This window comes from Anabrus simplex, chromosome X (genome assembly GCF_040414725.1).
Source record: "Anabrus simplex isolate iqAnaSimp1 chromosome X, ASM4041472v1, whole genome shotgun sequence".
In the NCBI taxonomy this organism is placed as follows: domain Eukaryota; kingdom Metazoa; phylum Arthropoda; class Insecta; order Orthoptera; family Tettigoniidae; genus Anabrus; species Anabrus simplex.
This window is the reverse complement of record NC_090279.1, coordinates 84561878-84633966: the sequence shown is the minus strand read 5'-3', so window position 1 is coordinate 84633966 and position 72089 is coordinate 84561878.

Here is a 72089-nt window from a genome sequence, read left to right as displayed (position 1 = left end):
ACCGACACAGATAGGTCTTATGGCTACGATGGAACAGGAAAGGTCTAGGAATGGGAAGGAAGCGGCCGTAGCCTTAATTAAGGTACAGCCCCAGCATTTGCCTGGTGTGAAAATGGGAAACCACGTAAAACCACCTTCAGGGCAGCCGACAGTGGGATACGAACCCACTATCTCCCGGATGCGAGCTCACATCTGCGCGCCTCTAACCGCACGGGGAATTCGCTCGGTGGTATGTGGTTTTCAGGGGGCTCTCCACTGAGTTTTCCATACTGAACAAATACGCAAACAACCCCAACACATATACACATTCCTCATAAAAAACTATAAACCTATATAATTAAACACACAATAACACCTGCAATGGCAAAATATTCACCAATTCAAACACTTGGTGTGAGCGCGCAAAAACGTAACTTGTTAATGTTTCCAACGTCATTGAAATAAAAGCAGCAACGTCGTAATGCAAAATTACATGTTATATTGACATTTATAAACTAGAGATGTTTAATTAAAGAAAATCACAATATCATGTCCTTATTTTGACAACATAAAAATACAATTTTTAAGGTTCATCGATTTACAAATGTGGCTATGGAATAGGAAAGTTGGTGGTATTCTATCCTCTTTGGTATTAAAAGACCTGGCGTGAACAGCTCTACAGCATTTTGTGTTCACGTTTGCTTAGAGCGATCCCCTCTTAAATACTACCGCTGAGTCAAGAGGGTGCCAGCTGCCACGTTCTCATATCGGTCGTAATGCAAGTGCTGCCTCACTGTGGTCGAACGAAGAATTGCTGTGAAGTGATGTCTTGGCTGTTGTTTCCACAGCCTGTTGGAACACATTCTCTTTGTATCGAAAAATTTGCGCACGCATGCGCAAAAGGCAGAGTTCCTGGTTTCTGGCTAAAAGCTTAGCTCTCGCTGAGCTGTGACCACACAGCACCCGGCGTGCAGCGCACCAGTAGTTACCTGGTTGTGAGGGGAGTTGAATAATTTCTTATTCTTTTGCTGACGCCTTTTCCAATGCACTGTATTTGATTGTAGATAATATTTTTCCAATAGGCAATGTGCTGCAGCACATAAGGTACGGCCGCCACACAGGACATGACCATCAATGATGGACACTTCAAACCACCTCTCTACACTACTTTGGAATACATCACCATTTCCCTGTCACTATCCACAAGCAATTTCTTTTCAGCCTGCAACATTTTAATGCAGACATCACACTTTTTAAATGATATTTTAATCACTTGCAAACTGGTGTAGCTGGCAATGCAGACTAAAATCCATTGTGTTTCAAGGGGAACTCTGATATGAACTACTTCTTCTAATGCAAGCTCTAACCCATCTAAATTATCAATAACTGTATCATGGCTATTGATATAAACATTATGAGCAAAGTCTTTCAAAGTAAATTCACGAAGTTTTGCAGACCTCATCTTTAATACACCTAACAGTTTGATCTTTCTTTCAGACTCAAGAATTCATTCGACAGAGGCATTAGAAGTGCAACCACTCAATCTCCTGTAGAGACCAAATCTTCTCTCTGAACTGTCTGTCTACAATTTTGTAGTAAACACATAAGGCCAGTGGTAATTATTGAAAACACATTGTGGTAAGTATGTTTATCAAAGTAGTGTATGTTTCACTTGTCAATCTTCTTTCTCTTTATGACATGTGCCTAAGTCCATATATGTTTTAAATATGTAAGGAATCAAAGGTTCATGTTACCAGGACCAGTAATTGGACTAGCATCTTCATTCCTGGTATATGTATCTTTCGTGGGATGCTATGCCTTACAGACTGACCACCAGTTTTGAATTAATTTTAGGAACTGGACTGAGCCATCAGAAACATCTAAACCTTGAGCTTTAAGCAAATACAAATCAGCAACATTCTTATGATCAAAGACTTTACTGCTAATGATACATTCTGTCCCTATTGTTGTTGGATACAGAGCCATCCTAGATAAATTGAAGCCATTTTTAGTAACAATTTCTTCTCCGAACGAAACAGCTCTTTATGATCTGAAAATTTGGCCTAAGTAGTTATAATTTACAGACTGGCTCTGTACCAACACCAACACTGACCACATCACTTAAAACATCAACTGTCTTATCAAAGTATGGTATAATAAGAGAATGTCACTGCCCATATCATTAGTTCTGGAGAGTATCTTATTTGATTAATTACAGAGAGCCCTAACTGTTCCGGGACAAATTTTACTTCACTAATTCTCTCTGCATTAAACTCACAGGTCTAACTCAAGTGCATTTTTCAAAAGGTTCATAGAAAGAATCATCAGAATAACTTGTGAAATGACTTAGCAAAGTGTAAAACTTCGTCCATCTGTCATATTTCCGGTCTTCACAAGCACTAAAATGCTCTGTAGGCAAACACACATTTTTGTGAAACATTTGAACTGCAAATTAACTTGAAACTTTAAATCTCAATGTTGCAACCTTAATACATGACTCATCATCCACCTTCACAAACAATGCATAATCTTCCTTCACTATTCCATTGAATGGTTCAACGAATTTCTTCTGAACTTCACAGATGAAGGAGGTAAAATCTGTAAAATTGTCACATTCACACCACTTAATGAAATAACGTCCAAATACTAAAAACACCACAACATATAAAAATATCTAGATAACCGATAAAAGGACACTGCATCACTATTTAATACATGCAAATATTCGGTGGAAAACAAACCAAAACCAAACCCCATGGCACTACAGCCCATGAAGGGCCTTGGCCTACCAAGCGACTGCTGCTCAGCCCAAAGGCCTGCAGATTGCGAGATGTTGTGTGGTCAGCACGACGAATCCTCTCGGCCGTTATTCTGGGGCTTTCAAGACCGATTCGGTGGAAAATAAAAATCGCGAATTCCAGTAGCAAGATAACCTCAACCAACCACACACGTGAGCGGTATAAACCGAACTGAATGTAAACACGCCCCACATGCCGTCTACACGTGGTCCAATGTGACAACCACTTTGTCACGTACCTATATATGCATTCCGGTCTGATAATATTGTAGTTGGTCCGGGTTCATACGTGAAGAGAAATTGACAATCCTTTCCAACATACGATAAGTCAAAGACGCCAAAATTTGGTTGTTTGAGATGATAGACGACTTGAAGAGGCTGGGTGGTGCGCATACAGACGTAGAAGTACCGCACGATTGAATTTACTGAAAAGTGTTTCTTATTTCTACAACAAGCAGCAACATAATAAATATAAGAGATCCGTCCGACTCCTTGGCTGAATGGTCAGCGTTCAGGCCTTCAATTCGGAGGGTCCCGGCTTCCAATACCGCCAGGGTCACGATTGTAACTGCTTCTGGCTCGAGGACTGTGTGTCCCAACACTCTCTTCTTCATATTTATGCAACACTACCAACACCAAATAGTGATTATTTATTTATCATAAGTCTGTACAGAGTTCTCCTCCATTTTCACAGACACTATACATGGGTGTAAGTAGTATAATAAGCGGGTTCGGCGGCCGCCGCCACCGCACGCCTCCTCCGCCGCCGCCGCCGCCCGCGGGAAATTTGAATTTTGGCGGGAAATTTGAATTTTGGCGGGAGATTTGAATTTGTAAACAAAGCCACGTGCTTTTTGACAGCTGTCATCGACAACAACGCATCGCTAACCTCACTGCTGCCATCTTGACGGGCCTAAACCTCACTAGTACCAACTTAACCTAACTAGCATGAGGTAAACAAAGCCACGTGTTTTTTGACAGCCACGTGCTTTTTGAGAGACAACAACGCATCGCTAACCTCAGTACTGCCATCTTGACGGACCTAAACTTCAGTAGTGCCAACTTAACCTAACTAGCATGAGGTAAACAAAGCCACGTGCTTTTTGACAGCCACGTGCTTTTCAACAGATTTGTAAACAAAGCCACGTGCTTTTTGACAGCTGTCATCGACAACAACGCATCGCTAACCTCAGTACTGCCATCTTGACGGACCTAAACCTTAGTGGTACCAACTTAACCTAACTAGCGCGAGGTAAACAAAGCCACGTGCTTTTTGACAGCTGTCATCCGCCATCTTTGAGTACAGTGCTGCCCTCTTTAGCTACTTACCTTTGACAGCTGTCATCCGCCATCTTTAAGCAGTGCTGCCCTCTATGTGGTGGCGGCAAATTCTAAATGCTTTACAAACCTATGCCCCTTTTTGACAGCTGTCATCCGCCATCTTTGAGCACTGTGCTGCCCTCTTTCATCACCTGTCATCGGCAGTGCTGTCATCTTGACGGGTCTAAACCTTAGTGCTACCAACTTAACCTGGCGCGTGGTAAAGAAAGTCACGTGCTTTTTTGACAGCCACGTGCTTTTTTGACAGCTGTCATCCGCCATCTTTAAACCACAGTGCACTGTGCTGCCCTCTTTATCGTAGTAGATGTAAAATTCGTCACCTGTCATCGGCAGTGCTGCTATCTTGACGGGCCTAAACCTTAGTGCTACCAACTAAACCTAACTAGCTCGAGATAAACAAATCTACGTGCTTTTTGACAGCCACATGCTTTTTTGATAGCTGTCATCCGCCATCTTTAATCTATAGAGCACAGTGCTGCCCTCTTTAGCTACTTACCTTTGAAATGTGGTGGCGGATAATTTGAAAAATGCTTTTCGACAAGCAGCCATCTTTAATCATGAGAGCACCGTGCTGCCCTCTATGTGGTGGCGGTAATTTGAAAAATTCTACATGCTCTTGTTTGGAAACAAACTCACGTGCTTTTTTGACAGCTGTCATCCGCCATCTTTAATCTATAGAGCACCGTGCTGCCCTCTTTAGCTACTTACCATTGAAATGTGGTGGCGGCAAATTCCACGTGCTCTTGTTTGGAAACAAAGGCGTGTGCTTTCTTGACAGCTGTCATCCGCCATCTTTAATCTATAGAGCACAGTGCTGCCCTCTTTATCGTAGTAGATGTAAATTCGTCACAGCTGTCATCCGCAGTGCTGCCATCTTAACGAGCCTAAACCTTAGTGCTACCAACTTAACCTCACTAGCGTGAGATAAACAAATCTACGTGCTTTTTTGACAGCTGTCATCCACTATCCTTAATCTATAGAGCACAGTGGTGCCCTCTTTAGCTACTTACCTTTGAAATGTGGTGGCGGATAATTTGAAAAATGCTTTTTGATAGCAGCCATCTTTGAGCACCGTGCTGCCCTCTTTGTGGTGGCAGGCAATTCCACGTGACAGCAGCCATCTTTAATCATGAGAGCACCGTGCTGCCCTCTATGTGGTGGCGGCAATTTGCAAAATTCTACATGCTCTTGTTCGGAAACAAACTCACGTGCTTTTTTCTGACAGCTGTCATCCGCCATCTTGCATCACAAACCTCCGTGCTGCGCTCTTTAGCTAGACACCTTTGAAATGTGGTGGCGGCAATTTGAAAAAATCTATGTGCTCTTGTTTAGTAAACAAAGCCACGTGCTTTTTATGACAGCTGTCATCCACCATCTTTAATCAATAGAGCACTGTGCTGCTATCATGCGGGCAATTTCATCACCTGTCATCCACCATCTTTAATCTACAGAGCACCGTGCTGTCCTCTATGTAGTAGCGGGCAATTTGAAAAGTTCTGTTAGCCGTCATCCGCCATCTTTAATCAAGAGAACACCGTGCTGCCATCTATGTGGTGGCGGCAAATTCCATGTGCTCTTGTTTAGTAAACAAACTCACGCGCTTTTTTGTCAGCTGTCATCCGCCATCTTACATCGCAAACCTCAGTGCTACACTCTTTAGTTGAAATATGGTGGCGGATAATTTAAAAAGAAAAATTCTACAGCAGCCATCTCTCGGCGCTAATTGCACAAGATGGTGGCTATACATGACTCCTTAAAGGTGCTTATGCAAGATGGCCGCTATACATAGACTCCCTAGGGATGCTTGCGCAAGATGGCGGTTGCTCTTATGAGGCGGCTTAAGGGTCCTTGCACAAGATGACTAGAGACGCCCTAAGGATGCTTGCGCAAAATGGCGGACGCAAGATGGCGGCTATACACGACTCCTTATGAGACGCCTTAAGGGTGCTTGCGCAAGATGGCTGCTGCTCTTAGCTTAGAGGCTAACGTGTCATGCTAGTTCGATTCATTAAATTTGGGGCTTAAATGCAAAATGTTAAATATCTCGAAAACGGTGCATCGTAGAGCAAAACGGACAAAATTTTTCCGCCCAATACCTCGGTTCGCAGTACGAGGAACATGATAGCATAAGTCTAATGATGAGATCGACGGTTCGGTTCCTACTTAGGCCCTATGGCATTCACTCTGTTTTAGCTTGTATTGAAGCAAGTCTTCGTAACATGATCAGGTCTAGCTATGGTAGAGAGTATAACGTGACGTGCAGGTTCGATTCATTAAATTTAGGGCTTAAATGCAAAATGTTAAATATCTCGAAAACGGATAAAATGTTTCTACCTGATACCTAGGTTTGCAGTATCAGGAGCATAGGAAAAACATAGTCTAATGATGAGATCGACGGTTCGATCCCTACTTAGGCCCTTTGCATTGGCAGCTATCTAATTCTACAAGATGGCGGCTATACATAGCTTCTTATGAGACAGCTTAAGAGCGCTTGCACAAGATGGCTGCTGCTCTTATGAGACGCCCTAGGGTTGCTTGCGCAAGGTAGCAGTGACAAGACGGTGACTATACACAGCTGCTTATGATACGGCCTAGAGGTGCTCACACAAGATGGTGGCTGCTCTGATGAAGAAAGTTAGCTTTGCATCGTGCAGGTATCTTTACAGCACTAAACCTCATACCTTTGAAATGTGGTGGCAGGTAATTTGAAAAATTCGACGTGCTTTTTCATAAGCTGTTAAGGCCTCCTCTTATGTCAAGGCATAGCTCTATCGAACGAGTTTAAACCTGCATCGGGATAGCTAGAGTAAGCGCGTGCTGCAGTGATGACGTCATTATGCATGTTTAGACTTGCAAATCACAGAAGAAACGTAACAAGGCTGGAATCGAAAACTGCACTCTATGCTGTTAACTTTATCATGTGATCGAAGCATTGATTGAAGTATTTAGAACACGCAATAAGTAGAACCAAACACTGTACTCGATACAAAATGTGTTTAGAACATGTCAGGGGATATCTTTCTTCTAAGAAGATTAGTTTACCGCACATTCCTTGGCTAAAGGGCTAATGGGCTAAAGGGCTAATGGGCTAAAGTGCTAATGGGCTAAAGGGCTAAAGGGCTAATGGGCTAAAGGGCTAAAGGGCTAAAGGTGCAACAACCTTATCGATCGCTATCAGCAAGAACGCTTGTACTTTGTTAAGTGTAGAAAATTAATCTTTATTGGTAAATGGTTTAATGTTCAGAACAAGGAATGGAACCTAGGGGTTACGTCTTACCTAATAAAATCCCCGAGGTGCGATGAGTTACGTTTTTCGAACTAGTGTTTGGAACACTGAACTTTTCAAGATGGCAAGAGTGAGGTTAGCAATGTTCTGTTGTTGGATTTTAAATTCCGCGCTACAACATGCATAAAGTGGCAGCCCTTGAGGTTTACCGCCGTAAAGATGGCAAGAGTGAGGTTAGCAATTTTCCGTTGTTGGATTTTAAATTCCGCGCTATAACATGCATAAGGTGGCAGCCTTGAGGTTTAGCGCCGTCAAGATGGCAGCAGTGAGGTTAGCGACGCTCTATTGTCCTTCAAAGTGAGGTTAGGGTTCGTCAAGAAGACAGCTGTCAAAAAAGCACGTGGCTATGTTTACCAAACAAGAGCACGTGGCTGTGACGTCACGGTCACGCAGTATGCTGCCTCAGCATGCAAAGTTCAATGTCTACACCTACGTAGTTAACACTCTGCTATGTTCACAAGATTTTTTACACATAACTATTCTTTATTCTTTAAGTTCATGCACATAGGCTATGCTAAGATAGCAGTACAAACACATGCGAACTTTGTACATTCTAATGGAATAAGTTTAGTACTGTGTGCATCATGGATACATGATGTGTGCATGCATTTAATCTTGACTATACGTAATTCTGCTGCTTTGTTTACAAGATTTTTATACATTGCTATTCTTTATGCTTTAAGTTCATGCACGCACAAGCGATACTCGTACGCTCTAGCAGGAGAAGTTTAGTACGATATTCGATACATACATTATCGATAGGTGATGTGTACACGCTTTAGAACATAGCTCATCTTTGTGCATTAAGTTCGTGCACATGGGTTTGGGATACACAAAAGCGATTGCTACATGCTCTAGCGGAAGAAGTCTAGTACGATAGTCGATGCATGTAAAATCGATAGGTTATGCTATGATAGCAGCACACTACACTATTTTAGCACAATCTAGTGGAAAAAGTTTAGTATGATAGTCGTTTCGTGCAAAATCATTAGGTAATGTGTAAACGCTTTGAAACAAGGCTATTCTTTGTACTTTAAGTTCATGCGTACAGGTTATGCTAAGATAGCAGCACAATCTAGCGCAAGAAGTTTAGTACGAGAGTCGATGCATGTAAAATCGATAAGTAATGAGTACACGCTTTAAAACATGGTTATTCTTCGTACTTTAAGTTCACGCGTATAGGTTAGGCTAAGATAGCAGCACAGTCTAGCGTAAGAAGTTTAGTACGAGAGTCGATGCATGCAAAATCGATAGGTGATGTGTACACACTTTGAAACATGGCTATTCTTTGTACTTTCAGTTCATGCATCTTAGTTATGCTAAGATAGCAGCACAATCTAGCGGAAGAAGTTAAGTACGATATTTGTTGCATGCAAATCGATAGGTGATGTGTACACACTTTGAAACATAGCTATTCTTTTTACTTTAAGGTCATGCGTATAGGTTATGCTAGGATAGCAGCACAATCTAGCGGGAGTAGATTAGTACGAGAGTCAATGCATGCAAAATCCATAGGTAATGTGTACATGCTTTGAAACATGGCTATTCTTTATACTTTTAAGTTCATGTGTATAAGTTATGCTAAGATACCAGCACAATCTAGCGGAAGAAGTTTAGTACGAGAGTCAATGCATGCAAAATCGATAGGTAATGTGTACGCGCTTTGAAACATGGCTATTCTTTGTACTTTAATTTCATGGGTATAGGTTATGCTAAGATAGCAGCACAATCTAGCGGGAGAAATTTAATACGATATTTGATGCATGCAAAATCAATAAGTAATGTGTACACACTTTGAAACATGGCTATTCTTCGTACTTTAAGTTCATGTGTATAAGATATGCTAAGATAGCAGCACAACCTAGCGGAAGAAGTTTAGTACGATATTTGTTGCATGCAAAATCGATAGGTAATGTGTACACACTTTGAGACATAGCTATTCTTTGTACTTTAAGTTCATGCGTCTTAGTCATGCTAAGATAGCAGCACAATCTAGCGGAAGAAGTTTTGTACGAGAGTCGATACATGCAAATTCGATAGTTGATGTGTACACGCTTTGAAGCATGGCTATTCTTTGTACTTTAAGTTCATGGGTATAAGTTATGCTAAGATACCAGCACAATCTAGCGGAAGAAGTTCAGTACGAGATTCGATGAATGTAAAATCAATAAGTAATGTGCACACGCTTTGAAACATGGCTATTCTTTGTACTTTAAGTTCATGTGTATGAGTTATGCTAAGATAGCAGTACAACCTAGCGGAAGAAGTTTAGTATGATATTTGTTACATGCAAAGTCGATAGGTAATGTGTACACGCTTTGAAACATGGCTATTCTTTGTACCTTAAAGTCATGCGTATAGGTTATGCTAAGATAGCAGCACAATCTAGCGGAAGAAGTTTAGTACGAGAGTCAATGCTTGCAAAATCGATAGGTAATGTGTACACGCTTTGAGACATAGCTATTCTTTATACTTTAAGTTCATGCGTCTTAGTTATGCTAAGATAGCAGCACAATCTACCTGCAGAAGTTTAGTACGAGAGTCGATACATGCAAATTCGATAGGTAATGTGTACACGCTTTGAAACATGGCTATTCTTTGTACTTTAAAGTCATGCTAAGATAGCAGCACAATCTAGCGGAAGAAGTTTAGTACGAGAGTCGATGCATGCAAATTCGATAGGTGATGTGTACACGCTTTGAAACATGGCTATTCATTGTACTTTAATTTTATGGGTATAGGTTATAATAAGATAGCAGCACGATCTAGCGGATGAAGTTTAGTACGATGGTCGATGCATGTAAAATCGATAGGTGATGTGTACACGCTTTGAAACATGGCAATTCATACTGCTGCTCTGTTCCCAAGACTTTAAAGAATAGCTAATCCTAATACTGCTCTTAACGACGTCGAGCTAAGGATTGATTACGTGACCGTGACGTCACGGCCACGTGCTCTTGTTTGGTAAACATAGCCACGTGCTTTTTTGACAGCTGTCTTCTTGACGAACCCTAACCTCACTTTGAAGGACAATAGAGCGTCGCTAACCTCACTGCTGCCATCTTGACGGCGGTAAACCTCAAGGCTGCCACCTTATGCATGTTATAGCGCGGAATTTAAAATCCAACAACGGAACATTGCTAACCTCACTCTTGCCATCTTTACGGCGGTAAACCTCAAGGGCTGCCACCTTATGCATGTTGTAGCGCGGAATTTAAAATCCAACAACAGAACATTGCTAACCTCACTCTTGCCATCTTGAAAAGTTCAGTGTTCCAAACACTAGTTCGAAAAACGTAACTCATCGCACCTCGGGGATTTTATTAGGTAAGACGTAACCCCTAGGTTCCATTCCTTGTTCTGAACATAAAACCATTTACCAATAATGATTAATTTTCTACACTTAACAAAGTACAAGCGTTCTTGCTGATAGCGATCGATGAGGTTGTTGCACCTTTAGCCCTTTAGCCCTTTAGCCCATTAGCCCTTTAGCCCATTAGCCCTTTAGCCCATTAGCCCTTTAGCCAAGGAATGTGCGGTAAACTAATCTTCTTAGAACAAAGATATCCCCTGACATGTTCTAAACACATGTTGTATCGAGTACAGTGTTTGGTTCTACTTATTGCGTGTTCTCAATACTTCAATCAATGTTTCGATCACATGATAAAGTTAACAGCATAGAGTGCAGTTTTCGATTCCAGCCTTGTTACGTTTCTTCTGTGATTTGCAAGTCTAAACATGCATAATGACCTCATCACTGCAGCACGCGCTTACTCTAGCTATCCCGATGCAGGTTTAAACTCGTTCGATAGAGCTATGCCTTGACATAAGAGGAGGCCTTAACAGCTTATGAAAAAGCACGTCGAATTTTTCAAATTACCTGCCACCACATTTCAAAGGTATGAGGTTTAGTGCTGTAAAGATACCTGCACGATGCAAAGCTAACTTTCTTCATCAGAGCAGCCACCATCTTGTGTGAGCACCTCTAGGCCGTATCATAAGCAGCTGTGTATAGTCACCGTCTTGTCAATGCTACCTTGCGCAAGCACCCCTAGGGCTTCTCATAAGAGCAGCAGCCATCTTGTGCAAGCGCTCTTAAGCTGTCTCATAAGAAGCTATGTATAGCCGCCATCTTGTAGAATTAGATAGCTGCCAATGCCAAAGAACCTAAGTAGGGATCGAACCGTCGATCTCATCATTAGACTATGTTTTTCTTATGCTCCTGATACTGCAAACCTAGGTATCAGGTAGAAAAATTTTATCCGTTTTCGAGATATTTAACATTTTGCATTTAAGCCCTAAATTTAATGAATCGAACCTGCACGTCACGTTATACTCTCTACCATAGCTAGACCTGATCATGTTACGAAGACTTGCTTCAATACAAGCTAAAACAGAGTGAATGCCATAGGGCCTAAGTAGGAACCGAACCGTCGATCTCATCATTAGACTTATGCTATCATGTTCCTCGTACTGCGAACCGAGGTATTGGGCGGAAAAATTTTGTCCGTTTTGCTCTACGATGCACCGTTTTCGAGATATTTAACATTTTGCATTTAAGCCCCAAATTTAATGAATCGAACTAGCATGACACGTTAGCCTCTAAGCTAAGAGCAGCAGCCATCTTGCGCAAGCACCCTTAAGGCGTCTCATAAGGAGTCGTGTATAGCCGCCATCTTGCGTCCGCCATTTTGCGCAAGCATCCTTAGGGCGTCTCTAGTCATCTTGTGCAAGGACCCTTAAGCCGCCTCATAAGAGCAACCGCCATCTTGCGCAAGCATCCCTAGGGCATCTCATAAGGAGCCATGTATAACCGCCATCTTGCGCAAGCATCCCAAGGGAGTCTATGTATAGCGGCCATCTTGCATAAGCACCTTTAAGGAGTCATGTATAGCCACCATCTTGTGCAATTAGCGCCGAGAGATGGCTGCTGTAGAATTTTTCTTTTTAAATTATCCGCCACCATATTTCAACTAAAGAGTGTAGCACTGAGGTTTGCGATGTAAGATGGCGGATGACAGCTGACAAAAAAGCGCGTGAGTTTGTTTACTAAACAAGAGCACATGGAATTTGCCGCCACCACATAGATGGCAGCACGGTGCTCTCTTGATTAAAGATGGCGGATGACGGCTAACAGAAATTTTCAAATTGCCCGCTACTACATAGAGGACAGCACAGTGCTCTGTAGATTAAAGATGGTGGATGACAGGTGATGAAATTGCCCGCATGATAGCAGCACAGTGCTCTATTGATTAAAGATGGTGGATGACAGCTGTCATAAAAAGCACGTGGCTTTGTTTACTAAACAAGAGCACATAGATTTTTTTCAAATTGCCGCCACCACATTTCAAAGGTATCTAGCTAAAGAGCGCAGCACTGAGGTTTGTGATGCAAGATGGCGGATGACAGCTGTCAGAAAAAAGCACGTGAGTTTGTTTCCGAACAAGAGCATGTAGAATTTTTCAAATTGCCGCCACCACATACATGGCAGCACGGTGCTCTCATGATTAAAGATGGCTGCTGTCACGTGGAATTGCCTGCCACCACAAAGAGGGCAGCACGGTGCTCAAAGATGGCTGCTATCAAAAAGCATTTTTCAAATTATCCGCCACCACATTTCAAAGGTAAGTAGCTAAAGGGGGCACCACTGTGCTCTATAGATTAAAGATAGTGGATGACAGCTGTCAAAAAAGCACGTAGATTTGTTTATCTCACGCTAGTGAGGTTAAGTTGGTAGCACTAAGGTTTAGGCTCGTTAAGATGGCAGCACTGCGGATGACAGCTGTGACGAATTTACATCTACTACGATAAAGAGGGCAGCACTGTGCTCTATAGATTAAAGATGGCGGATGACAGCTGTCAAGAAAGCACATGGCTTTGTTTCCAAACAAGAGCACGTGGAATTTGCCGCCACCACATTTCAAAGGTAAGTAGCTAAAGAGGGCAGCACGGTGCTCTATAGATTAAAGATGGCGGATGACAGCTGTCAAAAAAGCACGTGAGTTTGTTTCCAAACAAGAGCATGTAGAATTTTTCAAATTACCGCCACCACATAGAGGGCAGCACGGTGCTCTCATGATTAAAGATGGCTGCTTGTCGAAAAGCATTTTTCAAATTATCCGCCACCACATTTCAAAGGTAAGTAGCTAAAGAGGGCAGCACTGTGCTCTATAGATTAAAGATGGCGGATGACAGCTATCAAAAAAGCATGTGGCTGTCAAAAAGCACGTAGATTTGTTTATCTCGAGCTAGTTAGGTTTAGTTGGTAGCACTAAGGTTTAGGCCCGTCAAGATAGCAGCACTGCCGATGACAGGTGACGAATTTTACATCTACTACGATAAAGAGGGCAGCCCAGTGCACTGTGGTTTAAAGATGGCGGATGACAGCTGTCAAAAAAGCACGTGGCTGTCAAAAAAGCACGTGACTTTCTCTACCACGCGCCAGGTTAAGTTGGTAGCACTAAGGTTTAGACCCGTCAAGATGACAGCACTGCCGATGACAGGTGATGAAAGAGGGCAGCACAGTGCTCAAAGATGGCGGATGACAGCTGTCAAAAAGGGGCATAGGTTTGTAAAGCATTTAGAATTTGCCGCCACCACATAGAGGGCAGCACTGCTTAAAGATGGCGGATGACAGCTGTCAAAGGTAAGTAGCTAAAGAGGGCAGCACTGTACTCAAAGATGGCGGATGACAGCTGTCAAAAAGCACGTGGCTTTGTTTACCTCGCGCTAGTTAGGTTAAGTTGGTACCACTAAGGTTTAGGTCCGTCAAGATGGCAGTACTGAGGTTAGCGATGCGTTGTTGTCGATGACAGCTGTCAAAAAGCACGTGGCTTTGTTTACAAATCTGTTGAAAAGCACGTGGCTGTCAAAAAGCACGTGGCTTTGTTTACCTCATGCTAGTTAGGTTAAGTTGGCACTACTGAGGTTTAGGTCCGTCAAGATGGCAGTACTGAGGTTAGCGATGCTTTGTTGTCTCTCAAAAAGCACGTGGCTGTCAAAAAACACGTGGCTTTGTTTACCTCATGCTAGTTAGGTTAAGTTGGTACTAGTGAGGTTTAGGCCCGTCAAGATGGCAGCAGTGAGGTTAGCGATGCGTTGTTGTCGATGACAGCTGTCAAAAAGCACGTGGCTTTGTTTACAAATTCAAATCTCCCGCCAAAATTCAAATTTCCCGCCAAAATTCAAATTTCCCGCGGGCGGCGGCGGCGGAGGAGGCGGCGGAGGGGGAGGCGGCCGCCGAACCCGCTTATTATACTACTGGTGTACATAAATGCATGAATGAGATTTTTTTAATGATTCCATGACCGTGTAATATTGTCATGCATGCATGAATAAATGAATGAACACTTCCCTCCCAGTCACGGATAGCCACCAACTGAGCAGAGAGCATTCAGTTGGCAGGATAAATGCATGGATGGGATTATGCATGACTACTGCCCGGTCGTGTTATCCACCCCTGGTGAGAAAAAGGAGCCACCTTCCCAAGGATAACACGTCCGGCCCTTTCCCTTGAGGCCCAAACGGAAGACCCCACCTGATCTAATAGCTGTCAAACACTAATTTCTCACCATTCCCTAATTTCTGCGAGGCACACGTAAACGGAAATCCCGCACCCCATGTGCCCCCCTCCCTATTCTTCTTTCTCTGTTGCATTTAGATCACTCTACATATTCGATTGGGATAGGCCCGTCCTATCCCGTCCTACTTCGGTTATAGCCTTACATAAGTGTATGAATTAATGAATGAATTAATTGGCTATGATTCCCTATCTAAAATAGTGCCCTTTGCACAGGCGGATCGCCATTCCACATGCAAGGGCCCTGCCTACGATTATCTACATGAGTGTATGAATAAATGAATTAATTAATTAATTACCAATTCCCTAACTGTATTGAGAAAACACGTATGGATGGATTTATGAATGGTTATATGGATATTCATGCATGCATGTTAGGAAAAAATACTCATCCCTCCCAGTACGGATAACCAGTAACTGGGGAGAGAGCCCTCATTAAGAATTAAATAAATGATTGAATGAATAATATATGTGGAATGAGTAGTGAATGATTGAGTGAATGTTATCAACCTACAGCCACGGATCACCAGCAGCTGAGGATGAAACATTATATCCATTGGGACCTGTCTCATTACAAACAGTTTGACAGTTAATTACGTTATGGCTTACTAACATATCGACTTTACAGTGCTATATATACTAATATTCCTTTTACTACATAGCCCTATTGGCAATTTCTTAACTAATCGGTTCGCAACACAATCATCCATCCGTAATATAACCTACCCTCATTGTAGGCTCTTTCAACACTCTTCTACATGAATTTCTAATTACAATTAACAGTTTACTGAGATTACCAGGTTTATACCATTCTTTGCTTATCATCTTAATAATCCTATAGCCATTCTCATCCTCATTTATCATATATTGTTCCTTGTTATTCAAAAATTTCCTTCTCACCGCTATGGTTTCTTTACATGATTTCAACATGTGAAATTCTTCTCTGTTTTCACCACAGAGAAGGCACCTTGTTGCATCTTTCACTTTAATCCATCCCCTATTCTTGTAAATTCCCATTAACCACCATATCAAACCCCTGATTTCTCTTCTATTTACAGTCACAATATTTACGTTCATATCCTGCCTTATCCTAATAAACTCTGAGAGGGTCGCCTTGCTTCTACACTCGGATACCAACCACCGTCTTTGAATATCTCTGAGTCGTCTAATGATTAGTTTATTCGTTGATCTTTCCAACCTCTCCCAATAACTTCCATATCCCAACCTATATAATATACTTCTGATTTTTGTTAACCAATACTCTCCCTGGATATTATCTCTCTGATGTTGATATGCGATCTGTAGAAGCTCGCCACCCTCTCTTCCTTTCAATCTCAACAGATATTTCAGAACTCTCTTAAGAACATCTACTTGGATATTTTCTTCACATATTAATCTTACTCCACAATTTGCTGTACAATTTGGTAACCCCATTACAATTTTACAGAACTTACTTATAACCTGATTCAGCATCTCACACTCTTTCTCTACACCCCATAGCTCAGCTCCATACAGCATTCGATTTTTAACTACGGCTTGCAGGACATTTCTCTGAATCTTATAGTCTATATTTGGGAATTTATTTTCAAGAATTCTAATTACTGATAATGCTGCAAGACCTTTCCATTTGGCTTGTTTTATTTGATGGATCCACTTCCCGTTGTTTGCTATATATATTCCCAGGTACTCTAATCTATTTGTGACCTCCACTTGACAACCATCAATCGTCCATTGTTCATTCTTCGCTCGTTTACAGCCTTTCTTACAGATCAGAACTTTCGTCTTGGAAATGTTGATTTTTAATGACCACATTTTAGCAAACTCTGTCACAGCATTAATGCTTTTTTGCATGCCTCCGGCCGTTAACGTCATCAGCAGGACATCGTCCGCGAAAATTAGGCCTGGTATTTCTTGATTTACTAAAACTGGACTCATCCAGTTATCACCTCCATGTCCGTTTAATATATCGTTTATAAATAACAGAAATAAAATAGGAGATAGCTTACATCCTTGTTTCAAACCCAATAAAGAATCTATTTGACCACATGCTACCCCATCACCTACCCTTATACTGCATTGCACCCTTCGGTAAACTGCCTCCAATGCTTGTACCATCTTACTAGATACCCCTAATAGGCGTAATTTTGCGAACAATGCACTCCTGCTGACTGTGTCAAAGGCCTTTTCAAAATCTATAGCCGATATATATAATTTTCCTGCTTTCGGTTTTATATACTTATCTATTATTGTTTTTACAATCATGATGTTATCTATTGTTCTTCTGCGTTTTCTAAAACCACTTTGATATTTCGAGAGGATGGAGAATTCTTCCGCCCATTTCATCAGTCTATTTGCCAGAATTCCTGTATATAACTTACTTAGGGAGTCCAATAGTGTTATACCTCTGTAGTTGTTTGGATTACTTCTCTCCCCACGCTTCTTGTAAATTGGACATATTATACCTGTCTGCCATGCCTTAGGAAACTCCAAAGAATCAAATATCCTATTGAACAATTTTACTAATATTTCCAGCATTTGTTGACTTTTTACTGCTTCTTTCCAAAATTCATTAGTTATACCACTGAAGCCCCCCGCTTTCCTACATTTGACCTTTCTAATCATTTCTAAAACCTCACATTCTGTTATTTCTTCATCTATGCAGGGGATACAAATCTCTAAGCCCCTCGAGATATCCATACATGTTCTATTATTTATCCAAGTATCCTGTCCTCCTAGCAATTTATTAAAATAATCAATCCAGACTCCATTCTCAATTTTAACATTGGCATATCCTCTCTCACCTCTACTTATTTTATTAATTCTATTCCATACCTTATCACTTTGATTATTCTTACAGTCTATGTTTATTAATTTTGCCTCCTCCTGTTGCCATATCCTCTTTTGCTCTACTAACAGCACTTTATATTCTTTTCTTAGTTTACAATAGTGTGCCCGAACCTTAGGGTCCCCCTTTCTATATGCCTTTAGGGCTCTAATCACCTCCATTTTCTTTGTTTTACATACATCATTGTACAATCCTTTCCTTTTATCTTTATTATTATTATTATTCTGTTTCCTTTTCACATGAGCTATAGTTTTAAAGGGTGTCTCTACCAGTTCTACCGCTAAGTCCACCTTACTACTCAGTAACGCAACCTCTATTCCACTCTTAATTATCTGGAATTCTTCTCCCTTTAAATATGACTCTACTCTTTTTGGGGTATTCTTGCACCACTTGTATTTATTAATTATCCTAATATTATCTTTTTCTGTTACAGTGTTACGTTCCTCCTGTTCTTTCTCATACACTTCTAGGGTAACAGATACCGGGGAATGATGTGATTCGGCCCATTCTAATATCTCTATTTCCTTTACCATCTCTAAAATATCTCCCGTACACACAACCAAATCAATTACACTACCTCCCTGCGCTGTAATATATGTTAGCTTTCCCGTTTCATCTCCCCGCCACCATCCATTTAGAATATATAAATTCTCTGCGGTACATAGTTCTAGTAGTTTATCCCCATATACATTACGTTCCTTATCCCGACTGTTTCTGCTACCTCTCATTGGCTCTATTCCTTCTTTACTATATGCGGGAATTGACTCTCCAATTCGTGCGTTCCAATCCCCCAACATAATGATTCCTGCTTCTTCATATTTACCTCTCATTAGGTTGATCTCCTCTATTAAATCCTCAAAAAAGTTCACATTGGTATATGGTGACCCCATCGGATGGTTATATATAAAGGCTAAGCATATGCCTCTCTGTTTACTCCCTTCCAGTTTAAGTTTGATCCAAATTACATCTTGCATATCGTTAGGCAATTCTTCTATCTGACTACTAAACTCTTCCTTTATCAGAAGTGTTATTCCTCCCGGAATTCTCCCTCGAGTCCCTCGTTTTCTTTTTATTACACTTCTCGTAACATAGCCCTTCCATGTTAAAATCTCTCCTTCCGGCATCCATGTTTCTAAAAAAGCAAATATCTCAAAATTTTCCACAAGCTCAGACACTCCATCATTCCCCAGTTTACTTAATATGCCTTCTATATTTACGAAAACAATTTTCAATGCTAGTTATTTCACTTTCCTATTATCTGAGACACTACCTATTTTACTACGTGTGTTTATTGTTTTATCAATTTGTACTATACTTCCATGAGGGGAACTATAAATTTCCCCTAACTTCTTTCCTTCCCGTTTATTACATTTTCCATCTGAGAACACTCCCTTCTTAGCCCATAAGTCCTTCAAGCTCTGTCCCTGCTTCTTTTTCTTATCGTCCTCTGTCCTGCAGCTGCTTTTTTCAGCTACCGGAGTAGTACACGAGCTATTACCCGGTTCCTCATCAGGTGTTAAACATTTACTTACAGGTCGTCTCTCCGTAGTAGTGGCAACGCCCTCACTGTCAGTAGGTGTCAGCAACCTTGGCGACACGAGCTCTGCTCCTGTTTCCTGCACGTCATCATTCTTTCTTCCGTGTTGCGCCGGTACCGCACTTCCTCCTCGCGCCAGGGCTTCCAGCTGGGATGGCGTGTAGTTCTTTCTCCAACCGTCGTCTGTGATGAATAGTCTCTTGCCTCTAATAAACGCTGTAAGGCCCTCCCTTCTTGCTCTTCCCAAGTGAAATCGTAGTATTTTCATCTCTTTCCTTTCTTCAACTCTCAGGTCTCTCTGGATCCAGACTTCCGTCCCTTTTAAATTCCTGGCATTCCGGAGAATTTGGTGGGTTTTCATTCCAGATACCAATTGTACTTTAATCGGCCTGTTCCCTTGGATCCTTCCTATTCTCTGCACGTCGTCCACATCGGATTCCGTGCAATTTACTTTCACTCCTTGTGTGAACACTTCCAACACAGCATCTAGTGACGCCAGTTTGTCCTCGCTTCTATTGTCTTTTTTTTTCTTTCTATTTGCTTTACGTCGCACCGACACAGATATGTCTTATGGCGACGATGGGACGGGAAAGGCCTAGGAAGTGGAAGGAAGCGGCCGTGGCCTTAATTAAGGTACAGCCCCGGCATTTGCCTGGTGTGAAAATGGGAAACCACGGAAAACCATCTTCAGGGCTGCCGACAGTGGGGCTCGAACCCACGATCTCCCGATTACTGGATACTGGCCGCACTTAAGCGACTGCAGCTATCGAGCTCGGTGCTTCTATTGTCCTTAATCCCATGTATGACCAGACATTTGCTACGTTGGGCAAGCACTGAACTCCGGACCTGCATCTCCAGCTACCGTGTGCGCTGCTCCAATACCAGTCGGTGTTCCTTAGCAATTTTCATTTCTTCCTGGTATTTATCTAGAGATTCCTTTATACCTGCCATATCACCCCGAAGGCTGTCTTTCATATCCTGAATCTCTTTATTCTGTGCCATAATGAGCTCCCTCGTTGTGTCTGTTTGGCTGCCCTCTTTTATCACCTCCTTGATCTTAGCTATATCTTCCCAATTCAGTGGCCCAGGGTTGCTTTCCACTCCTCCAATTACTAATAATGCAGCAATCACTAACGCTGCCAGCACAATTTCAGAGTATTTTATATCACATTTTAAACCACATACCTGATATTTTATTCGATTGTTCCATCGGCCGATGACCGCTCGGTAGAGTTCTATGCTTATTCCCATTATGCTTACGCTACAACACTCAGCACTCCGCACACACGTCTGCTTCGTTGCAGGGCTCCAATCGACTGAAATAGTGATTACATCCCATCACGTAGGCTTGGCGTCGGGATGAACATCAGATCGTAAAACAGAGTCAAATCCACATGTGAGACACATCTTGCACCCACTACCCCAATGCTGTGGGAAAAGCGGTAAAATATAACAGACCCATGTCATGGCTGCAATTGACTTATATTAAATTATCGACAAGAAGCAGAAACTTGTAAAGAGAATACACGATTATGTAACATGCGTCGCGCGCAGTTGGTACGATCTCAAAACTGACCCTCTTCCTTTCTCCTTACCAGGATGACGATGAAGTGTTGTAACTGCACGTCCAGTATTTTATAATTAGTAGTATAATTGGACAGTTCGGGCGCCACCACCCCCACCGGCTCCCAGAGGCCACCTCCACCACCACCACAGCCAGAGGCCTCCCAGAGGTCTCCTCCACCACCCGCGGGAGGTTTGAATTTGAAAACAAAGCCACGTGCTTCTTGACAGCTGTCATCGACAACAACGTATCGCTAACCTCAGTACTGCCATGTTGACGGGCCTCAACCTCAGTAGTACCAACTTAACCTAACTAGCGCGAGGTAAACAAAGCCACGTGTTTTTTGACAGCCACGTGCTTTTTGACACACAACAACGCATCGCTAACCTCAGTTCTGCCATCTTGACGGGCCTAGACCTTAGTAGTACCAACTTAACCTAACTAGCGCGTGGTAAACAAAGCCACGTGCTTTTTTGACAGCTGTCATCCACCATCTTTAAACTACAGAGCACCGTGCTGCCCTCTTTATCGAAGTAGCTGCAAATTCGTCACCTGACATCCGCAGTGCTGCCATCTTGGCGGGCCTAAACCTTAGTGCTACCAACTTAACCTCACTAGCGTGAGATAAACAAATCCACGTGCAGCTGTCATCCGCCATCTTTAATCTATAGAGCACAGTGCTGCCCTCTTTAGCTACTTACCTTTGAAATGTGCTACGTCACAGCTGTCATCCGCCATCTTGCATCCGAAACCTCAGTGCTGCACTCTTTAGCTAGATACCTTTGAAATGTAGTGGTGGCGATTTGAAAAATTCTTTATGCTCTTGTTTGGAAACAAAGCCACGTGATGATGTCATCCGCCATCTTTAATCCAGAGAGCACAGTGCTGCTCTCTTTAGCTACTTACCTTTGAAATGTGGTACGTCACAGCTGTCATCCGCCATCTTGCATCGCAAACCTCAGTGCTGCACTCTTTAGCTAGATACCTTTGAAATGTAGTGGCGGTAATTTGAGAAATTCTTTATGCTCTTGTTTGGAAAGAAAGCCACGTGCTTTTTGACAGCTGTCATCCGCCATCTTTAATCTAGAGAGCACCGTGCTGCCCTCTTTAGCTACTTACCTTTGAAATGTGGTACGTCACAGCTGTCATCCGCCATCTTGCATCGCAAACCTCAGTGCTGCACTCTTTAGCTAGATACCTTTGAAATGTAGTGGCGGCAATTTGAAAAATTCTTTATGCTCCTGTTTGGAAACAAACCTATGCGCTTTTATATCAGCTATCATCCGCCATCTTTAATCCAGAGAGCACCGTGCTGCCCTCTATGTGGTGGTGGTAAATTCTACACGCTCTTGTTTGGAAACAAACCCATGTGCTTTTCTGACAGCTGTCAACCGCCAGAGAGCACCGTGCTGCCCTCTTTATGCCGGTGGCAAATTCCACGTGCTTTACAAACTCACGTGCTTTTTGACAGCTGTCATCCGCCATCTTTAATCAAGAGAGCACCGTGCTGCCATCTTTAGCTAGATACCTTTGAAATGTGGTGGCGGCAAATTCCACGTGCTCTTGTTTAGTAAACAAAGCCACGTGCTATTTTGACAGCTATCATCCGCCATCTTTAATCAATAGAGCACTGTGCTGCTCTCATGCGGGTAATTTCGTCAGCTGTCATCCGCCATCTTTAATCTACAGAGCGCCGTGCTGCTCTCTGTAGTAGCGGGCAATTTGAAAAGTTCTGTTACTTGTAATCCGTCATCTTTAATCAACAAAGCATCGTACTGCTATCTTTAGCTAGATACATTTAACATATGGTGGCGGATAATTTGAAAAAAACTTCCGTTAGCTATCATCCACCGTCTTTATTCAACAGAGCATCGTGCTGCTATCTCTAGCTACATACAATTAACATGTGGTGGCGGCAATTTGAAATTCTATCTAGATCCCATCTTTAATCAACAGAGCACCGTGCTGCTACCCCTTTGAATTGTGGTGACGGATAATTTAAATTCCGTTAGCTATCATCATTAAACATTAGTGCATTCGCTAACCTAACCTCTCATCTACTATCTTGAAGGAGATTATACGACACCTCCTCTATCTCCTGCTCTTCCTCCTCCTCCTCCTCCCCTACCACCTCCGCCTCCTCCTCCTCCGCCTCCTACTCCTCTGTCAAGGCATAGCTTTATCGAACACGCATCGCGAAGGCAAGAGTGTACAGCGATATGCACGCTTAGACTTGCGGATTACGAAGGAAACATAACAAGTCTTGAATCGAACACTGCACTCGATGTCGTTAACTTCAACATGTGATTAAAACATTGTCCGGTGTGTTCAGAACACTACATAAGTAGAATCGAACGCTGTACAACATGTTAGGGGATACCTTTGTTCTAAGAAGATCAGATTTAAACATAACAAGACTAGAATTGAACCCTGCACTCGATGTCGTTAACCTTAACATGTGATCAGAACATTGATTGACGTGTTCAGATCACTAAACAAGTAGAACCGAACACTGTACAACATGTTAGGGGATACCTTTGTTCTAAGAAAATTAGATTGAAACATAACAAGCCTAGAATCGAACACTACACTCGATGTCGTTAACCTTAACATGTGATCAGAACATTGATCGATGTGTTCAGATCACTAAACAAGTAGAACCGAACACTGTACAACATGTCAGGGGATATATTTGTTCTAAGAAAATTAGATTGAAACATAACAAGACTATAACCGAACACTGTACTCGATACAACATGTTAGGGGAGACCTTTGTTCTAAGAAGATCAGGTTGAAACATAACAAGTTTAGAACTGAACACTGCACTCGATGTCGTTAACCTTAACATGTGTTCAGAACATTGATTGATGTGTCCAGATCACGAAACAAGTAGAACCGAACACTGTACAACATGTTAGGGGATACCTTTGCTCTAAGAAAATTATTTGAAACATTACAAGACTAGAATCGAACACTGCACTCGATGTCGTTAACCTTAACATGTGATCCGATACAACATGTTAGGGGATACCTTTGTTCTAATAAAATTAGATTGAAACATAGCAAGACTAGAATCGAACACTGTAAGAACATTGTCTGATGTGTTCAGAGCAAAAGTACAACTTCAATGATTTACCTAGTGTAAACATCAAAAACACACACTGTGCACAAATCGCATAGCTATCTCGCCTATCACTTGCCTAGTATGAAAATCAAAAACACACTGTGCACATATCACATAGCTAACTCGGCAACACTTCAAATGATTTGCTTAGTACGAAAATAAAAAATAAAAATCTATACCAGTATTATAATTGGACAGTTCTGCGGCCACCACCTCCTCCGGGCTCCCAGGGCTCCCTCCACCACCCGCGGGAAATTTGAATTTTGGCGGGAAATTTGAATTTTGGCGCGAGATTTGAATTTGTAAACAAAGCCACGTGCTTTCTGACAGCTGTCATCGACAACAACGCATCGCTAACCTCACTGCTGCCATCTTGACGGGCCTAAACCTCAGTAGTGCCAACTTAACCTAACTAGCGCGAGGTAAACAAAGCCACGTGTTTTTTGACAGCCACGTGCTTTTTGACAGACAACAACGCATCGCTAACCTCAGTACTGCCATCTTGACGGGCCTAAACCTCAGTAGTGCCAACTTAACATCACAAGCGCGAGGTAAATTAATCCACGTGTTTTTTGACAGCCACGTGCTTTTTGACAGACAACAATTCATCGCCAACCTCAGTACTGCCATCTTGGCGGGCCTAAACCTCAGTAGAACCAATTTAACATAACTAGTGCGTGGTAAACAAATCCACGTGCTTTTTTGACAGCTGTCATCCGCCATCTTTAAACCACAGAGCACTGTGCTGCCCTCTTTATCGAAGTAGCTGTAAATTCGTCACCTGATATCCGCAGTGCCACCATCTTAACGGGTCTAAACCTTAGTGCTACCAACTTAACCTAACCAGCGCGAGGTAAACAAAGCCACGTGTTTTTTAACAGCTGTCATCCGCCATCTTTAATCTATAGAGCACAGTGCTGCCTTCTTTAGCTACTTACCTTTGAAATGTGGTGGTGGATAATTTGAAAAATGTTTTTGACAGCAGCCATCTTTAATCTAGAGAGCACCGTGCTGCCCTCTTTAGCTAGATACCTTTGAAATGTGGTGGCAGGCAATTCCACATGACAGCAGCCATCTTTAATCAAGAGAGCACCGTGCTGCCCTCTATGTGGTGGCGGCAAATTCTACATGCTCTTGTTTGGAAACAAACTCACGCGCTTTTTTGACAGCCGTCATCCGCCATCTTTAATCAACAGAGCACAGTGCTGCCATCTTTAGCTAGATACCTTTGAAATGTGGTGGCGGCAAATTCCACGTTCTCTTGTTTGGAAACAAAGCCATGTGTTTTTTTGACAGCTGTCATCCGCCATCTTTAATCAACAGAGCACCGTGCTGCTATCTTGCGGGCAATTTCGTCAGCTGTCATCCGCCATCTTTAATCCACAGAACACCGTGCTGCCCTCTTTATGGCTACTACCTTAAGCACGTAGTAGCGGGCAATTTGAAAAGTTCTGTTAGCTATCATCCGCCATCTTTAATCAAGAGAGCATCCTGCTGCCATCTTTAGCTAGATACCTTTGAAATGTGGTGGCGGCAAATTCTACATTTTCTTGTTTGGAAACAAACTCACGTGCTTTTTTGACAGCTACCATCCGCCATCTTTAATCAACAGAGCATAGTGCTGCCCTCTGCAGTCGAAATGTGGTGGCAGCAAATTCCACGTGCTCTTGTTTGGAAACAAAGCCATGTGCTTTTTTTGACAGGTGTCATCTGCCATCTTTAATCAACAGAGCACCGTGCTGCTATCATGCGGGTAATTTCGTCAGCTGTCATACGCCATCTTTAATCTACAGAGAACAGTGCTGCACTCTATGTGGTAGTGGTAAATTCCACGTACTCTTGTTTGGAAACAAATTCTATGTGCTCTTCAGCTGTCATCCACCATCTTTAATCAAGTGAGCACCATGCTGCCCTCTTTGTGGTGGCGGATAATTTGAAAAATTCTTTTTTGACAAGCAGCCATCTTTAATCCAGAGAGAACAGTGCTGCCCTCTTTAGCTACTTACCTTTGAGGCGGTTAATTTGAAAAATTCTATTTGACAAGCTGCCATCTTTAATGAAAAGAGCATCGTGCTGCTATCTTGCGGGTAATTTTTTACGTCACAGCTGTCATCCACCATCTTGCATTGCTAACCTTATTGCTGCCCTCTTTAGCTACTTACCTTTGAAAAAATTTATTTGACAAGCTGTCACCCGCTATCTTGCATCGCAAACCTCAGTGCTACACTCTTTAGTTGAAATGTGGTGGCGGATAATTTGAAAAAATCTTTATGATAGCAGCCATCTTTAATCCAGAGAGAACAGAGAACAGAGAGAACAGTTTAATCACGCATCGGGAAAGCTAGAGTAAGCACGTGCTGCAGTGATGACGTCATTGTGCATGTTTAGACTTGTCCGTTTTCTTAACAGTAAGTCGGTGTAAAGGAATGTGGTGGCGGTAAATTCGAACAAGTTTAAACATGCATCGGGAAAGCTAGAGTAAGCACGTGCTGCAGTGATGACGTCATTGTGCATGTTTAGACCTAATCGTTTTTCTTAAGAGTAAGTCGGAGTAAAGCAATGCAATAAGTACAACATTTTTGAATGCGATCAAATATTTATTTACAAATGTACTACAACAGTGTTCGTTTTTGCTGCTGACAAGGTTGGTGTGCTTCTTAACAACGTATGCTTCTGAAATGCCTCCTGCAACATTCAAATTAAACAAAACATTTAGAAATATATTATACTAAGTATGTTATGCTTTACAGAGAAGATCATATACTTCTTACCTTGTTGTTATTCCTTTTCAGAATCATCATCATCATCATGAGGTACTAGAGAAAGTTCATTCATACACTGTGTACAGTGTTCAATCCTCGGATTTGGTCCATCCCAATCATCATCACCATTTTCTCCTCGATGCTTGTAATGTCGTTCACAAGTTCTGCATAAAGCTACTTCGATCGACATCTTACTGTGTAGAGGAAGGATGTCCCAAAAATTATGTACGTAAGAGGCAGCGTACGTATATAAAAATCCTGGTGGTAAGTATTGAATAAGATGTTTCGGCATCGACGATCTACGTTTATAGAACATCTTAATAGCCTCACTCACTCGTGAAAGATAAATAAGATGTTGCGTATGAGCATGCAAACAGCATGCACATTTACAGTTTTGTTCCATAGCGTACGATGTCGAAGCACACACTAATGAAAATGATAAAGATCTATTCTTATTTATAGTCTCGTAACAATATTCGTTAGCGGATGGTAAGTAACATCACTCATATGAATAATAAGACAATAGGCTGCTGTGTTAGCAGGAATGTTTTCAGATGTTTCAAATTCTAAACGAATATCAACTGGAGATTCTTTTATACATTCTTCATGATAAGAGCAGTCTATAACTACAATCGGAGCTTTATTTTTAAATTCTTGAGGTGTAAATAGCGGACGATCTTCTTTCTGATAATACGATGATTGAAATTTACAAAACATGTCATAGAGCATCCCAAACTTATTTTTCTCAAAGTTAATGTCGATGTTTTCGTAGGGATACGTAATTCCGTTGAGATATAGTCTAACGTGTCTTAATTTACAGTGATCAAACAGTGAGCTATCTTTTTCGTGATTGAATTTACGATTAGTTTGAAATCCAAAAATAATGTACAAGGGCTTCTCAGTAAAACGTGATGTTTTAACAGCCCAGCTATGCTTGTTTGTAGGTGGTAACACAGGATATTCATGCAGCTCCCAACTTCTAAAACGTTTAGGTAATGGTGTATCATTTTCTACAATCTTGAGCATTCGAAGTTTTCCACGATCAGATAAGGTTACATGTGGAATCCGCCACAGTATACGATGCAGTGTTATTTTCGATTCTACTGGTGTTTCTACTGCTTTAAGAGAATTGTAATCACTTCGATCACGGATTAGAATAAGCTCTTGTTTTGCGTTGATTATAATACGTGTAAAGTCTTCTGCGAATCCAAAAATATGTTTCAGTGATAACATACCGGTAAAAGTTCCATCCTCATTAATCATCCAGTTGTTAGTAGCTTTTGGACACCATCGAGCCATCCGCAAAAGATTACTTTCTTCATCACAGAAAGAAGGGTAGAGTTTCATTGCACTTGTAATACCAACATTCTTCGTTCAATCTATTTCAACATTATTTACTTCATATCGCGCTTCAGAAAAGAGAAAAGCTAGAGCATGGTTGTTTAGTTGTGAAGTGCTTGGTCCACTTCCATCAGACTTTTCTAGTCGTCCTTCAATATAGAGGTAGCTTTCGTTTGGTAAGGTGTAAACATCTTACTGATTAATAATAAAATGAATTTCATCATTGTTATTTAATCCAAACGTAAAAGGTTGATAGGAATGAAGCTCACTTCGTACTACACCTTCACGACTTTCTACTGTATTCGTAATGTCTAGCATTTCTTCCATTCTGTTGTAGTAGTGTATATCCTAAATCTTGGAGTATCTGCTTATGGGTATCTGTTAACTCGATGAGTCTCTGCGCACATGTAGTATGTCTTCGGAATGTACACCGTGTTTTATAGATGGTTTTCATACTGGTTTAAGATGTAGTTTGTAAGCTACGTACGCGTGCTGATCTAAATGAATAAGCTGATTATGTTTATTTACAAGTCTAAGAGTAATGTTGCTAATGTGTTTTACAGACACAGGATGATAAAGAACTACTGCTGGTTTCTCACAAATAGTATATCCACGTTCCTCTGTAACAATAAAGTCGTGCAGGACGTGCGAAGGTTGTAGATTACTATTCAAGTCTGTAATAATATTACAAGTAATATTCACATTATAATCATCGAAGAGTTTTATAGGTTGATCAGACTCGTAACGTACGTTCGGTAGGAGCTCCCTCGATGAAAATCCAAGCAGTGGTCCAATCGAATCAGGTTGTGATTTGAAGTCAATCTTAAATGATGATTCAATAACACATTTATGTGTAATATTGCTTATAGTGATTGAGAAATTGTAATTATGATTACTAAAACTATCTTCCCCAAACTGATCAATTAACGTACTTTCAATATAGTCGTGAATATCGTCTACTGTATAACTACCTGTGGGTAGTGTTAGCACATACTCATCGTAATAGAACTTGTTTAAACCATCACGCACATTATAGATTTTATTGTAGCTTTCAAACGATACTAATCCAAGACTATGCGGCTGATAACCAAGTTCGATTGGTGGATTAAAATAGACGGTTGTTTCAGGTCCTTCTCCACGTACAGCAAACGTTCTTTCACTGTTCGTCATCACGTAGACACTAATGCACTTTCTCTACTGTCTGGGTTTGATATAAGAACATAAGACATAATCGTCCGCACATGCGTGTATTAAAATTTGGCACACGGTTTTTATTGTAAACAATGTCTGCACTGCTTCCGAAATAACGTATGAGTTCAAAAGGAGGAGGTAAGTCTCCATAGCTATCAAAATACCATACTTTAGATTTACGTTTTACATAAGCAACGTAATGAGTTCCAGGTCCACGACTGTCGTCTAAGTTAATTACGGCACTTTCACGTTCACGTGGGCGCGCTGGTAGTTGATCGCGCATATACACTCCTCGAAAATAATGAATTCCTAGTTGTTTAGCAAACGTAAAAACTTCATCATGCGTTAGAGCTCAATATGGCAGTGCATTCAGTAGACGTTTCTTGGTGAAATGTAGATACCAAGCCCTTTCTTGTATGGCGCTAGCTTCATGTTCACACCTTTGCCTCGTAACGCAATTGCCTCCATCGTCTTGTTATGACGTTCACTCTCTTTCAACTGTTGTTTCGCTCCTTCTACAGCTTTGACAGTTCTCGCTACAGCACTAGCACCACCTAGCAATGACCCTAAAGCTGCTAAGCCAGCAAACAGCGCAGGAAGAAATCCTCCTCGTTTTGGTACAGGAATAATTCGTGCACGTTTACTAAATATTGCTCTGCACTTTGGAGAAATTCTCGCTCTTGCTGCGCGTAACGCCTTAGTAATAGCTACACGAGGATTGTATTCCCCTCGAATAGCTTTTTGCGCAGCCTTTATAACATCTTTCCATCCAACAGTTTTTACTTTCTTCTTCTTCTTCATGTCGTTTGGATATCGTTGTTTCACCATGCTGGACATGACTTTACTAGTCAAGAGCAAATCATAAACTAACCGTTGCCTCTTGTTTCGTTTAATATATATATTACTATTACGTACTTTATGATTCAGTTATCATGAAGATTATAAAGCAGCAAGACACGCTACCTGTTACCGACATTGTACCACATCTCTTACCTAGTTCTAGTACAACTACAAGAAAACGTCATGGAACGTTGTTTCCTTTTACTGTTCAATGTATTATATCAGGTCCGTCGGGATGCGGTAAAACAAATCTTTTACTCACACTTATTACTTCTGTAAATGATGTACGCTTCGAGAATATTTACGTTTTCGCAAAGTCACTCTATCAGCCGCTATATACAATTCTACAAACTGTAATGCACGATCTAGTTAAAGATGGAATAATATATTTTAAATTTAATTCGCATGAGCAAGTACCATCACCAGACGATGTGCTTCCTAATTCTCTGATGATCTTTGATGATGTCGCAACAGAACAGCAAAACGTTATTCGTGCATTCTTTAGTATGGGTCGGCATAAATATGGTGATTGCATCTATTTGTGCCAAACCTATTTTCGTGTGCCTAAGCAGTTGATACGCGACAACGCAAAAGTTATTGTGCTTTTTTGGCAAGATGAGCGCAACATGCGACATGTGTATAACGATCATGTTAACACTGATATGACATTCGATGACTTTAAACGTATGTGTGCTAAATGTTGGTCATTACACCGTTACAGGTTTTTAGTTATTGATAAAGAAAGTGATGTACAGCATGGACGATATCGCATGGGTTTCGATCATTTTATATGCATTAACACAGAATTACAGTAACTACTTGATTAAAAACCATCATCATGTTAACATTTAGCAAGGATATCACAAAACATATCATCCAAGCTCGAAACAATATTCGACGGAAATTTAAGGAGCTTAAACGTATTCAAGCAGACACGGATTTATTTTTAAAAACACAACTAAGTACACCACTCAAATAAATTTTTAATTCTACTTCATTACCGCAGTCTACTTCAAGTTTTGCTTCTATGCAAACATCATATCATAAAGAGAAGCATGATGAAGAAAAGTATGAACAAGATAAGGAAGAGAAGAAGCAGGATGTAGATCAAGAAGAGGAAGATAAGGAGGAAGAAAAAGAAGAAGAAGAACTTCATGATACATCACTATCTAAGCGTGTTGAGTTTTAACTACAGATGTTATTGACGAAGCACCTACTACATCGACGCAAAAACTACCATCTTTGTCTGAGGTTATGATTACACCAGAGTATCGCAATCAGTTTAAAACTTTTATTCAAGATACCTATGGATCTCTCTTTGCACCTTATATAGAAAAACTTTTTACAGGACAAACTGACACTACCTACGGTATTCGCTACGAAGATGACTGTCTCCGGATAGGAAATTAAAATGTTAAGATTAATAGCAACAAACTCATTGTAAAAGGTGTTACCTATAAACCTACGAAAGGACTCTTAGAACTTCTTTTCTCACGAATACCTGACAAGGATATAATTTTACAAGATGATCTTAAAAAATATAAAGCAATAATTTTTGCTACTGATGCAACACGACGTAATTACAAGAGAACAGAAGCTGTAAATGCGAATAAGAGTTACAAGTATCGAGAGTTTATTTCTAAGCTGTTTCCAACTGCACGTAGTCTAGATGTTATCTACAAGCCTTTGTTGCCGTATGTGGATGTAAGATACTGGAATGACCCAAACTTACTCGTCGAACGATTACAACTTTTAAGAGCATCGCAAGAGGCTGGTCACACTGGTCACGGATCAGAAATTCTAGAAATAGAAAGAGAACTACGTTATGCCGGTATTATTTTGTAATGGCTCGTCAAGAGAAGATCTCACCTGTAAAGGTAAACATCGCACATGAGTTACATAAACCAGCACGTCGCACCTACTGTCGCAGACGCGTTATTACACGAGGAAAAGATGATCTCTGGCAAGTAGACTTAGTAGAAATGATTCCATATGCTTCTAGTAATAAGGGGTATAAGTATCTACTTACTGTTATCGATGTGTACTCGAAGTTTGCTTTTGCACAACCCGTGCGTTTTAAAACAGCAGCTCAAGTTAAAGAAGCATTTAAACATATTGTTGAAGAATCGAAACGCTGCCCAAGACTTCTTCAAACTGATCAAGGTAAAGAGTTTTACAACAAGGATTTTTCTTCTTACCTCAAGTTACTTGGCATTCAACACTACTCTACGTTCAGCAATCTCAAGGCAAGTGTTGTAGAACGCTTTAATCGTACACTCAAAACAATGATTTGGCGAGAATTTACAGATTGATCTGCTACCTGGACTTTTATCTACCTACAACGATACACCTCATCGCACTATCGGAACAAAGCCACGTCTTGTTACAAAGAATACACCTCGTCTAGATGCTATTCATCTTGTAATTAAAACAGCTGATCCACGTCGCCATCGCTTTAAAGAAGGTGATTTTGTTCGCATCAGCAAACACAAGTCTATCTTTGCAAAAGGATACACACCTAACTGGAGCACTGACATTTTTCAAATCAGAAGTGTTAAGCTTATTAATCCAGTTACGTATTTACTTCGCGATCTCAGAGGACAGCCTATTGAAGGAGGATTCCACATCGAAGAACTGCAGAAAACAAAATATCCTGATCACTATTTAGTTGAACGTGTTATTCGACGTCGTGGCAATAAACTGTATGTTAAATGGCTTGGTTTTAATAACAGCTTTAATTCATGGATTAATAAAGAGGATGTACTTTAAATCTTATGTGTGTTTTCTTTTAATCCTCTACGTTTCCTTTCTTCTAAGTCACTAGGACATGCTGTAGGATTAAACAACACCTGTAATATGTTTTGACAATTCATATTTATTTTAGAATATATATATATACATTTTTATCCTTTGTTTATTTTGCGGTCTTTGTCACTCAGTTTTCGTTTTATTACACCAACAACGACAAGTGCTGCTATATTCTTCTGAGCAGGTAAAGCACTACGTAATAACACACGCACACACAGCATAACTGTACGAAGCAGATTTTAACAGCTACACGACATTCTCTATGCAGGCAGCATGTAACTACGTGTCAGGCGAACGTGTTCTAATGGCGTAGGGGAGATGAAACACGAAGAAAAGAAGATCAATCACTCTATTGATGAGTCCACGCCCAACATGCTTCCTCATCTTTCTCCCAGCACGTTTCTTCACCTTTTCCTTGTTTACTCTCTCAACAGCCATGATAAGTGTTTATAAGCGAAGACAACTCGTTAGTTTTAGGTCCGTGATACAGTTTAATTAGTTGACATGTATGGCACTGTCTCACAGAAGGTCGTCTACCTAAACTCACGTGTTCATGATTTAAACTACTCGTTTGAAGGTTTGACAAAACAGGATCTTGAGTCCACTCACGAGGCACCTTATCTCAAATCTTCTTTACAGCATTCGCAGCTACATTAACCAAAAATGCCTTCTCTTCTTCAGTAAAAGTGTTTAGTTTCTTTTTGCATGCACAAAACTTTACGATCGCCTTTTCAACTGCGTTACACTTAGAATCAGTTAGAAATGACATGATGTCTTTACTCTACAAATGTTTCTTTTACACTAAGGTTATTTCGACACTGTAGTTTACATATGTTGTTCACTTCCCGGCATGCACTGCGACACAACCAATCAAGGAGCATGCATACATGTTGTAAAGACTGTTTACTTGTTTCTCTGCTATGTTCTTTCGGAAGAGTTTTAAATGATGGGCACCCTAATTCAGGCATGTCGATAATTTCACATGATGATGGTAGAAAATCACGCAACCATTCTTTCTTTTCACAACCCTTTAAAGGAACAGGATCTGCTTGTATTCCTTTTTCTTCCCACTTCAAACCTAAATTGTTTTCAATCCACTTAGTCTGCTTTTTATCTTCATCTGTTTGCAAACAGTAAGGGAACGGTGGACTAAATACTAAACTAACAACTTTTGGAGCCTACAACACACTGCAATCTAACACAGCCACCTCTTTAAACACAAATTTGTTTCCGTTTACTTTAAAGCCTTGCACATCAACTATTAATGTTTTCGTCATGTTTGCACTCCACACTCTATTACTGTTTCTCGAAGACTAAAGCTTTTAGTCAACGATCGGGTTTAAACATGCACAATGACGTCATCACTGCAGCACGTGCTTACTCTAGCTTTCCCGATGCGTGATTCAAATTGTTCGAATTTACCGCCACCATATTTCAACTAAAGAGTGCAGCATCGAGGTAAGCGATGTAAGATGGCAGTAGCTAAAGATGGCAGCACTGTTCTCTCTGGATTAAAGATGGCTGCTATCATAAAGATTTTTCAAATTATCCGCCACCACCTTTCCAATAAAGAGTGCAGCACTGAGGTTTGCGATGCAAGATAGTGGGTGACAGCTTGTCAAATAGATTTTTTCAAAGGTAAGTAGCTAAAGAGGGCAGCACTAAGGTTAGCAATGCAAGATGGTGGATGACAGCTGTGACGTAAAAAATTACCCGCAAGATAGCAGCACGATGCTCTTTTCATTAAACATGGCAGCTTGTCAAATAGAATTTTTCAAATTAACCGCCTCAAAGGTAAGTAGCTAAAGAGGGCAGCACTGTTCTCTCTGGATTAAAGTTGGCTGCTTGTCAAAAAAAAATTTTTCAAATTATCCGCCACCACAAAGAGGGCAGCATGGTGCTCTCTTGATTAAAGATGGTGGATGACAGCTGAAGAGCACATAGAATTTGTTTCCAAACAAGAGTACGTGGAATTTACCACCACCACATAGAGTGCAGCACTGTTCTCTGTAGATTATAGATGGCGTATGACAGCTGACGAAATTACCCGCATGATAGCAGCACGGTGCTCTGTTGATTAAAGATGGCAGATGACACCTGTCAAAAAAAGCACATGGCTTTGTTTCCAAACAAGAGCACGTGGAATTTGCCGCCACCACATTTCAACTGCAGAGGGCAGCACTATGCTCTGTTGATTAAAGATGGCGGATGGTAGCTGTCAAAAAAGCACGTGAGTTTGTTTCCAAACAAGAGGATGTAGAATTTGCCGCCACCACATTTCAAAGGTATCTAGCTAAAGATGGCAGCACGGTGCTCTCTTGATTAAACATGGCGGATGATAGCTAACAGAACTTTTCAAATTGCCCGCTACTACGTGCTTAAGGTAGTAGAAATAAAGAGGGCAGCACGGTGTTCTGTGGATTAAAGATGGCGGATGACAGCTGCCAAAATTGCCCGCATGATAGCAGCACGGTGCTCTATTGATTAAAGATGGCGGATGACAGCTGTCAAAAAAGCACATGGCTTTGTTTCCAAACAAGAGCACGTGGAATTTGCCGCCACCACATTTCAAAGGTATCTAGCTAAAGATGGCAGCACTGTGCTCTGTTGATGAAAGATGGCGGATGACGGCTGTCAAAAAAGCGCGTGAGATTGTTTCCAAACAAGAGCATGTAGAATTTGCCGCCACCACATAGAGGGCAGCACGGTGCTCTCTTGATTAAAGATGGCTGCTGTCATGTGGAATTGCCTGCCACCACATTTCAAAGGTATCTAGCTAAAGAGGGCAGCACGGTGCTCTCTAGATTAAAGATGGCTGCTGTCAAAAAGCATTTTTCAAATTATCCACCACCACATTTCAAAGGTAAGTAGCTAAGGAGGGCAGCACTGTGCTCTATAGATTAAAGATGGCGGATGACAGCTGTCAAAAAAGCACGTGGATTTGTTTACCACGCGCTAGTGAGGTTAAGTTGGTACTACTGAGGTTTAGGCCCGTCAAGATGGCAGTACTGAGGTTTGCGATGCGTTGTTGTCTGTCAAAAAGCATGTGGCTGTCAAAAAACACGTGGATTTGTTTACCTCGCGCTTGTGAGGTTAAGTTGGCACTACTGAGGTTTAGGCCCGTCAAGATGGCAGTACTGAGGTTAGCGATGCGTTGTTGTCTGTCAAAAAGCACGTGGCTGTCAAAAAACGCGTGGCTTTGTTTACCACGCGCTAGTTAGTTTAAGTTGGCACTACTGATGTTTAGGCCCGTCAAGATGGCAGCAGTGAGGTTAGCGATGCGTTGTTGTCGATGACAGCTGTCAAAAAGCACGTGGCTTTGTTTACAAATTCAAATCTCGCGCCAAAATACAAATTTCCCGCCAAAATTCAAATTTCCCGCGGGTGGTGGAGGGAGCCCAGGGAGCCCGGAGGAGTTGGTGGCCGCAGACTTGTCCAATTATACTACTTCTACAGCGTAGCTAACTCGTTCATCGCACTGCTAAGACGCTTAGTAATTGCGAATACACTGATATATCTCATACGAAAATCAAGAAAGCACACTGCGTAGCCAACTCGCTCGGGTCACTCGCTTAGTAATTGCAACACGACTAGAACACTGATACACGTTACCCTTTTTTTCTCGAAACACACACACACGGATAAGAATGTTGCGAGATACTACATACTTACATGTTTTTAAAAAAATAGGCGGGTGAAAGATCATAAATTATATGTACACATGTTGTCTCCTCCAAGTTGTAAGACGAAATAGACGCAGTACTGCGAGTTTCCGCTATAGCTGGCGAACGGAAGTAGCATGATATCTCAGCAAAAAAAATACGCATGAGCTTGCATACACGCAAGTCAGACATAATGATGGATACCGCGATTCAAATCCTAGCAACTTATGCCGTCAGGAAGGGCATCCGGATAGATCATGTTATGACGATCGCGCAGGTCCCTCGCCTAGCATTTGCTATTTTTACGGCTTCCGACAGTAGGAGTTCGAACCCGCTATCTTCCGAAGTAGCGAGATTGATTGAAGAGTGTTGAGGGTGATTCATTTTTCGGATAGAGGTGATATGCCTTGTGCAGGCTTCTTCGGTAGGAGGCGGCTATGTGCAGGTACAGGGACATGTAGTTATAAAACCCGCTACAACTGATTTTCACGTATACTGCGATTTAAAATCCTAGTCAGGAAGGGTAACCGGTCGTAAAACTATGGTGTATTATCTAAGAGGTCGGGTGTGCAAAAAAGCCAGCATTAAGTAAGGGCTGTTGATGGGGACGTTAAACCTTGTGCAGACTCCTTCGAAAATGATTGTGAGTACAAGACGTTGATGGTGATTCATTTGTCGGATGGAGGCAATAAGCCTTGTGCAGGCTTCTTCGGTAGGAGTAGGCTATGTACCAGCACTGGGTTTTACCCTCTCCCTACTGTAGTATATTACATTCTTAGGTAGTTTTGAGGGCATGCAAAAAGCTAGCATTAAGTAAGGGCTGTTGATGGGGGCGTTAAACCTTGTGCAGACTCCTTCGAAAATGATTATGAGTATAAGATGTTGAGGGTGATTTATCTGTCGGATGGAGGCGTTAAGAATTGTGCAAGCTTCTTCGGTAGGAGCAGTCTATGTGCCGGCACCGGGTTTTACCCTCTCCCTACGGTAGTATATTACATTCTTAGGTAGTTTCGAGGGCGTGCAAAAAGCCAGCATTAAGTAAGGGCTGTTGATGGAGGGGTGTTAAACCTTGTACAGGCTCCTTCAACAGGAGTAGCCTACATGCCGGCGTCGTGCAGGCTCTTTCGATAGGGGTAGGCTAAATGCTGGTACTGTGTTTAAACCTCTCCGTACAACCATGATATTTTATGTTAGGAGCTTACACCAGCTGAATGCTGTACACAGCTAAGAAGACGTTCCGTGAGTTACAAAAGACTTATAAGCACACCGTGTCTCCGTTCAAGGTTACTACAGCCGGAAGATGCGTGTACAATTTCAGCCAACACATGCATTCCGCACTCGCTCTGAATGACTGCGCCGATACAACTTCAAAGATAGTGTTCTATGCAGTAGAACAAAAAATGTAACCCATAACCCGTTCCTAAAGCTTAAAACTGAAAATGTTTGAAGCTCCTGTTTTACAGCTAGATGTGGTTCGTAACGTAGCAGGGGCGGGATTAAAAATATGTTTTAAAGCCGAGTGCCTCCTCCTGACGCAGGAGTTTAAATCGCAAGAATTTGTTTTACGACCGGTTGTTCTTCCTGACGCGAGATTTTAAATCACAAGAATCCGTTTTACAACAGGATGCCCTTCTAGGATTTTAAAAAGCAGTATCTAGCCTCTTACATCATACACTATTGATTTACGGTACGGCCGGTTGCCCTTCCTGACGCGAGATTTCAAAAGACAAGAATCTGTCTTACAACTGGACGCCCTCCTAGGATTTTAAATAGCAGTATCTAGCCTCTTACATCATACAGTATTTTTTCGACCGGTTGCCCTTCTTGACGTCAAAGAACTGGGATTAAGAATCTGTTTTACAACTAGATGCTCTTTTTAACATGAGAATCGGGGTTTTACAGCTAGATGCTCTTCTTACTGCAGGAACTAAGATTTTAAATCGCTGTATCACGAACTATTGTTTTACTGCCGGATGCCCTTCCTGACGCAAAACTAAGATTTTAAATCGCAAGAATTTGTTTTAAGACTAGTTGCCCTTCCTGACGCAAAACTGGCAGTATCTAACCTCTTACATCATACACTATTGTTTTCGACTGGTTGCCCTTCCTGACGTCAAAGAACTGGCATTAAGAATCTGTTTTACAACTAGATGCTATTTTTAACACGAGAATCGGGGTTTTACAGCTAGATGCACTTCTTAGATTTTAAATCGCTGTATCACGAACTATTGTTTTACAGCCGGATGCCCTTCCTGACGCAAAACTAAGATTTTAAATAGCAAGAATTTGTTTTAAGACTAGTTGCCCTTCCTGACGCAAAACTGGCAGTATCTACCCTCTTACATCATACACTATGGTTTTCGACCGGTTGCCCTTCCTGACGTCAATGAACTCGGATTAAGAAACCGTTTGACAACTAGCTACCCTTTCTAACACGAGAATCGGGGATTTACAGCTAGATGCTCTTCTTAGATTTTAAATCGCTGTATCACGAACTATTGTTTTACAGTCGGATACCCTTCCTGACGCAAAACTAAGATTTTAAATCGCAAGAATTTGTTTTAAGACTAGTTGCCCTTCCTGACGCAAAACTAGCAGTATCTAGCCTGTTACATCATACACTATTGTTTTCGACCGGTTGCCCTTCCTGACGTCAAAGAACTGGGATTAAGAATCTGTTTTACAACTAGTTGCCCTTTCTAACACGAGAATCGGGGATTTACAGCTAGATGCTCTTCTTAGTGCAGGAACTAAGATTTTAAATTGCTGTATCACGAACAATTGTTTTACAGCCGGATGCCCTTCCTGACGCAAAACTAAGATTTTAAATCGCAAGAATTTGTCTTATAGTTGCCCTTCCTGACGCAAAACTGGCAGTATCTAACCTCTTACATCATACACTATTGTTTTCAACCGGTTGCCCTTCCTGACGTCAAAGAACTGGGATTAAGAATCTGTTTTACAACTAGATGCTCTCTTTAACACGAGAATCGGGGTTTAACAGCTAGATGCACTTATTAGATTTTAAATCGCTGTATCACGAACTATTGTTTTACAGTCGGATACCCTTCCTGACGCAAAACTAAGATTTTAAATCGCAAGAATTTGTTTTAAGACTAGTTGCCCTTCCTGACGCAAAACTGGCAGTATCTAGCCTCTTACATCATACACTATTGTTTTCGACCGGTTGCCTTTCCTGACGTCAAAGAACTCGGATTAAGAATCTGTTTTACAACTAGTTACCCTTTCTAACACGAGAATCGGGGATTTACAGCTAGATGCTCTTCTTAGATTTTAAATCGCTGTATCACGAACTATTGTTTTACAGCCGGATACCATTCCTGACGCAAAACAAAGATTTTAAATCGCAAGAATTTGTTTTAAGACTAGTTGCCCTTCCTGACGCAGAACTGGCAGTATCTAGCCTCTTACATCATACACTATTGTTTTCGACCGGTTGCCTTTCCTGACGTCAAAGAACTCGGATTAAGAATCTGTTTTACAACTAGTTACCCTTTCTAACACGAGAATCGGGGATTTACAGCTAGATGCTCTTCTTAGATTTTAAATCGCTGTATCACGAACTATTGTTTTGCAGCCGGATACCCTTCCTGACGCAAAACTAAGATTTTAAATCGCAAGAATTTGTTTTAAGACTAGTTGCCCTTCCTGACGAAAAACTAGCAGTATCTATCCTCTTACATCATACACTATTGATTTCGACCGGTTGCCCTTCCTGACGTCAAAGAACTCGGATTAAGAATCTGTTTTACAACTAGTTGCCCTTTCTAACACGAGAATCGGGGATTTACAGCTAGATGCTCTTCTTAGTGCAGGAAGTAAGATTTTAAATCGCTGTATCACGAACTATTGTTTTATGAACGGATGCCCTTCCTGACGCGAGAATTTAAATCGCAAGAATTTGTTTTAAGACTAGTTGCCCTTCCTGACGCAAAACTGGCAGTATCTAGCCTCTTACATCATACACTATTGTTTTTGACCGGTTGCCCTGCCTGACGTCAAAGAACTAGGATTAAGAATCTGTTTTACAACTAGTTACCCCTTCTAACGCGAGAATCGGGGATTTACAGCTAGATGCTCTTCTTAGATTTTAAATCGCTGTATCACGAACTATTGTTTTACAGCCGGATGCCCTTCCTGACGCAAAACTAAGATTTGAAATCGCAAGAATTTGTTTTAAGACTAGTTGTCGTTCCTGACGCAAAACTGGCAGTATCCAGCCTCTTACATCATACACCATTGTTTTCGACCGATTGCCTTTCCTGACGTCAATGAACTGGGATTAAGAATGTTTTACAACAAGTTGCCCTTTCTAACATGAGAATCGGGGATTTACAGCTAGATGCTCGCCGGATGCCCTTCCTGACGGCATAAGTTGCCAGGATTTGAATCGCGGTATCCATCGTTATGTCCGACTTGCGTGTATGCAAGCTCATGCGTATTTTTTTTTTTGCTGGGATAACATGCTACGTCCGTTCACCAGCTATAGCGGAAACTCGCAGTACTGAGTCTATTTCGTCTTACAACTTGGAGGAGACAACATGTGTACATATAATTTATGATCTTTCACCCCCTATATTTAAAAAAAACATGTAAGTATGTAGTATCTCGCAACATTCTTATCCGTGTGTGTGTGTTTCGAGAAAAAAAGTGTAACGTGTATCAGTGTTCTAGTCGTGTTGCAATTACTAAGCGAGTGACCCGAGCGAGTTGGCTACGCAGTGTGCTTTCTTGATTTTCGTATGAGATATATCAGTGTATTCGCAATTACTAAGCGTCTTAGCAGTGCGATGAACGAGTTAGCTACGCGGTATAGATTTTTTTATTTTCGTACTAAGCAAATCATCGGAAGTGTTGCCGAGTTAGCTATGCGATATGTGCACAGTGTGTTTTTGATTTTCATACTAGGCAAGTGATAGGCGAGAAAGCTATGCGATTTGTGCACAGTGTGTGTTTTTGATGTTTACACTAGGTAAATCATTGAAGTTGTACTTTTGCTCTGAACACATCAAAAAATGTTCTTACAGTGTTCGATTCTAGTCTTGCTATGTTTCAATCTAATTTTATTAGAACAAAGGTATCCCCTAACATGTTGTATCGGATCACATGTTAAGGTTAACGACATCGAGTGCAGTGTTCTATTCTAGTCTTGTTATGTTTCAATCTGATCTTATTAGAACAAAGGTATCCCTTAACATGTTGTACAGTGTTCGGTTCTACTTGTTTAGTGATCTAAACACATCGATCAATGTTCTGATCACATGTTAAGGTTAACGACATCGAGTGTAGTGTTCGATTCTAGTCTTGTTATGTTTCAATCTAATTTTCTTAGAACTAAGGTATCCCCTAACATGTTGTACAGTGTTCGGTTCTACTTGTTTAGTGATCTGAACACGTCAATCAATGTTCTGATCACATGTTAAGGTTAACGACATGAGTGTAGTGTTCAATTCTAGTCTTGTTATGTTTCAATCTGATCTACTTAGAACAAAGGTATCCCCTAACATGTTGTACAGCGTTCGATTCTACTTATGTAGTGTTCTGAACACACCAGACAATGTTTTAATCACATGTTGAAGTTAACGACATCGAGTGCAGTGTTCGATTCAAGTCTTGTTATGTTTCTTTCGTAATCCGCAAGTCTATACGTGCATATCGCTGTACACTCTTGCCTTCGCGATGCGTGTTCGACAAAGCTATGCCTTGACAGAGGAGTAGGAGGAGGAGGAGGAGGAGGAGGAGGAGGAGGAGGAGGAGGAGGCGGAGGTGGTAGGGGAGGAGGAGGAGGAGGAAGAGCAGGTGGTAGAGGAGGTGTCGTATAATCTCCTTCAAGATAGTAGATGAGAGGTTAGGTTAGCGAATGCACTAATGTTTAATGATGATAGCTAACGGAATTTCAAATTATCCGTCACCACAATTCAAAGGGGTAGCAGCACGGTGCTCTGTTGATTAAAGATGGGATCTAGATAGAATTTCAAATTGCCGCCACCACATATTAAATGTATGTAGCTAGAGATAGCAGCACGATGCTCTGTTGAATAAAGATGGTGGATGATAGCTAACGGAAGTTTTTTTCAAATTATCCGCCACCACATGTTAAATGTATGTAGCTAAAGATAGCAGTACGATGCTTTGTTGATTAAAGATGACGGATGACAAGTAACAGAACTTTCCAAATTGCCCGCTACTACAGAGAGCAGCACGGCGCTCTGTAGATTAAAGATGGCGGATGACAGCTGACGAAATTACCCGCATGATAGCAGCACAGTGCTCTATTGATTAAAGATGGCGGATGATAGCTGTCAAAAAAGCACGTGGCTTTGTTTACTAAACAAGAGCACGTGGAATTTGCCGCCACCACATTTCAAAGGTATCTAGCTAAAGATGGCATCACGGTGCTCTCTTGATTAAAGATGGCGGATGACAGCTGTCAAAAAGCACGTGAGTTTGTAAAGCACGTGGAATTTGCCACCGGCATAAAGAGGGCAGCACGGTGCTCTCTGGCGGTTGACAGCTGTCAGAAAAGCACATGGGTTTGTTTCCAAACCAGAGCGTGTAGAATTTACCACCATCACATAGAGGGCAGCACGGTGCTCTCTGGATTAAAAATGGCGGATGATAGCTGACAAAAAAAGCGCATAGGTTTGTTTCCAAACAGGAGCATAAAGAATTTTTCAAATTGCCGCCACTACATTTCAAAGGTATCTAGCTAAAGAGTGCAGCACTGAGGTTTGCGATGCAGGATGGCGGATGACAGCTGTGACGTACCACATTTCAAAGGTAAGTAGCTAAAGAGGGCAGCACGGTGCTCTATAGATTAAAGATGGCGGATGACAGCTGTCAAAAAAGCACGTGGCTTTGTTTCCAAACAAGAGCATAAAGAATTTGTCAAATTACCGCCACTACATTTCAAAGGTATCTAGCTAAAGAGTGCAGCACTGAGGTTTTCGATGAAAAATGGCGGATGACAGCTGTGACGTACTACATTTCAAAGGTAAATAACTAAAGAGGGCAGCACTGTGCTCTCTGGATTAAAGATGGCGGATGACAGCTGCACGTGGCTTAGTTTCCAAACAAGAGCATAAAGAATTTTTCAAATCGCCACCACTACATTTCAAAGGTATCTAGCTAAAGAGTGCAGCACTGAGGTTTCGGATGCAAGATGGCGGATGACAGCTGTGACGTAGCACATTTCAAAGGTAAGTAGCTAAAGAGGGCAGCACTGTGCTCTATAAATTAAAGATTGCGGATGACAGCTGCACGTGGATTTGTTTATCTCACGCTAGTGAGGTTAAGTTGGTAGCACTAATGTTTAGGCCCGCCAAGATGGCAGCACTGCGGATGACAGGTGACGAATTTGCAGCTACTGCGATAAAGAGGGCAGCACGGTGCTCGGTAGTTTAAAGATGGCGGATGACAGCTGTCAAAAAGCACATGGCTTTGTTTACCACGCCCTAGTTAGGTTAAGTTGGTACTACTGAGGTTTAAGCCCGTCAAGATGGCAGTACTGAGGTTAGAGATGCGTTGTTGTCTGTCAAAAAGCACGTGGCTGTCAAAAACACGTGGCTTTGTTTACCTCGCGCTAGTTAGGTTAAGTTGGTACTACTGAGGTTTAGGCCCATCAACATGGCAGTACTGAGGTTAGCGATGCGTTGTTGTCGATGTTGGCTGTCAAAAAGCACGTGGCTTTGTTTACAAATTCAAATTTCCCGCGGGTGGTGGAGGAGACCTCTTGGAGGCCTCTGGCTGTGGTGGTGGTGGGGGAGGCATCTGGGAGGCCTCTGGCTGTGGTGGTGGTGGAGGTGGCCTCTGGGAGCCGGTGGGGGTTGTGGCGCCCGAACTGTCCAATTATACTACTATAATTATTCAAGTTAGTTCACTTACGTAGATTACTAAGTACTGTTCATTTGCTGTTTAACATTTCATGAAGTTCATATTTTCTCGTTGTCAGAACGTCGAACATTTTCTTTAGTAAATTGGACTTAGCTATGAAGCATGGTTCATTTACCACGACGCCATCAAGAAACACTGTTTCTCTTGCATTCCGAGACGGAAGTGCGCTGTGCGTCGTCACACGGCTTCGAGGAAATTCGCTGTGGCGCATCGAATGTTTCGAAACAGTCAGCGGTGACATTTAGCCCATATTTACTGTTAAAACTGTATTTAAATATACAAGAGGCTTATCGCATTCTATGTTGTACATATATAATCACGATATAAAACTAGCAATACTTCTTCTTCTTCTACAATTTCCTCATCGCATGTCCGCTGTCATCACGGCGATCGACTCTTGTTCCCAGCAAGTCGGAAAAGTGTGGTGGAACGAAGCCCACAACATTCTCGTAGATTATGTACGCAAGATTTTCTCCTTTTTGCCCTACTCCTCTTTCCTTAAATGTCATCTATAAGATAAACTGCAGGAGGTCACTTATTCATTTGAGCCAGTCCCATAATACAGTAAAAATTACAAGAAAGATGATACATATTAGAGTGGTGCTGCCTAGTACCAGATACTAGCACTAGTATCAGAGGGATGTTTTTCTTTACGTTGTCCTTGGACCTCCCAATTCACTTTAAAGACTTCCATGTCGTCCAGGACTCTTCGTAGTAACAGAGAAGCTTCTGTTCAAGTTTCTCAAGTTCCAAGCGATCTGGGAATTTGCGGTTCCTGGTTCAAACATGGTTTCATTTGGATCTGCAAGTAGACAAGTTGATGTCTATGGAGAGGGCGAACTGTACGTCTCCACATTCGCGGCTACTTCACGTCGAGTGTCAGGTGGAGCTATTAGTTTTAGTTGGTTGGTTTTAGATACCCTGCGATCAGTCAGTAAGCTTCTACGAGTGCAACGTAGAACTTCTTGGCATGTACAGATTTATACCATACAGCTGTGGCACTGTTTCTGGATGAGCGGCCCAATCTGATCATGTCAAAGCATTGTGAGAGGACTTTTGCCTCGGTGTTGCCACAGTGATAAGTGCAAAGCTTGACCTCAGATACTTAGGCGTATCACTGTGTTGCAGTACATTTCCCAATCACTTCACCTGCAACTTTCAGTATTCCCCACGTGAAAAGCATATGTCTGGTTCTTTGATGGATTTGGTTTGAAATTATTATTCCCTAAACGTATAAACCACCACATTACCTCACAATTTCCAATGACATGACCAAAGTACTCTACTTTCTGATATTGTACGTGACCTCCAGCTCGGAGTACTGTAGCCCCACATCTCGAAGGATGGTGTGCAGGCGTCAGCAACATAAAGTAAACCGGACGAGTTAGCCATGCGGTTATGGGCGCGCGGCTGTGAGCTTGCATCCGGGAGGTAGTGGGTTCGAACTCCACTGTCGGCAGCCCTGAATATGGTTTTCTGTAGATTCCCATTGTTACATGGGGCAAATGCTGGGGCTGTACCTTACGAAGGCCACTGCCGATTCCTTCCCACACACAGGCCTTTCCTATCCCATCGTCGCCATAACACCTATCTGTGTCGGTGCAACGTAAAGCAAATAGCAAAACCACCATAAAATAAGACAGGACATACACAACACTGAAGTAAACAGGAACAGAAAAAATGAAGTGACACGGGATTTAAATCATTATCTTGAATGCAGTCCTTGGGAACTAGTTTCAACAGGACTGCTCATGCTGTGATCAAGTACGCAGGTGAGAGACCTAAAGCACTGCACATGCTCCAGTGATGTGTCAGGTACTGTCAACTTTATAGGTTGAATGGCATGTTTTCTTACGGTCACTAAGTTAGTATTTTTCGTGTTTAAACCCAGAACTTTTTTGACCAATCAATTTGCCAATATATGTGGATTTTCATCACTTACTGCAAACAGAAAAGTATCATATGCATATTGCGGATTATTTATTTATTTATTTATTTATTTATTTATTTATTTATTTATTTATTTATTTATTTATTTATTTATTTATTTATTTATTACGATTCAATGGGATGGGTTTAAAGCAATTGCTGAGGAATGTGAAAATAGGTTTGTACCTTTAAAGGTGGTAAGGAATGGTAAAGATCCCCTATATTACAACAGAGAAGTAAAGAGGCTAAGGAGGAGGTGCAGGTTGGAAAGAAATAGAGTAAGAAATGGCTGTGGAAGTGAGGAGAAATTGAAGGAACTTACTAGGAAATTGAATCTAGCAAAGAAGTCAGCTAAGGATAACATGATGGCAAGCATAATTGGAGGCCATACTAATTTTAGTGAAAAATGGAAGAATATGTATAGGTACTTTAAGGCAGAAACCGGTTCCAAGAAAGACATTCAAGGAATCATTAATGAACAAGGGGAGTGTGTATGCGAGGATCTTCAAAAGGCAGAAGTATTCAGTCAACAGTATGTAAGGATTGTTGGTTACAAGGATAATGTCCAGATAGAGAAGGTGACTAATACTAAAGAAGTATTAAAATTACCTATGACAGCAGTGACATCTACAGTAAGATACAAAAGTTGAAAACTAGAAAAGCAGCTGGAATTGATAAGGTTTTGGGGGATATACTAAAGACAATGGGTTGGGATATAGTACCATATCTGAAGTACTTATATGATTATTGTTTGCATGAAGGAACTTTACTAAATGAATGGAGAGTTGCTGTATTAGCCACTGTATATAATGGAAAGGGTGATAGATATAAAGCAGAAAATTACAGGCCAGTCAGTTTGACATGCATTGTATGTAAGCTTTGGGAATGCATTTTTTCTAATTATATTAGACATGTTTGCAAAATTAATAACTGGTTTGATTGAATTTTGGCATTTAATAGGGTAGATCATGGGAGACTATTGGCAAAAATGAGTGCAATTTGACTTGACAAAAGAGTGGCTGAATGGGTAGCTCTGTTTCAGAGAATTAGAGTAGGTGAAATTTTATCTGTCCCTGTTAAAATTAAGAGGGGAATTCCTCAAGGCAGTATTATTGGACTTTTATGTTTTCTTGTATATATCAATGATATGTATAAAGAAGTTGAATCAGAGATAAGGCTTTTCGAAGATGATGTTATTCTGTACAGAGTAATAAATAAGTTACAAGACTGTGAGCAACTGCAAAATGATCTCGATATTGTTGTGAGGTGGACAGTAGGGAGTGTATGATGATAAACGGGGATAAAAGTCAGGTTGTGAGTTTCACAAATGGGAAAAGTCCTCTCAGTTTTAATTACTGCGTTGATGGGGTGAAAGTTCCCTTTGGGTATCATTGTAAATACCTAGGTATTAATATAAGGAAAGATCTTCATTGGGGTAATCACATAAATTGAATTGTAAATAAAGGGTACAGGTCTCTGCACATGGTTATGAGAGTATTTAGGGGCTGTAGTAAGGATGTGGAGGAGAGAGCATATTTGTCTCTGGTGAGACCCCAACTAGAGTAGATTACTTGATTCAGGAACTGGAAAAAATCCAAAGAAAAGCACCTCGATTTGATTTGGGCGATTTCCGACAAAAGAGTAGCGTTACAAAAATGTTGCAAAGTTTGGGCTGGGAAGACTTGGGAGAAAGGAGACGAGCTGCTCGTCTAAGTGGTATGTTCCGAGCTGTCAGTGGAGAGATGGCGTGGGAAGACATCAGTGGACGAATAATTTTGGATGGTGCCTTTAAAGGTAGGAAATATCACAATATTGTAACAGTAAATGTGGTACTTCGGTAGACATGAGACGCAGGGCGTGTACCATTCGTTGAAGTGCGTACAGAGGGAGAGGGTTTGTTTAGAAATAAATCTTAAAATGTTTCCTCTGAGTTTATTAACAAATTCAAAGTCATGTCACCTCTGTACAGCAGATACAGTAGAAAATGTTCCTCGTCCTAGGGCTGGCGATGTCCTTGGATTCCGGCAGCTCCTCCTTTTCCCATACCAGTGAACCACCATTACTCCCCCGATGGAAGTTCTAGACGATCCATTCGACGTCTTGAAGATCCATACGGTGCTGATGAAGGGCGTTGAGGTAGTCCTCGTGAATGATGAACGTGAATGAATATCGTTAAGCCTTCGGGCGAGTTAATGCAAAGACTGCTTCTGCACAGATGAGAGGAAAGTTTATCAATGGTTTTAACAAGGTTCAAACACGAAAAAAAGGTATCTTTGAGAGTTTATCACACGGTGAAATGTCACTAAATTTTGTGCCGTGTTAAATGAAAAGAAGGCCACTAGACTCGAATGAGCATGTAAGTTTAATACTCATAAAAATAAAAGTCCACTCGAAACTTATCGTCGAATTTTAACAGAGTCACTTGAAGTTTGCGGCACTTGGCAATATGTAAAGTAATGCCGCACGACTTAGTTCTTAGTTTGAAACACTGTTCAACGTAATTTAATTGGATACGAAAATAAAGATGTTTCACTCGTGAATTCGAACTCATTCACGTATTGATAATAACATTAAATTAAAAGACGAAATTAATCATGTATTGACAGTCCTCGGTTCGACTGTTCGTAAAATCGAAACGCACAACTGAATGTTCGTAGAATTGAAACGTGCTGTTTAGTATAATTGAAATGCACAGTTCACACATGCACAGTTTACAGTTCATGACCTAAAGTTCATGAAATGGTAAATTAGTAACGTAGTCATGCTTGCAATCGAGTAAATCTGGATTAAAACAGTCTCATAAACTTGAAGTATTTAGTACTCTGTAAGGAGCAAACTGTCCTAAGTCCTGTCCATAACATTAAACTTCAAATTACGAGCACTCGAAAACATTCGCAAGTCTTAGACACTCGTGTAGAATAAACAGTCACTTGATAATGTTCAGACGAAGCACAATTTATATCACGTCCCGTCGGAGTAAAAGTTTATCACTCACAGTATAAAGAAATCCGTACAAGTCCATATTCGACGCGATTGGGTTAAAGTTCAAGGACTCGAACACTGATAGCCGCTTCACGCTAGATCACGGTCCTCGCGAACCGACTGTATGAACTTCACTGCCTAGCGTGCACATACACATGGGCGCCCGCAGGATCTTTTCCAGGGGGGGGGGGCACATTAACAATTTTCTTGAATATAAAACCAATATAACGTCAGCAACATTAAATTGTTTACAGAAATTTCCAGTTATAACAGATGCTAGATGACTGTCAGTAAGTTCAGTTTATGAAATAATCTGGTATGATATTAAACAACTGAATATCAACATTTTTAGAATTCCAGGGGGGGCAAGTGCCCCCCCTTGCCCCCCCTTGCGGGCGCCCATGCACATACACACTCTGGCCACATACTCAGACCACACACTGCTCTGCTGAGTGAAGCAGTACTGTATTTATATCTGATCCGGGCCTTCACATCTCGTTCCATAACTTCATCGCCTCATGCCAGATTTACGTGAAACTCTGCAGGAACGTAGATAAGGGATCGGGTTACACGATGATATTGTTAAATTTGTTTAATTATTATTGTGGGGAAGTTATTACCCATAGAAACTCGAAGAACATTCCACATCAGTCTAGGCTCTGTGTTGTGGTGAGGCATGCTGTGACGTCACCCGATCTCTACGTCACACGCTCGCCGTCCAGTCAGTCTTTCGTAGCCGGCCCGGAGCGTAACGCGTAAGTTTTTTTAAAGATTTCTATTACGGGGACTTAGTTTTGTACCGCCGTTACCGGTACAATATAAAGAGATAGAAGATTTAATACAATATGTAAAGGTGACGAGAATCTAATTGTGATGGGAGACTGGAATATAGTGGAATGCAAAGGAGGGTAAAGTAATATAGTAGGAGAATTCGGATTGGGACAAAGGAACGAAAGAGGAAGTCGGCTGGGTGAATTCTGCACTGATCATAATTTAGTCCTTGCTAATACTTGGTTCAAACACCACAAACGACGGCTGTATACGTGGACGAGACCTGGAGACACTGGAAGGTATCAAATAGACTTCATTATGATTAGGCAGTGATTCAGAAACCCGGTGTTGGGTTGGAACACTTTCCTAAGAGCAGAAGTGGACTCCGACCACAACTTGTTGGTCATTAAATGCATTCTGAAGTTGAAGAAATTGAAGAAAGAAAGGAATGCAAGGGGATGGGATCTAGACATTTTGAAGGAAAAGAATGTGAGGGATTGTTTCAAGGAACATTTTGCAAAAGGATTAAATGAAAAGGCTGAAGGAAACACAATAGAGGAAGAGTGGAGAGTCATGAAAAAAGAAGTCAGTAGGGCTGCTGAAGAAATGTTTGGAAGGAAGAAAAGATCAAGTAAGAATCAATGGATAACTCAGGAGATCCTGGACCTGATTGATGAACGACGAAAGTAAGAAACTGCTAGAAATGAAGGAGGCAGAAAAGAATACAAGCGATTAAAGAATGAAGTGGATAGAAAGTGAAAGGTAGCTAAGGAAGAATGGCTGAAGGACAAGTGCAAAGATGTCGAAGGTTGTATGGTCCTAGGGAAGGTAGGTGCTGCATACAGGAAAATTAAGGAAACCTTTATAGAAAGGAAATCTAGGTGTAAGAATATTAAGAGCTCAGATGAAAAGCCACTTCTAAGAAAAGAAGACAAAGCAGAAAGGTGGCAAGAATATATCCAACAGTTGTATCAAGGTAAAGATGTAGATGATTTGGTTCGGGAACAGGAAGTGGCTGTTGATGCTGATGAAATGGGAGACCCAATTTTGAGGTCAGAGTTTGACAGAGCTGTGAGTAATAAATAGGAACAAGGCTCCAGGAATTGATGACATTCCCTCTGAATTACTGACTACCTTAGGAGAAACCAGCATGGCAAAGTTATTCCATTTAGTGTGTAAGATGTATGAGACAGGAGAACCGCCATCCGATTTTCGGTAGAATGTCGTTATACCTATTCCCAAGAAAGCCGGTGCTGACAAGTATGAAAACTACCGCACCATTAGTTAAGTATCTCATGCCTGCAAAATTTTAACACGTATTATTCACAGAAGAATGGAAAGAAAAGTTGAAGCTGAGTTAGGAGAAGATCAATTTGGCTTCAGAAGGAATGTAGGAACACGTGAAGCAATCCTGACTTTACGGCTGATCCTAGAGGATCGAATTAAGAAGGAGAAGCCCACGTACATAGCGTTCGTAGATCTAGAAAAGGCATTCAATAATGTTGATTGGACCAAGCTATTTAAAGTGATTGGGATCAGATACCGAGAACGAAGAATTATCTAAAATCAGTCTCCAGTCATAAGAGTAAGGCAAAGCTGCAGGATTTCCCCCCTCCTTTTCATTGTTTACAGTTTACAAAGAATAGGCAGTAAAGAAAATCAACGAGGGATTTGGAGAGGAAATCACAATCCAAGGAGAGGAAATCAAGACCTTGAGATTTGCCGATGATATTGTTATTTTATCAGAGACTGCAGAAGATATCGAGAAGCTGCTGAATGGTATGGACGAAGTCCTGGGTAAGGAGTACACGATGAAAATAATTAAGTCCTAAACCAAAGTAATGGAGTGCAATCGAATGAAGGCAGGTGATGCAGGAAATATTATATTAGAAAATGAAGTCCTAAAGGAAGTAGATGAATATTGTTACTTGGGTTTAAAATAACTAACGATGGCAGAAGGAGGAAATAAAATGCAGACTAGCACAATCAAGGAGGAGCTTTCTTAAGAAAAGGAATTTGCTCACTTCAAACATTTATACAAGAAATAGAAAGACGTTTCTGAAGACTTTCATCTGGAGCGTGGCATTGTATGGAAGTGAAACATGGACTATTACCAGCTCAGAAAGAAAGAGAATAGAAGCTTTTGAAATGTGGTGTTACAGAAGAATGCTGAAGGTGCGATGGATAGATCCAATCACGAATGAAGAGATACTGAATTGAATTGGTAAGCGGAGATCGATTTGGCTAAATTTGATGAGAAGAAATGATACAATAGTAGGACACATCTTAAGACACGGAGGACTTTTTCAGTTGGTTTGGGAAACAAGTGTAAGAACGGTAGGCGTCGACCAAGGTATGAATATGGCAATCAGATTAGTGCAGAAGTATGATGCAGTAGTTACGTAGAAGTGAAAAGGTTAGCAAATGATAGGGTGGAATGGAGAGCTGCATCAAGCCACTCTATGGACTGATGACTCAAACAACAGCAACTTGTGAGATGACTTACCGAAGTGCCAAACTTCGTCCATCTGTCATATTTCAGGTCTTCACAAGCATAAGATTCCAATATAAAACTAAAGTGCTCTTTAGGCAAATACACATTTTTGTGAAACATTTGAAATGAAAATTAATTTGAAACTTTAAACCTCACTGTTGAAACGTTAGTTAATGACTCTCCTCTTCATGAATACGCTACATTACCATCGAATAGTTTTGAAAATAAAATACAGTCCGTGGTTACTCACTGGTAAGGTGAAGTAATTTTTAAAATCGATAAGTAGTTTTTGACTCTATCCGTTACAAACAATATTCTTTATAATATTAGTATAGATTTAATACATGGATCTTCAAACATGACACCTGACTAACTTTATTAATTCTGCTCATCACTAACTAACCGCTTAGTGCTAATTGAAATTTTAACATTATTTCAGATGGTGGACACGTTAGCTATTTCAACTCAAATGCTGGAAGGATTTGTCCGTAATTCATCACCTGCAGATCATTTCTCGTTTTCAGCAGTAATCATGTCAGCGTCACACGAAGAAACCTCAACTTCAGAATGTTTATTTTTTTTAAGTTATTAAATTGTGACACTAGAACTATTTACGTTTGCTGCTAACCACATAGAAATTGGTAAATTTTCTGTTAATATTTTATGTATTACTTGTGAAATAAACCTACTTTCGAAACCCATAAACTGTGAGTGTTAATGCGAGCTCCTCGTAACTTGTTGTGGAGCACTGTATCCGTGCGGTCGCTGAAGTAAACATGCAGCCTCTTTTTGCCTATTGTTGTCAACAGCCAGGAAGAGTCCAGAAGTTCAAATTCAAGGGATGTATGCTTTGGTGACATACGTATTTAAGGCAGCAATAAAGCTGTTAGCACAGCGTATACCAGACAAAGTGTTTCACATCACCTGTTTGAGCAGACTACAGTATTGCGCTATGCAATATAAGGTACTAAGGAAAAGAAGATTTATTTCTGTCATTCCCTCTTCTCACACACAGCGGCTGACTCTCTGTCATAGCACATACAGCAAACTCGTCAATTTGAAATGCACGGCCGGAAGTAACAAGGTCACTTTATTTCCTCAAAAAGGTACATATCCTTAGCAATCCAACTGCATCATCACTCTCAATATCACACGAAGAGTATGCCTGAAAGGTCAGTATAGTTCTGATACACTTCGTACACATGCCATTACAGTGAGTGCGACAGAATTCTTAGCCACACGTTCGGCAAAAACAATTCTTTCCCTGTGTTCTGGAGTCTATTTGAAACCCAGTTTATATACAGTATCTCTCTGTCTTTTTCTACAGTTCTTCTTGGACTGGAATCATCCATAAGAACGTTTGAATTTCAATGCAGTAGGAACTAGGTTATTTCGTATCCAAGTTTAGCTTCCACCACTTGACCTTCTCGGGGGTATTTATCCTTCCACCTGTACAATGCATTAAATCCTCTGTGACCACCTTATGCTGAGGTGGTACACAGACTACATGATATTCACATCGCTTCTTAGTCGGAGATCACGGTGCCGATCAGAGATAAGGTGAATTTGGTTGCTGCAGTCACCACAAGTATAGGTAATGAGATGATTGATGCACTTTTGAAGAACGTATTACCACTAAAAGCAAGACATTTGCTTCTGAAAACCAAAATATGAGTTCCATCATAATTTCAGATACCGCAGGTATTACATCATTGCAGTTATAACCATAATTTGTGTGACCAACATGCGCATTAAGATCACCACAGATAAGTGGGAACTCATATTCTGGACACGCTGAAACTTGATCTCGTAGCTCTTGCCAATTCTGTTCCTTATGTAGGTCATCACAGCCGGATTGTGACAGAAAAAACACAAGCTCGAGCGGATGGAACGTCGATTGTAATTGACATAAGGCTGTCTGGATATCACTGAACCTCAGCAACTCAATATTGTGGGCTTGCGCACACAATGAAGTCAACACCATTCCTGCTGGATGTAACCTGGTAGATAAGTTTACAGACATCTCTAACGTCATGAGATTTCTGGCCTTTCCAAAGCAACCAACTTATTATCTAATTAACATAGCTACTCTTCAATTCTAAACTGGACTTACATTATCCTAATTACAACAGGTTATCTGAAACAGTCGAATTCAAGTGGGAACTAAATTTCTAGGGACATATCTCCCCTACATGAAAATATAATGTAATAATGAAGCAAGAATTATATTTACTAATAAAATAATCACAATACAATAATTCTCAGGTACATTTGGTTGTATCCCAATTACAATAGTTTAACTGACACAACAAATATTCGTAAACTATGAATCTATGGAACTTATGAGCCTGTAAATTTTCATTGACTACGTTCATAACATTTAGTTCCCTTGGTTTTTGAAAGAGAATATAAGGTGAAAAGTTTGAATGAAATTATCAGTCAAAGAGCAGTGGTCAGTTGAAATCATAAATTTAAGCCCTACTAACGAAAGTTAATTAAACATAACATACGTCATATTGTTTTTAGGATGTTTTTATGATTTTACGATATCAGGCATGTCTCTTTCAAACCACACAGATAGATCGTATGGCTATGATGAGCTTGAAAAAGCTAGGAGTGGGAAAGAAGCAACTGTGTCCTTAATTATGGCACAGCCGCACCATTTGCAGCCCTGAAGATGGTTTTCCGTGGTTTCCCATTTTCACACCAGGCACATGCTGGGGCTGTACCTTAATTAAGGCCACGGCCGCTTCCGTACCATTCCTAGCCCCTTCCTGCCTCATCGTTGCCATAAGACCTATCTGTGTCGGTGCGACGTAAAACAAATAACAAAAATGAAAATGTGAAACCATGGAAAACATGCACTTCAGGGCTGTCGACAATGGGTTCGAGCCCAGCATCTCCCAAATGCAGGCCGATACGTACATGGCCAGTTGTTCAGTACCATAAAGAAGCAATTGATTGAATTCCTTCTCTTCCAGTAATTGTTGTGAGAGTATCTTATTATGTAATTTCAAACATTACGTTAAAACGTAAGTTTTTATTTTAAAAACTTGGTGTTCACAGTTCTCCAGATTTACATGCACCTTTGGACATAAGTTTCCATACACAGGTCCGAAATTTGACGATACATGGGGTTACTTTGGAAACGTAAAGAGTAAAATAGAATCGCAAATGCATCATCTTTCAAAATTCTACGCAGAGCATGCTTTTTTCCCTTAAAGTCAAGGTGGGCTGCCTACCTATGCCCTTCGGTTCTAGGATCGAGGTAGCCCTTACTTCTTCGCAGCTTCTCCGCATGTCTTTCACCAAGAATCCATTTAAGAGCTTCTCGGCATTGTAATTACGATAGACCTTGCCTCCAAGTTTATACTTATATTCTTGCAGCACAGTCCGAAGTAACCCCGCGAATGAACTCTACTCAGAAAAACTGCGAAAGACATGATTCTTGAGGTGATCAAGCAAGTTGATCCTAACAGAACTTCAGTTACAGTAAAACACTCGAAAACAAGTCACTTCAACTAACATTTGTTGACAATGTGAACATTCAGTACCACACCATACAAGAAACAAATTCTCTCACTGAGAGATAGAGAGAGACAGCAATCCAGAAATAGTTTTATCACAATAGTTCTATGAACTTCGACTGTCCTATATCAACACAGATCTATCCATATTAAGAAACAAGGTATACACTAGTTTGAAGATAAACCGACATCCAGAATAATCCAATGGAGTATTTGGAAGCTAATATTCAGAGAAGTGTAAGATAACACTAGTAAATTGCAGGGTATACGCTGTAAAGGGGAATCATGGATCACAGGCATCTGGGCATAGAAAAACGCTCATGGGTCAATTTATCTCGAAAGGGAAGTGATTAGGTTGGATCAAACACATTTCAATGACACTTGCGAGAATTATAAATTAACAAATAGTACATTTAATGATTATCGTTATTTTACTGTAAAACCAATTACAGTATTAAAATTAACAGCTACAAGATAGCTGAGCATCTCAGAAAAGTTAATTGTTAATAATGTATAACTACGGGACTCATACGAGAAATCTCGCATGTTTATAAAAGTTTTCAGTGGAGTAGCCGCTGGTGAACTAAGGAATACACAAATCAGTACAATATTCGACAGTTGTACTTACCACTTAATATAATCTTTTTTACATTTATGATATCAACTTGAACGTAAGCAAATGCAAGTGCATTACTATACTGACGAATGTTCCGGAAGTAACTTTTGGTTTTACTATCATTCTTTTCTTAACTGATCATTACAGCATATCATAATGACACAAAACAGGCGTCCCAACGGCCAAATGTGAAGTGGACACCAATGATGGCGCGTATTTTCCTGCAGTTAACATTTTCAAGGCTAACACCGCCCGGAAAGTTTTCAGAACTCTTCACAAGACCAGTTTCGAACCATAATAATTTAAGAAGAAATGAAGAAAATTTATGATTGTTTTCCAACTATTCACACCTTCTAGGCCGAGAACTGATAAAGGCAGTGTGTAATCGACGCTCAACTTACTCAGCTTTTACTTTACTGCTTTCGTACTGCTCTACTTTAGAGCACAACTTCACTTCGCTTTCCCACTACAATTCTACAAGATATTCTACGCCAAGCGACGTTTATTAGCCATGATGTCTTACAAAGGGAACACTTTATTTCGTCTTTTGCAAGACATAACCACTATAATATTAATTCCGGAACACGTGTGGTATGCATAAATCATCTGAACCCACAAGTTAAGTGTCAACTGACATTTAAACAGGCATGGTTGGAGCATATATTAATATGCCATTTTAGTTTCAATGTGTGTGTCTGTGTGTGTGGGTGGATGTCTGTGCGCGTGTGAGAAAGCTTACTATTACGAGAAGCCTGCAAGACAAGGAACAAAGGAATCATTGTGCAGTTTGCAAGAAGAATCTCTAATTTCATCATGATGCACCTTGCAAGGGCTATTCCTTTCCGGAATGTGGAACTAAAAGGGGAGATCCCACCGCACCCTAAAGGGTGCTAAATGGACCAATCGTGAGACATTGCAAGTCAGGACCTAATCAACTTCCATCATAAACATTTAAGTACCCTTTTTAAATATTAATTTCCCTTTCAGAATGACTTATTTATTGAAATTACATTTTCTACTGCTTTGTGTTGTGACAGATTCTTATCACTTCTCATCTACTTATTGGTGCTGGTAAGTTTTGTGAATGATTTAAATAAACCCATATCCATAAAATCAAGATCACCTTGAAAGACTAGAGATAGGAATTCATACTCACAGGACATGTGCAATAGTATGTTCTGAAGAAATGGCTGGCCTCGACGCTCAGTTTCAACGCCCACATTGATATCTCTGCGCACCACCACCACCCACTGGTAAATTGTGTCTGCGGCTCTCGTTGTCGCTATAAACCTAAGGTAATGGATCAGTTTGTCCTGAGCAGTGCAGTACCTACAGTACTGTACATGCTCCAGTGGTGTGCCAGGTACTGTCACTTTTATAGGTTGAATGACATATTTTCTAACGGTCACTAAGTTAGTATTTTTTGTGTTTAAACGCAGAACTTTGTTTGACCAATCAGTTTGCTAATATCTGTGGATCATCAGCACTTATTGGAAACAGAAAAGTATCATATGCATTATGCAGATTATTTATTACGATTCCATTAACAATGCTGATATCCTGTTTTCCTTGCAGTGCTTAAGAAAAACTCCCTTTCACAGTAGATATTGAAGAGGATTTGAGTTAAAACAGAGCCTTGCCTCATCTCTTGCTTTATTTCAATAGCATGGTTGTTGGTTTTATCAACATTAACAGATGAGGACTGATTTTGATACAGGTTGGCAACGGTTCGTATGTCTTTTTCATCCAGACTAATATCATATAGTTTAGTCAATTTAAGAGGTAACTAGAAAGTATCTAGACAACTGGAAATAAAGCAACACCAAGACGAATCAGTCTCTTATGCAAGGAAACATGCTGTCTTTCCTGAACATAGATACCTTGGATCATGGCCAAGGGTTTCTAGTTTAATGTGGAATCCGAACCAGAAGGATGTCTTCTTAACTTAATGACTCCCACATTCCTTGGCCAGAACTCTACCCACAGCCAGCTCAGCGGCAATGATACTAGGCAATCATGCCGTCAGCAATAACCTTAAATCTGTCTTGGTCGAAATGGGCCTGTACTTTGTATTGAACTTGGATCTCATCATTTAAGGCACCTTTTGGGTGGTCCAGTGACAGAGAACACTAGCAAAAGATATGTGGAGCTACAGGCAAGAGACCAAGAGAATATAGAGTTTGGGTAAATGTGTTGCAAGGAAGATATTTTAAGATGTCATTGGTGATGTGGGTCATCACTTCACTAGTGCCCGCTCCTAATGCTCGAGAGCTTCCGGAACCCTTTGAAATTGTCGGTATAGTCTTTCACGGCCAGTGTCTTCACTGTATGCTGCGCTCGAATTGCGTTAGTAGCTGCCAATGTTTCGCCGGAAACTGAGCGCAGCATTCTCAGGAATCCGCTCTGTATGAACGTCAGTAGTGTACACAAGGTGGGCATCCAGTAAATGGAAGAGTAACCCGAAGTGGCAAGAAATTTATGTGAAAAGAAACATAAAACACATTGTTGGTGTAGCTCCGAAGACGTAGCAGATGGAAACTGCCATGAAAGTGAGGATCTGGCAACGCTTGAAGCCGACGTGTGGAATGGACGTGTTCCTACAAGCTGGGCTCAGCTTACCTCGCCTGTCCGTTATGTATAACAGAGTAACAGAGGTGGGACTGTTGACAACTTGGCCAAGTGTAGATCCTTCAAACGGCACTCAACATACATCAGCCACGCCCAGAAAACTCCTGAGCTGTATAGATTACTTTCCTCATGATGGACCTAGAACTTGTGTAACAATTAGTCAAGTATATTCCATCTCTTCGTGAAGTGATGGTAATTATTATTATTCTTATTGTTTAAAGTGGCCTAGAATCTAAGTTATCGGCCCCTAATGGTACGAAATGTAATAAAAAATTTCAAGTCCAAAAATTCATCCACCGACCACAATTCAATTCTTGATTATGAATAATGAATATATGAATTCGAAGGTAAAATTATTAGCAGCTCACAGTATTAAAATTTACAAATAATTTCAAATCAATACTCCGACTACAATTAAAAAAACACGACGACGAACAATGATTATGAACTTAAAACAATGGTATGTTCTGACCAAGGCGCTGTTCCCAAAGCACATCCCTGAATAGATGATATTTTGTTGAAAATACAAGCCAACGGCCCCTCATATTGGTATGTATCCCTAGTAGAGCAGAACCATGTTCTTTATCATATAGCGGTACTAAAGTATACTCACGGTGTTCTTCACTGCGCACAGGTAATGCAGACTTATGGTGTTCGTCACATAAGGGCCCCAATCATACGCAATGCAAGAATGGCGTTCCTAACATAGTAGGCACTAATCACAGGGACCCGTACTATCCCGTGGTGTTCCTAACATAGTAGGTACTAATCACAGGGACGCGTACTATCCCGTGGTGTTCCTAACATAGTGAGTACTAATCACAGGTAAACACCAGACCCGTAGATTCTGTCACAGTTCCGAATGGGGATATGAACACAGTTATGACAACGGCGAGCTAATACAACAATGGGCAGATGCTACGGAACTCTCTCTTATTCATGATGGCAAACAGGCACTTTATTTTAACAGTGGTCATTGGAGAAGAGGATATCATCCAGATTTGATTTTCGTCACTAATAACTTAGGAGAACAATGCAGCAAGGGAGTATGCAACCCAGTACCTAAGTCTCAACACAGACCAAAACTGTCAGCTTTACTCCGCTATCCGACCTCTGTATGTTCCCTTTCGTCGTAGATACAACTTCAAAAAAGGGAGATAGGTCAAAATTCCCTGCTTTACTGGATGATACGGTCCAAAACATCAAAGCAATTCCTAAATAATATGAACAGGTCACTTAGGCAGTTAAGGAAAGTTCTCGTAAATCTATTCCCCGTGGATGTAGCACTAGTTACATCGAAGGTCTTAATCTGCATGCAGGCTCGCAACTAACTGACTACTGCAAGCTATTCAAACAGAAACTAATAGGTGAGGAAACTATTACAGCAACACACGCCCTAACTTCTCTAATACCCTCATCGAAAAGAGAGAGTTGGTGGTTATGACGCTGAGCAGCCAAAAGGCCTGGAGACTCCTGATGAAGTTGACCAGAGATCCAACCTTGAGTAACACACATTCTTTTTTACAGCCAATCAGATTGCCCACCAACTTCTCATGAATGGCAAAATAAAACAAGAAGCCAAAACCCGGAGAGCTATGTTGAAGGTATCTGCGGGTAGGGATGAAGAAATATCTGAGCTCATGCAACATTTCAATTTCACTGAGTTGGAAAATGCAATTATCAAGTGCAAATCAGGTAAAGCTGCGGGTTTGGATGGTATGCGAGTTGAGAAAATAAAGAATTTTGGAAGAAACACGAAAGAATTGTTGCTACGATTTTATAATAACTGCTTACAGATGTCCAATATTGTGGAGCAAAGCACGTGTAATTGCTGGTCTAAAGCCTGGAAAGGACAACAGAGACCCCAGGAACTACAGACCAATATCTCCTCTGTGCCACCGATATAAGATTTTCGAAAGAATGATACTCAACAGACTCATCCAGACTATCAACAAAAACCTAATTCCACAACAGGAAGGTTTTAGACCAGGCATGAATGCTGTTGCACAAGTTCAAACCTCACGCAGTACATTGAGGACGGTTCTGAAAATCGACAAATTACAGGGGTAGCTTTCATTGACCTCAGTGCTGCATATGATAAGAGTGAACCACCGTATACTGCTTCAGAAGATCTTTACACTCACTAAATATTCAAAACTTACCAGATTGATGTCAACCTAGTTGCAGAACCGCAGTTTTTTATTTTCAAGGACAAAGAATCAGATGGAGATCACAGAAAAATGGATTGCCCCAAGGAAGTGTACTGGCTCCATTGCTATTTATTAGTTATAGCAATGACCAACCACTCCCTAACAAAACAAGAAGTTTCATATATGCAGACGACCTTTACTAGCCTGCCAGTGTGCAACTTTTGAAGAGGTAGAACTAACTCTTGACAGCGCTCGGAAGGAATTATTCACATAATACAAGGCTAACCACCTAAAGCCGAATCCGTCAAAATCTCTGCTTTGTGCTTTCCACCTCAAGAACAGAGAGGCATCAAGGAAATTACACGTCTCTTGGAATGGAACCCTCCTGGAACATTCTTTCACCCCAAAGTACCTAGGCGTAACGCTGGACCGCTCACTTACTTTCAGAAAACACTGTTTCAACATCAATCACAAAGTCAATGCCAGAAACAACATCCTGAGGAGGCTGAGAGGTACAAACTGGGATGCAATGCCACAAGTTCTTAGAACCACTGCATTGGTTCTGTGTTACACTGCTGCGTAATACGCATCCGCTGTGTGGTATAGATCAACACACGCTAAGACTGTGGACCTGCCCTGAATGAAGCTTGTAGATTAATTACAGGATGCCTGAAACCTACCCCTGTTGAGAAGATACACTGACTTGCTGGCGTTGCACCTCCAAGTAATCGTCGAGAAATCGCTGCTGATCAAGAACGACTAAAGACTGAGAATGTTGAAGCTCACCCGGTGTTTGGTCATCAACAATCTCAATCTAGGCTGAAATCCAGGAAAAGTTCCCTCCAGACATCAAATCCCTTGAAAGGACCACCAGAAAAGGCAAGACATTCCTTATGGAAATCTAAGCAGCAATAATGGATGAGGCCACGTGAATATCTTCCAGCTGGGTGTAATGAAGACTGGAGTGTTTGGAGGTCCCTTAACCGATTAAGAACTGGTGTCAGCAGGGCGAAGTAATCACTTAAGTTTTGGGGCTTCACATCAGAGGACAACAAGTGCGACTGCGGTGAAGAAAATAAAACAGTGAACCATATGTATCAATGTCCTTTCAGCCCATTTTCATGCTCAGGGCATGATTTAATGCTTGCTGATTACAATGCCCTAGGTGTGGCTCAGTTTTGGAAAACAGCATCTAGATGTACAGTAAATTTGGTCAATTTCCTATGTTTGTTAATTTTTGGAATTTTCGTAGTTTGAAATTATTTTACTTTTAATGTATGATTAATATGTTTCTGACACGAGTAAATAAAAAAATAAATAAACCAGACCCGTGGTGTTCCCCAGCCCGCAAATCCATGGTGTTCGTCACATAGTTTTACATATCTCAGGGACCCGTACTATCCCGTTGTGTTCCTCAAATAGTGGGTACTAATGATAACTAAAACCTAGACCCATGTTATTTCTCGGAACGCATTCCCATAGGTTTCTTTCATAGTGGATCTAATCACAAGGATGATGGAAATAAACACAGGTAATTTGGTTGAAAATTCAGCATCCCTTGGACTCGTCCCCCACCCACAGAGGTTTGAGTGTTTGGTCCGCGAGATAAATTTTATTTCGCTCAAGTCGGCCGGAAAATCGGGTAGGGCTCCCCCTATCTGCCACCTGGGACGCGCCATGTTGGAGTTATCACGACAGCGTAGTATGTTCGAGGTTAATCTGCTTTAATCTGATATCGTCTATCCCTCCCGGCTCACCGCTAGAAAAGCCGCATATATTTTATTGCTAGTTGCTTTACGTTGCACTGACACAGATAGGTCTTATGGCTACAATGGGACAGGAAAGGGCTAGGAGTGAGAAGGAAGCGGCCGTGGCCTTAATGAAGGTATAGCCCCAGCATTAGCCTGGTGTGAAATTGGGAAAACACGGAAAACAATTTTCAGGGCTGCCGACAGTGGGGCCCGCACCTACTATCTCCCGAATACTGGAACCTGAACGCACTTAAGCGACTGCAGCTATCGAGCTCGGTGAAAAGCCGCATAAGGTGACTAAACTCTAATTCGTCTGACCGTAAAATTTTGAAGTGTGATGGTGAGGTTTACCATTCTCAACGAGGTGGCGGACAATATTTTTAGATGTTACATTCGCATGACCCTCTCTAGCTGTTAGGTTTACAACTCAGATGCTTAAGAAACCTCCAGGCATTGTGGCTGCTCTTCCTTATATCAGTCTCCTCCATCCCTCCTGTTATTAGATATCGCTTTTAAGGGAACTTCCCCAGCTTGGACGGTTTCGGAGCTCAAAGGATCGTTGTCAAAGAGATCACGATAGTTTCACAATATTCCCCTAGTTTCTGTATATAGTGTACAGCCTCAGGGAATTGAAATACGAGAACAATGCTTCACGATATTTGCAAAATAATTATATGATTCAGTAAAACGCTCTATGTTCAGAATGTTCACGTCCAGTGAAATGGTACATTTCTCCTAATCAGCCTTCATAAAATGATATCTTCTTCGAAGAGGAACTCAGACTCTAAAGATTTAAAGGTAAGACGTATGAATCTAAGACGAAGCCACAGAACTGGTTGCAAATAGAGGATTATGGAGGCGTTTAGTAAATTCACAGAGGGTCGACGGTTGAACGCTGGAGGGCATAACAGTCTGTAATGAAGGATGATGAGGGATTTTTGCCCCACTTATTTCCCTGATAACTGAGATATGTTTGCTTACGCGGATACTGTAAGTTAATATCTGGATTATATCCATGTTCCATCTCGCACTGTTGAATGATGCTGGAAGTTTGTTATGCAGTATAATTAGATCGCACGAATCTGCCCATTCTACGCCAGCCTCTTCTCTTTTGTCGGTACCTGGGTAGCCTCATATTGTATTCTGACTGTTGAAATCACCAAACACAAAATTCTCATATTGATGCCGGAAGGCTCCACAAATCTAAACACAGTATCTGATGGCTTATTAATTGAGCTCTACTATGGGAGTTTCAATGTCATTCCGGGGGAGGATCTGGATGTTGGATAGCACTGAGTATCTTCAACCACTAAACTGATGCCCTTGATTTTTGAACGGCGAAGATTCTAGTCTCGGTGAGTTTCATGAATGCATAATATTAGCGTGCGGAGAAAATTGCGAGGGTATATATTTTGTGTTCTTTTTCAGATTCTTGGAATTCAGTCACTAATAGAAATAAGATAATCAAAATGCAAAATATTATTACGCAAAAGTTCGTAAAATAAACCAGTATATCCATACATACAGAGGACGACGAAGAGCAGAAATTGAGCGGTGACAAAAGTTAAATACGGTCCGTTTATTCCAGTAACTTCTACAATGTCGTCCGGTGCACTCTGCTATGTGTAGGGCTGATAAGACCTTGTATTATTTTAGGAGAAGTTTATCATAGCTTCAACTATTAATTTCTGAAATTAAATTGAAGCATGAAATTAAGTGGTTCAACCTACTCAATGCAAGTAAATAAGAAATGTAGTGTTACATTCTTATTTGGTTAAAAGAGGTACCGGTTTCGACCATCAATCTGGGCTATCATCAGCCAATTAAAAATATAAAAACAATGCACAGGGAAACAAAAAATTAAAGGATATGTCTTTCACAAAAGCAGTTCATGGAGCATTATAAGACAATAGGGGTTAGGACTGCGCGATTTTAAATCATAAAATCCAGATGAACTCGAAGAACAGTCACTTATTTGTGTCAAAGCGCAAGTCCCTGAAGAGTGGCACAACACACGCAATGTCCGGCACTCTTTTGAACCAAATAAGTATGTAACACTACATTTCTTATTTACTTGCATTGAATAGGTTGAACCACTTAATTTCTTGTTTCAATTTAATTTGTGATACAGTTCAATATGGAACATTATGACATTTTATTAATTTCTGTGTTGAGAGGACACGAGGAGAAAAGTACGATGCTTACGTTGTTAGAAAATTTTGTCAAATTATTATTCGGCATGGGACGTTAAATTTAGTGCATTTCTCATCGAATTCTTTCAGACGTAATGAAGCACGTGTTCGCATTAGAGCAGTGAAATTTAGAGGAATTTTGAGTAAGTTAATTTGCGAGATTTCATGAGCACAGACGTACAATCAGTTGTGTATACAAATTGAAAAGTTTTGGTCAACTTGTAATTTATAAACGTCAATAATGGTAATAAAAATTATTTATTTATTTGGCGTATGGCTACATAACTAAAATCGATTAATATTTACAATAATGATTTCATACTAATAACAAAATTTGATTCCATCACGCTAGTAAGTTGAAGACAGGGGAGAGTTAGATTTTAATCTATCTCAGCAGTATAACTATGGTATTTAGCATTAGAGTTTGCCTCAAGGCATTTCCTGGCAAGCTGGTTAATGATAAAATTCACATTAAATGTTTGGCCATCACATATTATCTAGTTGATTTATCCAACAATAGGCAATAAATTTAGTCCCTAGAAAAACTTCATGAAACTGCATCTAAAATGAATCCAAATCTCATAATAGAAAACCCGATACACGGAAATATCTACTCGTACAAACAAAACCGTGTAACTCAGTTTGGCAAAATTCCTCACGTAAATAATTTCAAATACTTGGGGAAATTCTCCAGCAATCCACACTAAAACATGAAGAAAACAGGAAAAGTTTTCTATAGTAGAAGTAGATCATAGTATCACACGGAAAAGGTTAAAAAATTAATATCCTGGAACGCTAAATTAATATATTATAACACGTAATTAGGTCTGAAGCATCCAACATGTCAGAAACATTGATCAGACTGGAGAAAGATCACTATCTAAAATTATCGAAAAACTAAAAGGAAATGTCCTGAGGGACATCTTTGGCAAGGTATGCATAGTAGAGGTGTGGATGAATAGGAGGACTTTGGAATTATACCAACATATTGAGAAAATATCGGACACAATTGGAAAAAGGCGATTGAAATTTGATGACCATATTCAAAGAATGGTTGATGAATGACAAACTAAAAAGATATTTAAGTATGCCTCCTCGCTAAAAGGCAATAATATTTGGATTATCGACAAGAAAAGGACTTCGAGAAATCAGTATTCCAGATTAAAGTATATGGGACAAAGCGAAGCATTATGATAAAAAGCCAGGATGAAAACAAAGGGATGGACCGCTCTCCGGTATACACCATGAGGTGTGTCGAGAAGGTGCCGTTGTGGCTGAAGAACTTATTACTTCGCTACTGTGTGCGACCGCATGTGCCTGGCTACATCTCCAGAATTTGAGATGGTCCTATTCGTTCAGTAGTTGGTGTGACTTGAAACAAAACCACAGTATTAAATCACGTGCGGCTTCATCCCGGCGAGAAGTGACGCTCGTGCACCGACAGCGTGGTGCTGCGAGCGAAAATTTGCCACAAAACACGGCACAGATCGGCATCTCGCGAGTGTGGTTCAGATGTGCAGCGTTAAGTTACATGAATCTCTAAACATTTATCATATAACTGAGAACACGTGTGCTTTTACACCAGTGTGTGTTCGGACCTGAACTGTTAGAGTGACTTTCTGGTTGAAGATATGCGACGGATATTTCATGGTATGGCTTCTCGCCGGTAAGCGTTTTAGAAGTGCGATTCTTCCGTTGAAGTGCTTACTACAGATACTGCTTTGATTTGGCTAATCTCTCGTGTGAGTTAGTATGTGACGTACTGGTTGAGATTTTCCGCTCAATGATTTGCCACAGAAATTATAAACGAAGGACATCTCACCAGTATTAGGTCGCATGTGACATGACAAGGCGGATTGCACACGGAATGACTTGCTACAGATGATGCAAGAGTTTAGCTTCTCACCAGTGAGAGTTCGCATATGACAAACCAGGCAGGATTTAGTGATGAATGACGTGCCACATATACTGCAATTGAACGGCGACTCTCCGGTGTGTGTGTGTGTGTATGTATGTGACGTGCCAAGTGTGATCTACTGCCGAAAGCCTTCCCACATACAGTGAAGATAATGGCTTATCGCACGTGTGAGGTCTCATGTGACCTGGAACCAGGGATTTCGTGGTGAATAACTTCCCACACTCATTAGAGGAATGCGGCTTATTGTCCATGTGAGCCCGCAGATGATATTTTAGAACGACTTGCCCGCTGAAGCATTTGCCGGAGACATTACAGCTGTATGGCCTCTCGTACCTGTGAGTCCGCATATGTTACGAGTATACCTCGTTCGGTGAAGAGCTTCCCACAGATAATGCACCAATATTGCTTCTCGCCGGTGTGAATCCCAATGTGACGACCAAGGTAGGATTTGCCGCAGAATTTGCAACACTGTGGCTTTTCACCCGTTTAACTCCCCGAGTGACCTGTTAGCTGTACTATTTGTATGAAGGATATCTCACATACATTGCATTCGTGCGGCCTGTGGTCTGTGTGTGTTTTGATGTGACGTGCTAAATGGCTTTTTTCTAATGAATAACTTGCCACACGCAATGCATTGCAGAGTCTTGTCTCCCGTATGAGTCTGTATGTGATATGTTAACCCAACTTTCTGCGTAAAAGACTTGCCACAAACATTACAGGAATATGGCCACTCGCCAGTATGAGTCCGTATATGTACCGCAAGTCCACTTTATGGATGAATTGCTTCCCACACATGATAACCTAGACGTGATTTACTACTGAAGGATTTGTAACAGACATCATACCGTTATGGCTCGTCACACGTGTGAGTTCACATGTGAGCGACTACGTTTTCTCTTCGGATGAAGGATTTGCCACATAGACGGCAGCAGTGTAGTTTGTCGTCCATGTGAGTCTGTAGGTGAAGTGCTAAGTGGGATTTCTTACGGAATAACTTGTAGCATATATCGCACCAGAATTGCTTCGTGCCTATGTGTGTAAGCATGTGAGAGGCTAGGTAGGATTTCATGATGAACGACTTACCACATACAATGCACTCATGTTACCTTTGGGCCGTGTGCGCCTGAATTTGTCGTGTATTGCTGAATGTCTTGCCACACAATTTCCATCTAAAACATTTTGATCCGCCCTCCGGAGTTTGATGATCTGCATAGCTCATCTCGGCTCTTGATCTATATAGACAAATTAAAACCATGTGACGAATAGTTTAACAGCCAACTCAACCAAACCTCTCATACAAAGGAAATGCTACTGTACATGCCACTCACTAGTATCACATGCAGAGAATTTCATTACACGTGAACATCTCATTTCTAGGGTAAACATAATCTGAGATCATATTCAGAGTGTAGAGTTAAATTTAAAAAGCTCTCACTTGTTACGAAGATGTGTTGCGTCTTTTCTCTCGAATTACGATATCACGCGCAAGAAACTGGTGACGATGTGGGAATGTACAAATTCATAGACAACCTCATTTAAAAAAATCAATGATAAGAAGAGGTATACTCTGAAAGGAGGATAACAAGCTCTTTAATCCGGCACACATTTATATACTGAAATCCGTGTATGTCTCTTCTCCTACATAATGACGGCATTAGCTTAGGAGTTTTGATGTTCTTCAAGTGCTCTGCACTTTGTGGCAGTCAAGTAATAATTTTTGTAAAAGCCCTTGTTGTTGAGGGTGTTTGGGAGAATCTCTCTGTTGTAGATATTAATAAAATTGAGAACATTTTGTGCCAACAGTCAGCAAGATCTGCTGAAGCACGGCTAATCTTCTATGAATGTCACTTACTGTCACGCAAAACATACTTATTGAATTTGTACATTGTTATCACATCAATGTAGCAGTCTATACTTCAGAGTCTGGTCATTTCTAATTACGTAGCTTGATGTACAATCAAACAGAGCCAACCCGCATATAGGACGGTAGGTTTATACAAGGAAGTTCATACTTACTACCATGTCTTTAATAGAGGCCATATACAAAATGGAAACCACTCACCCTGATGAAATACTGTGAAAGATGAAATATAACAAGCACATGACAGCTCTTTCCCTATCAGTGACGCTTTGTTTTCTCCTCCAGATACCTTTGTCACAGACATTATGCAGTCAACAATGAATATGGCTTTGGTAGTGTTTCATTACTATGTTCTGATGTCCTGAATTTGAAACCAAATTCAAGCTATCATGTCTGAATATTCTTACAAGTGTTCCTTTAACACTACGGCTAGAAGGAACATGAAAATCAAGGCTGGAGCCAAAACTCGCGAAGACAAGACGTTGAATTGCACAATAGTGGATATTGCTCCTATGTAAAGGAAGAAATAGGATTCTTTTTATTTCAAAAGATCGCGGACAACGTGAATATTTTAGTGTCTTGATGACATAGTTGGATAGCATCTAAGTCAAAGCCTGTCTTCCCACTGCAAATTCTATGAAAGGAAAGCGAGAAATAAAAATTTATTGGTTAAAGGTCAGATCCGTTTACAACATGCACATGGGAAAAGTCGATAACGCACGCCAAAGCATATCGTAAAAAGAACTGGTACTTCTCAACTCATGGTGGATGCACTGAATTCTCATGGCCCAGTCGAATGCATAACTTCGTCACAAGCAAAGTAACGGGATGCTCGACCACGTGTTGTTACTGCACTCTTAGGAGAAAATAAGTGGACAAATAAAAGGGGGACATTGATTCCAGATACGACATGCTAGACCTCATGATTATCACAGAGGATATTGATGTTGATACCACTAGGCAACAAGGCACAAACAATATGACACCGGATTTTATGTCATACGTTCAGTGGCATATCACGCCAAGTAGAAGGTGCAAAGGACTGGCCATTCTTCTTTACGTGATAACGCATTTTTGTGACAAGTGATTTATCAGGTTAACAATTAGTTTTTCAGTAAAATGGTATTTCATTTTGCATTGATAAATATTCTCCACGAATCAGCTATATTGCTGGAACATGTGGCAATTCCCAGGAGATGGACACGGGTTGCCTACTTGCCTGCCGGCAGAATTGAACAAAATATAATAGCTCTCGCGGAGGAAACACGCATAAAGTCTCTAATGGCGATTTTGGAGGAGATGGAGACGTTCGGTAAGGAGCAGTTGGCAGAAGAGTTACTCTACCTTTCTGGAAGTTATTGCAGAAAGGAGCATAGCGTTTCAACTCTAGAGGAGGGGCTGCACAAGGTGTCTGTTCCCCATGTCTAGAACGGCGTAATTATCTGCTGTCATGAGCTCTAAAATGCTTCTAGACAAGCCGGCCGTAAAATAATACTGTCACATGTTTACAGAAATATGTCTCATGGAATCGGAACCAAGGTTCGGGCGTCCTCTGGAAGGGACGCGCTTTGGCAGGGCCGAGTCATCATGAAACGTATGCATGGGTTACCGTCGCGCGGACAGTGACGGCTAGGCAAGCGAGTACCACCATTCTGTAACCCATCACTGAACTATGTCTGGATGAATTAGCAAATTAGCCACAGCACATGAGATAAGGCATATAGGCATCTGTGAGGTGCAAAAAAAGACTGAGGGGAGAAAAGTCATGCGAAGCGGGGTGCGATTACTAACTGATGTACAATGGAAGCCGAAGAACAACTAATGATGTTGGCAAGGAAACCAAAAATCCCTTCTGAGCACTACCTGACTAGAACACTGCTTACTATCTTATCGTGGCCGGTTTCTCTGAATGGACGGTCGGACGGAGAAAAGAAGCACACACAGTCCATGGCCTTCATGGATATGTTCAGAAGAAAGATGATTGCCAACAATTTTCCGATTATGCAGAAATTGATCATCGCGTACACACGGTTCAAAGAGCGTGATATTCACCCAGTTACGTACTACAATCGCACCCATCCAACGCACACTGACTACATCCTTGTCAGACGAAGGAATCTCCAAAATGTTCTAGAGACAACAGTTGTTCCTTACGAAACCGCTGCGATGCGACATCGACCAATTATCTGTAAGATGCGGATAGTCACCAAGAGCTCAATACTTCGCAGGAAATGGACCAAATTGGATCAAACGGTGACGACTGAAGAAGGAGGCCAACGTTGTTGCAAACGTCACAGTGCCACAAGTCACCATATTAGAAGCGAGCTGGACTAAACTGAAAGGCGCGCACGCTCCATTCCTGGAACAACTAAGTCATGGCGACGACAATGAAGGATTACCAATGACACGTGGTTTCGGAATGACGATGTTATGTATGCAATACGGTTGAAGAAACAGCTGTAAAACGAGTTTCTTGGTCGTTGGAATGCCTACAAAGCAGCCAGTAGTAAAATGAAGGAGGTTGTCGCTGTAACAAAAGCAAAGCGGTAAGCAGGTCTATATGTGAAATTGACATGCGCTAAAACGAGCGGAATATTTAACGGCTAGTCAAATCGGGGCATCGAAACACGGAACGTTCTACATCATCAATTAGGAAACAGACGGTTTTCTACTCGACTGGCGGGAAGCGCGAGTACACTG